At 34.1% G+C, this 70,971-nt stretch overlaps 1 protein-coding gene across 1 annotated transcript; it reads left to right on the forward strand.

Moving 5' to 3' along the window:
* Nucleotides 1-17,189: 17,189 nt before the first annotated feature.
* LOC126736816 (uncharacterized) lies at nt 17,190-49,573 on the forward strand. The gene is made up of 9 exons (XM_050441373.1): nt 17,190-17,338; nt 17,444-17,602; nt 17,665-17,810; nt 31,198-31,379; nt 31,449-31,581; nt 48,750-48,906; nt 48,965-49,010; nt 49,067-49,186; nt 49,245-49,573. The coding sequence occupies exons 1-9, from the start codon at nt 17,255-17,257 to the stop codon at nt 49,571-49,573; spliced, it is 1,356 nt and encodes a 451-aa protein (XP_050297330.1). The 5' UTR covers nt 17,190-17,254.
* Nucleotides 49,574-70,971: the final 21,398 nt, after the last annotated feature.

A 70,971-nucleotide genomic window follows, 5' to 3' on the forward strand; every position in this document is an offset into this window, starting at 1 on the left:
TACCTCTAAATTAGCTTCAAAAAAGCTTGTTTGCTGGTGAGTCTTAACTGCAACTAAATACCCACTAAAATTATAAACTAATAGTGTCCACTTGATTTTATTAATTTAATTTTTAATCAAATAATTCTTTCATAGACAATTTCATAATATTATAACTACCATGTTATTTCACTCTTTAGCGACTGGCATACAGAATTAAAAAGAAAGATAATGAGTAAAAAACAAGAGATATTTGTCGTAAGATAAATAAAAAAATTGCCCTTATGCGGTTTTTAAGTGAGCAAATTTTATGTCTATGATGTTACTTACCACTAATGAAATTACACTCTTCATTACAAAAACTTTATCAATTTCCTAGTTAATTTCTATTGTCAATTTATTTATTAATTTAATTTTTAAAATCCAGTTTTTAAATTTCTGTAATTTCAGAATGGAATATGTCTTTCATCATGCATTAAAAAAAATCACAATCCACAAGAAAATCTCGACTGCCAAGCAGCAATTGTTATTGTCGAAAAAGTTCCAACAAAGTGGAGTATGTACAAAAATGAACAAATAAAGGTATTGAGTTTGTTTTTAAAATTATCAAGTTTAATATGTGATCTATTCTAGAACAATTTGCCGGCCCTAATAACAATTAAAAATAAACACGCTCATGCTTTAAACAATACAGTTGCGCTCAGTTATTTACCTGCATCGGAAGAAGTAACAAATACATTTGAAACATATTTTGGTAATGGCATGGGCATAACAGCTATTCATTTTCATTCTCACAAATTGGAGCTTGAGATGGATGAAACAAATATCGCCAATGCACGAGTGAATCCAAAATATAGATCAGTAAAGTATTGGTACACAGAATGGAGATAAATAAATTATGGGATACGAACTGAAGTTGGATCCTTAGAGGTAAATTAATTAATGAAATACTTCCAATATACAGAGTGATCCAGTATCGAGTCTCACGATTGTGCAACTTTGCCATAATTTAACCAACTGTACCTTCTATGGTTTATGGCATCCCAATGATAAGGCTCGATATTAAATCACAATGTACAGTGTGAAAAGTTCAACTGGAATGATGTCGATATACTTACTGGTTATTGCACGTACTATATTGGAAAAATTCAGACACGTCGATTTTTGCTTTCAAAAGGGCGATTTTACACACCCTTAAAAAATTGATAATAACTATATACAGTGAGCGGCTAAAATATGGAACAAGTTCATTTAAAAATCAGGTATTTATTTTTGAAAAAAAATCTTGAACACGCTCCTAAGGATTTATGGTTTCGCATCTTTTGCACTAAAAAGAAAATATACAGGGTGTGTCAAAAAGTAGTTTCGATATCAAATTAATTTTTTTTAACGGAACACCATGTATATATTTGTCTTTTCTAAGTCTACGGTGGATTCTCGATATATTTTGACATAGGTACTATGGGTCAACTTTCAACTGTTTTCGAGTTGTTGACGTTCGAAAAGTGACGTTTCGGACATTTTGATCGCCTGTAAAATCGAAACGATGTGTGTTCCTTAATCAAAATATGTCGAGAATCTACCGTAGATTTAGAAAAGACAAAGATATACATGGTGTTAAAAAGAATAAATTTGATGTCAAGACTACTTTTTGACACACCCTGTATATTTTCTTTTTAGTGCAAAAAAAAACGGAACAAAAAATTATAGTAGACGTATTTTTTTAAAAGTCAATACCTGATTTTTAAATCAATTTTTTTCATATTTTAGCGGCTCACTATATTTCGACATTATTTAAGTCAAAAAACTCAGTATAACGTTGGCAATTTCATTTTTGCAGAAGCTTAAGGAAAAAGCCGCGGAATATGAGAAGCTTGGAATATTATTGCAAACTACAGACGATCCAATTACAATTGTAATTATAACACCCATAATGCAAAGAAGCCACAAACTACCAGCTACAAAAGACATCATATTTATTGATAGTACATCCTCTTGTGATGCAGAAAATCATGCAATAACGTTCATTTTGACGGTAACTGTAGCTAGGGCTGTACCTCTAGTATTGTTATTACCAAAAACCAAACCATACCTGATTACGTATTTGGTTTAAATGGAATAAAATTGATTCTTGGGAACGAAGCTTTTGGAGGTTCTTGTCCAAAATATATTATGACGGACGATAGTGAAGCCGAGAGGCAAGCATTAAATCAAGTATTTACAGAGTTAAAACTTTTGCTATGCTCTTTTCACGTGTCGCAGTTAATATGGAGATGGCTTTGCGAGAAGACGCATAATATTGAAAAAAAACGACCGACCAGCATTGTATGATAGTTTCAAAAAGATACTGAGGTCTTCTAACGCTGACATGGCAGAAAGTAGCTTCGAATCTGCATTAAGCAACAAACTGCTGTAAAATATCCCGCTTGGATTATGTACGTGAAGAATTACTGGGAACGCCGACTTTATTGGTGCTTAGCATACAGAAATGCAAGTACGTATGGTCACCAAACAAATAATTTCTCTGAAATATCTGTCAGGCTGTACAAAGATATTGTGTTAAATCGATGCAAGGCCTACAATATCGTGGCCTTAGCTGATTTTACATGTACTGTGCTGGAACAATACTATATTCGACGTTTATTAAATTTTACTCACAGACGAGTAAATGGAAAGAGGGCCATTTTCAAAAAAGAAATGAAGAAAGCATCTTATTTGACAAAAAAAGACATAGTTCTTGTTGAAAAATTCTCATTCAAGGTACCAAGCAGTGGCAGTAGAAAAAAAGGTTTACGAAGTCGACATGCAAATGGGTCATTGCACATGCGAGGTTGGAAGGCTGGGAAACTTGTGTAAGTACAAAACTGCCACTTTTGTTTCATTATTTCGATGTCATTTCATGCACAACGGAAGAAAGATTTACAATGGCTGTATTGGTCTTGGAAGAAAAAGCTAAGTCAAAGGAGTTTTACGTCAATTTTGAAGATTTTAGCGCCGGACATGACGATTCAACCTTAACATCGTTCATTTTGGAAAATGTTATTGAAACATACGCAAGCGATGATGACTTTTTTTTGATGAAAATTTAGTAACGACTTTGATGGAAAAACACATAAAATTCGGTACTCAAAAATCACTTATAAGCATTTGCTCGCGAAGACTGGACCGTGTAAAAATCAAAAGTAATTGGGATACTTGTCTGAGTACTTGCGGAAGCACGTTTGCTTTAAGGCATCGAGGTGGTGCTGCGATACGGGTACAACCAACCTCAGTCGCTAGAAGAAGACCTGGCGTATCTAGGGGTAGCAAACGTCTTCCTGTTGGTAGACCAGCGAAGGGCGAAAAAGTGAAACCGAAACGAAGAAGAAATTTAACTAAAAATTTAAGAAAAAATTTACCCAACGCAAAATTGCATTAAATCCTGTATATATAGTAGGTATTGTATCTACCTACCATGTATTTTTACATTAAAACCTTTTGCTCGAGTATAGTTTTTTATTTCTAAAATTGAAACTCCTGTAAAAAAATAGTAATTGAAAATTGGAATTTTCATAATGCAACTTGGATGAGCTCAAAATTACGCATCTTTAGTCCTAAACTAAAAACAAGCTTCCATTCTCATTGTAGATAATTTTTTTTTTCGAATTTGGATTAATTTCTCAAACACTTTTGATTAAGTAGAAATATGCAGCTTCGGTACAAAACGCCCGTTGCTAATCCGTTGTACGTTTTGCCTTAATGGTGCGGGCATAAAGTACACCGTATTAGCAATAGCCAATCAGTGATCGAATTTAAATACCTATTGCTAATCCGTTGTACCTTTTGCCTAAATGCGCCCCGGAATATACAAATTTACCAAGGTAGAAAAGAGACCAGCTGTATATAATATAAAATTAAAGAAATATTCAGACAAAAATTTAAAACAGAAAATATGGAATGAGTTGGGTGAATTGTTTGTTGAAAACTGGAGTAACATTACAGCTTCTGAAAAGGCAAAAAGGTAAGCAATCTTTTAACAACTTTTTTATTATAACTATTAATCTTAGTTTATTATAACGCCTCGTTTATAACAACAAATAACATTTTACAATATTAAATTTTGTCATATTGCCATGGTAGACTTCCTGAAGGAGAGGTAAAATATTGTGCAAAATAGTCTCTAATCTGAATGCCCCTATTATTACCTCTTGTTCCAAGAGGATCAATATTATCTAAAGGACACTGGTACAATGTATCTTCAAAACAAACACCATCATGTTTTCTAAGAAGATTGTGGAGAATACAGCATGCCTTAATTATGCTATTAGAAAATTCGAGGCTGGCATCTAATGGTCTAGTAAATATTCTCCACTTGCTAGCCAATATTCCAAAAGAACATTCTACCATTCTACGGGCTCTTGACAGTCGGTAGTTGAAAAGTCGTTTCAGAACTGGTAAATTTCAGTTAGGGTATGGACGAAGAACATTCTCTGAAGTGGAGAAAGCTTCATCGCCTAAGATTATAAATGGCATAGCGGTTCAATTTTCGTCATTCGGTAATATTCTAGGGCCTGGAATATCCAATTCGCCTCTTTGAAGTGAAGCACCAAATGCAGATTTTTTAAAAATGTTGGAGTCACTAGCGGATCCATAGGCGCCAACTTCAATTGACGTGAAACAGTAGTCAGAATCCGCTACTGCAAGTAACACAGTTGAGAAGAAGCCTTTAAAGTTGAAAAATTCAGAGCCACTTGAATTAGGTTTCTTCATTCTAATGTGTTTTCGATCGACCGCCCCAATACAGTTAGGAAAATTTGTTCTCTCGTAAAAATCAGCTGCTATCTTCAACCAAACATCGCTATTTTTTGGTGGCATATAGATTGGCACCAAGCATTCCCAAATAGTGTCACATGTCTCCGTTGTTTTACCGAGTAGATATTCGTAATGCAGTGAAGCGAAACTGCTGCCTGTGGCCAAATACCTACAATGGAATGATATTTTAATATTTTAATTTTATTGATATTTTATTGTTAATCAGTGTAATTATAAATTCATGTCATTATTTTTGTAAAATTTATTTTCTACCTTTCAGTACATTAAAATAAAAGCGTGTGCTTAAAATTGTTTTTTGTAATATTTTATTGTTTTGTTGCAGTTAAAGAATTGCAGTCGAGGTGGAAAAACCTTAGAACCTGCTTCAAAAGAGAGTATGACATTCAAAAAAAGACGCCATCAGGTTCAGAGGCAAAACGGAGACGAAAATACATATATTTTGACCAGTTGGAGGGTAGAGAAACATCGAGCACACACAGCCACGATAACGACACAGACACGGAAACTCCAACTCATTTAAGTACCGGAACACATCCTTCAGTAGCAAGACCTTCAACCTCTAATATTCGAAATAAATCTTCTAAATCGTATGAAAACACGTTACTGGACATACTGCGTGCAAAAAAAGAAGAAGATAGCGAAATAGATGAAGATAAATACTTTCTACTGTGTCTGCTCCCTACTTTCCGTGCGAAATAGATAAAGACCAAAAATTTATAGCTCGAAATGAGTTCATCAACACGCTGAGACGTCTCCGATTATCCACAAATACACCTGTTTAAAATGCTTCCATTGCCATGCCTTCTTTAAATGTGTCTACTACCAACCCTCCAACCCCTTTAAGACAATATTTTACAACTTTTGCACCAAATCAACAACATCAATATTCTCAACATTCTCAATTGTGCATACCCATACCAAGCCCAGCCTCTGAAGGAGTACTATCGCCCGCGCAGAGATCTTGGGACGATAATGCTTCACAAGTCTCCTCCATTTAGTCCATTCAACCTTTATAATTTCTATTTTATACTTAACTTGCTTCGTTAAAAGTATTTTGTTTGAATTCGCATTTATTTTTTTTGTATATTTTGCTTACATTATTTAAAAATAAATCAGTTACTTTTCTATCTTTCATATTTCTTACCTTAGCGTTACAGCCAATTTTTCTGATACTGGAACCGCCAAACGCATACGAGTATTCTGATGTACAATGCGAAGTTCAAGTGCAGCCAACAAGATATGGAAACTCGCAATACTCATTCGAAAATAACTGAACAATTTGTCAGGGTGTTCCCTTAAAATGTCGAATAATTTGTAAAATTGTCCATTATTTGTATATAATTAAGGCACAGACACAAGCTACTTCAGTAAAATCCATCTTAACAATGCTGTTCATAGCAACTAATTAATTGAACGTGCGCGGAGCTCATAGCTAGAGGCAATTTTTTCAATTAAGCAACTTTTAAATCGGCCAACAAAAAAGTGGCTAGTGCGTCCCAGGTCTAAAGGTAAATAAACCTGATGCTCCTTAATTGACTGTAATGATTGCTGCGATTAAATGGTTAATTAATGAAAGAGATAAGGCAAGGGTTAGGGTAGACATGAAAATACTACAGAAAACATACAGCATAATAAAATTCTTAGAAATACTGTTAAAACGGCCATTCGTAGAGAAAAAGCTGCATATCTGACCTATGTTTCAAATCTAGAAAATCAGCGCAAAGATTGGAAAACACTGCAAGATTTTAATGTATATTTAATATATAGGCTTCTAAAAAAGAAAACAATGATCTTTCTTCAAGTTTTCTGATGTAAGTGCCATAAATGATTATTTCTGCAGTGTTTTTCAAAAAACAAACAACGGTGATGAAAAAATAAGATTTTTTTATTAACAACAGGTTTAATAATAATTATCATTTTCTTTTAAATTAGTGGATCAAGCGGATAATTATAGGTTTATTTAAGACATTCACTCTAACGCAGCTGGAAACGATGATTTGACACTCTTTATGTTAAAATTATGTTTGCCAACCACTGTAAAGCATGTCACTAATATAATAATAATAATATAATATCCTTTATTTTATCCCCTATGTCAACAAAATCGTATACAGGACGACAAAGCAACGGTATACAAAGGAGGATCTAGCTCCCATAGGATACATTAATTTTTCTTATCTAGAATTCATAGAGGCAATAGCCTTATAGGAATAAACAAAATAACAAAATTTAAAATAAATATTCTAAATATCTAGTTAGGATTATTATCTAATAGTAAAATTATTAAAACATTTAATCTGCAACCAGTGGTAAACAGCTTTTTTAAATTGGATTGTAGATTCAATGCTTCTAATATCAGCAGGTAGCATTCTATAAGCCCTGATGGCCATATAATGAGAACCCCTTTCATAGTAAGCTGAATTATGCAATGGAATGCGGAGATCGCTTCTAAGTCGTGTAATCATAGTCACATCCTCAGCGTACATTGCCCTATTCAACAAACAAATTATTGGGTTTTTTCACGAATAACACCAAGGAAGAAAAGTATAAGGAGGGAAGGGAGAGTATTTTTAGTTTGCTGAAGTAAGGTCTACAGGAAGTTCTGAAGGTCAGGCCCAATAAACAACGAATGATACGCTTTTGCATTCTAAATATATCTAGAGCTCCTCTTGCTGATCCCCAGAAACAGATACCATATTGTAAGATCGACTATACCTGCCCGAAATAAAATAGGCGAAGAGATACCTCAGACACTACATCCCTTAATCTTCTAATCAATCCGCACAAGCCAACTAATCTGGAATAAAGGTTTATAATATGTTTCTCCCAATTTAAATTGTGGTCAATGTGTCATCTTAAGAATTTAATACTATTGGCTACATGAATTGACTGCTTACCAGACCACACAAGTAGAGATTCTGAGACAACAGTCGGCTTCGAAAAATCAACCCCGTTTAACTAGAGTTCAAAGACAACTTACTGTCCAGACACCAGGTCCTCATGCGCTCCACTGCGGTTAAGCAGTCCCGTGAAAGATCTGCCACTGTCCTCCTGGCAGCTATAATTGATGTGTCGTCGGCGAATTGACAAATCATATCAGAAGGGAACAGCTCAGGCAAACCATTGACATATAATAGGAAGATTGAGCCCTGAGACACACCTCTTCAATTGACAATTTGGGGGTGAAACCGTTGGTGATTCGGAATGTGTCACACAAACTATTTATTCTCTTTGATCTAGATATGAACTAAGTGATTTAGATGCACCCCTGATGCCTTACCGTTTCAGGATATCCGAGAGTAAAGAATGGTCAACCGTGTCAAACGCCTTAGACAAATCGAAATACAGTACAGCCACAGTGGACTTTCTCTCAAGATTCTCCATGATATATTGTATTGCACTATAAATGGCTATTTCCGTCGATCTTTTGGGAACGAATCCGTATTGGTGTTTATTTATTATTTGATGGTGAGTTAAATAATTCATAACTATTTGATAAATAACCCTTTCAAATACCTTCGATATGGATGGTAATACGGATACCAGCCGATAGTTGGCAATATTCATTATTTGTCTGTTCTTAAAAACAGGCACTACTTTTGCCCGCTTAAGAGCAGAAGGGAAAATTTGGGTAGCAAGACTCTCATTGATCACATTGGAAATAGGTCCGGCTAAGTGAATCTCAATAAACTTTAAAACGAATACCGGAATTTCATTCAAGCCAGAGGAAAATTTATTTGGAAGGTTCATCTTAAAATATCTAAATATCTTAAAGTTTTCCTGAGAAATAACAGGATTGAGAAATATGGTTGGATAATCATTATGCAAGCCATGTATATTGGAGTTACAGCTTTGTTGATGATCAAGGGTAAAATGTTGGGCAAATATTTCGGTGATTAAAACTGGATTTTCAATGGACTGACCATCTTCCTTTAAAACAATATTATTGTTAGTTTTATTTTTACCTGATTCAGATTTTATAATTGACCATGCCGATTTTATCTTGTTTTTTGAATTTTGGATTTTGTTATTATTTATAGACTTTTTACAAAAAGAGATGTAACATCGATATTGTTTCCTTTCACGTTTGTATGTAACGTAGTGTTCCCTAGAATTAGTATATTTGTACCAAACATAGAAATCTTTTATGTAGTTAGAATATCTTTTTATCTTTGGTATAATCCAGGTTGGCTTCTTATTTTTCATCTTAGTTAAGCGGCCCACTCACCAGCGAGCATGTTCGTTAACATGCTCATCAACGTGGTTGGTGACAACAAATTTGTTGGTGTGTGGCTAAGTTGCGCAACATGCTGCCAAGTTGCCGGTTTTTGGAAAATATCGAAAAACCGCAACGAGAGCCGAGCATGTTGCAACGTGTGTGCCGCTTTCTCAGGTTGCCGACGTCAGCATGGTTAGTCGTACCCAGTATTGCGAAGAGGACACATTAAAAAAATGTCTTTCAGCGACAATAAAGAGTTCTGGAAAGAGTTTATAGAACTTTATGAATCCCTGCCTTGCTTGTGGAATATAAAAGACAAGCAATATTCAAACAAACTTCTGAAAGAGGAGGGAATGCAGACAATGGTAGAAAAATGCAAGTCTATTTTTCCTGATGCGGATAAAGAATTTGTAAATAAAAAAATAAAATGTTTACGGGCATCGTTTCGAAGAGAAGTCAGAAAAGTAATCAAGTCAAAAGGAACGGGGACCTCACCTGATGATGTATATGAACCTTCTCTTTGGTATTATGAGCTTCTTTTATTTACGGCTGATTGTGAAACTGTAAGAAAAGGCAAATCGTCTATGATTGAGATTGAGAGTGATGAGGAAAGTAATAATTCACAGGTAAGGAAGATATAATATATATGTTCGAAGTCACAAAGCAGATGTATTTTATAGATAAGATCATAGGTACTTACACTAAAAAAATAGTTAAAAAAACACCTCTAAAGAACATTGCAAGATTTAATTGTGACCCGCTGCTTAATTCAATGACGATTAATCATTCTTTCTTGGAAAGGTATACTTCCATAATCACTAACGTAATAATCCTTATACAAATCCCTTATTTTGGTTTCTGTCAATTTTGTTGGCTTTTACTTGTTCTAGACCAATAAGCTGATTTACTTTTTCAGCGATTTAATTTTAACAGCGTTTTTAACATCTACAGAGGCTTGCAAATAATTCTTGCTGTGGGCGTGTTAAAAAATTGTGCAGGGCAAAACAAGCAAGTATAACTGCATCTACATTTTCCAATTTAATAGCAAAACTTCTTTGAAAAACCCCAAAACGTGAATTTAAAATGCCAAAGGCATTTTCAACAACTCTCCTTCCTCTGCTAAGCCTATAATTAAAATTTTTTCGTCATTGTGCATAAGGCTTCATTATGTTTTCTTCTAAAGAAAATGCTGAGTCTCCAACAAAAACATATGGCAATGCAACATTTCTTCCCGGTAGTTCTCTGGGCAATGGTAGATTTAATGTGTTGTTACGTAAACCATCGTAGAAGTCAGTTTCTTGCAAAATCCCCCCATCTGAAGTTTTGCCATTACTTCCAGTGTAAACATAGAAAAATTCGTATTTGGCATTTACTGCCGCTAAAATGACTACACTAAAAATCTTTTATAATTGTAGTAATATGATCCACTATTGCAAGGTTTTTTAATTGCCACATGTTTACCATCAATACTTCCGAGACAATTTTCTATTTGCCACATGATCTATTTCTTATATATTCTATTTGCCTCTTGAAATCTTGGGCAATTGCAGTCCATTCAGACGATGTTGACGGCATCTGAAAGAAAAAACATTAGATTATTAGGCAACTGATTTCCCTATTCATTTGCTTATTTTATTTCATTTATTTAAGGTCGAAAATTTACTGTCTCCGGCAACCCCGTCAACCGAATCTACAACATCGCGCAGTTCAGCTACACGCAAGCCTAAAGTATCTATGACATCTTCAGAGAAAAAGAAACTGGAATTTCTAAATGTAGCTACAACTTTTTTGAAAGTTGATGATTTCCAGAGAAACTGAGCAGTTATGGGCAAAGTATCGACTTACAACTAAAGGATATGGATGCAAAGCAAAGATTAATAGCCGAAAAACTAATTGCAGATGTAATTTTTCACGGCAAACTAGGAAATCTCACAGAGCAATCTGCTGTGGCAGCAAAGCCTTTGCAACAAATGCATTACCCTCAACCTATGGGATCAGGGGTTTCATATGCCGGGCAATATCCTTCGCAGTATTTGCACAATAATTATCAATATCCTTCTGCACATCAATACCCCAATTATTCGTCCATCAGTTAACAACCCAATAACACTCATACTGAATCTGCCACCTCCAACTTTGAGCAGCAACCGTTGTCGCAAATACAACGCAGTGGTTATTGCGGGTACTCCAATTCAGCTTCAAACTCTGTCTCAGCCTCTCATTCGCTAATGCCAGACACACAAGTGCAATCTGAGAACTACGGGTCCGAGACAGAACTAGGCGAATTTCTTACTACTACTACTACTAATATTACACAGCAATAAAGGCAATTCGAGCTAAACGTGAAGTTGCCAGGTTATATTTTATAATTTGTTTTAGTTACAGATGTTATAAATAAAAATAATGCAAATAAATACCTACATACCTTTAAGTAGTTTTCCCTTGGCACATCGTAGATCTGTTGACAAGTTTCTGGAATGAGCTGTCCCAACAGTTGTGGTGAAATTATAGTACTAAACTTCAGGTCTTCATAACTCCTTCCCGTAGCCAAAAAACGTAATGTATCTACCAATCTTTCTTCTGCGCTAACTGATTCTCTCATTACATTATTTTTTTTTCTATGTTGGGTCTCACAAGATTTAGCAGTATTGTAAATGCAGTCTCATTCATTCTTAAGTAGTTTCGAAAGTCTGTTGGTTCCGACGATTTAAGTTCTTGCAACAAATTCATGTGCGAGTACTTTGTCCGGTTTAAAAGCCACCTTTTGGTCCATACTCTTCTTTTATTTTTCTTTTTCTCAGATATTATTGTGAGGCCTATTGCAATTGCCAGCTTCTGTCGCTTCGATAACAATTCCATGCTAGGTACAATGGGCCGACTTCGACTGAATGTGCGCACTTGTTAAACTGATGTTCGGTCCAAGGTTCGATCAAAATTTGCAATTGTGTGTGGCCACCGCAACAACATGTTGACCAGCATTTTGACGAACATGCTCGTTCGATGCTCGCTCGTGAGTGGGTAACTTTATACATGTTGGAAATCAAAATAATAGAAGAGAATATGAAAGAAAGTATTAAATTTTCCTTTACCTTTTTTATTGAAAATAGTTAGTTCATACCCAAATATCTGAATATCTCAACCAGAATAGCATAATTCCTATTCATCAATCAGCGTCTTAAAAACACACAGCACAACTTCGACATTGCTTAATATTACAGATAATATTGTAAAATTTCTTAATGAAAACACGTTGTTTTAGATCCTATTTATCAAACAGGTCAGAGGTTGTTAGAGTAAAGAACAGTTTCTCTCACTCGAACAAGTACTTAGTACGTAATACGTAATACGTAATACTTAGTACGTAAAAAGTAATTTGACGTTTAAATTATAATTTGCCAACAAATGTTTTGACGTTTTTTTACCGTAAAGTCGTTTAAGTGCGTAAAGTAATTTGATATTTTTGATTTTTTTATGTTTTCTTCAGTAGTAGAAAAAGTTTTGTATGTTACACGTGTGGAATAAATAATTCCCTTTTTTTATTCATGGAAATTGTCGCATGAGCCGTAGGCGAATGTTTGCAAACAAGTTTCCCATTCATCAAAAAGGCTTATTTTACACACTTAACACATAAATAACAATTATGTAACAAGTGTGTAAAATTCTGTTTTTTTATTTATGGCAAACTTCCTATTCATAAAAAAAGGATCATTTTACACACTTGTTACATAAATAACTATTTTTGGTAAGTGTTTCTTTTTTATAGGTTAGTCACTCCATTTAAAAAAAGGTCACTTTTGTCTTTACTACTGTTCTAATACCTTCTGTATAATATGCAAAGTTATCTTGCTAATGTAGATCTGAAAGAGATCTTTAATTTTTATTCGGGATACTTTATTAACACACGGTATATTTACATTGTTTTTATTTCCTACTACTTGTTTCGTTTAAAAATTCGCACCAATTACTTAGACTGCCTCCGTCTAAGTCAGACTAGGAGCGAGGGCTCCATATATATTAGCGTTGATTGAGAATATGGGTTCAAATATTCAATCAACGATATTAGGTAGACCATTGTTCCGGAACATTCGCTAACTTTCTACGTATACCTCGAGATGTCGTGAGGAGTTCCTACCACTTGCTTCATTCTTATCACACATTCGGGTCTAGGATACAGATGAAATGATTCCCGAATGCCTGAAGATCATTACATTATTAACTCGGGTTAAGGTTGCATCACACAGGTAGCTTATCATCGGTTAAGATGCAATAGCTCGTAACCCCCATGAACATTTTTTTAAAGGAGGAGAAAAAACTAACTACACGTGGGTGGCGACGGTACCTTAAACCAATAAATCCTGAATATTCAACGAAAAAAAAAACTGTATGATAGTAAAAAGAAAAATAATGATTTATTCAAGATTTTGAGCTTTTTAAGTGGGTTACGAGATATTGCATCTTAACCGACGATAAGCTACCTGTGTGATACAACCTTCGAATGCTCGAATTAAATGTTGACCAAATGTGGGTTAACAGAATTATGTTTTTAAAAGTTTTTTAATTTATGTAAGAATTATGGGGCTTGAAATAAAAATGTCACTATTAAAATGCAAAAAATATAATTTTTAGCAAGAATATGAACATCAGAACCAACTAAACCTACATATGACTCAAATTATCATAAAAGGTGTGGCAATCTACAGGAATTACTGATTTACGTTCCTGGAGATGTTTAAACTTTTGAGCTTTTATTTTCTTCTTAGTCAAATTTAGTGGCGGCCAAATAAGGCAGACTACTTTTCGGCATCGCCGTTGGGGGAGCTCAGTCTATGAATCATCAAAATTTAGTTTATCGAAAATTATTCCTTCGGAGGTGTATTTTATCGCTCGGATATCCGTAACATTTTTGCTTCCTGGTCTTATACTACCATACATTTGATTGACCTTTACAGAAAAGTCACGGAATAAGTCATAATTGACCAATTCCGCACAATAAGGAAATGGATTTCTGCGAGCATCTCGTGTAATTGACAAATAAGTCGAAGGAAGGGAAATCTCTTTAGTTTATTTGATTTTAGTCTCAATTCTAATATGAACAGAATCACATTGCATTTGCTTATTGCCCACGCTCAAGGTACTTCTGTTGAATAATAATATTTTTGGTTGCTGATAAAAAAAGAAGAGCATTGGCCATGATATTGTTCCTATTTTGGTAGGTGCACCTATCACTGTAAATAATAATTTGCTTGCTGTTGTTAGTGAATCTCGAAATGTAGTCAACGATCAAAAACGCAAACGTGGAAGCAGAAAGGTCACTTTCAACTTCACTAAACCAGTAACACATTACATGCTTAGTTTTTATGTTCATAATTGTAAAATTGTGACAGCATAATTTTGTTTTATAGTACAAAGAACTAGCATTCAAACTGGGGCATACTTTTACAGCTTGCAAGTCCATCATCAACACTACTGCTTCTTCATCATCGGCCAATTTTATATCATTCGCCTTTTTTTGCCTTGCTCTATCTTTTTTAGTAATGTGTATCGCATAAAGTCCTTCTTCCAAATTTCCTACTTCATACTGGCAACAAAGATCGCACCTATCTTTTTTCGGCTGATAGATGGCAAGATTTTTTTCTTCAAACAGGTCATCGAAAGTTTTTCGACTCATAGATTTTTTATTTTCAGTTTCACATCTTGAGAGATACGCCCTAAATAAAGCCGTTTTTGACGGCATATTTTGGTTCAAGTACAACTTAGATGATGTTTGACGACAATAATGGGATGGCATGAAAGACAATTCATCAAAAAACTGATTTAAAAATTCCTTAAGAGACAAGAAAAGTTTTTTGCAGACATTCGTTTTCTGGCCATCTATTGTTAAAATATAAAACATCGAAAAGTTTCTCGACGAATTTTAATTTTTTATGTATCTTCTTTTAACAGCTAACAGAGCTACATTATTAACCACATAAACTTTGCGCTGCTCCCAAGTCATTTTCCAAAACTTTTCAAAAAGCTGCCTTCTTTTCTCTTCGAAAATATTTGAACAGGAACGTAGTTTACTATTTTTACAAAGATTGGAATCACAAGGTGGGCCCATTTTTCTTTCAGCTTTAGGGGCAATTTGTTTGTATTTTTTGGTCTCGCCGTCTTTTTTAAATCCGGTATATTTTTGTCCTTTCTCGCGAAGAATTCTATTTTTTCCCTCTTCCATAGTTGTTTTAAAGGTTTCCTTTTACGTTTTTTAGTCACATTTTCTTCATTACCGCGACTTGATCCACTGTCTTCATGTTCATGTTCATTTTCTTCTTGGTAACTTGAGTCGCTCTCCAAATCTGATTCATTGTTTCTTTCTGATATCATGGCTGATGCTTCTTCCTCGGTCTGCATGTCTCCTAACCTGGGGCTGTTTAGTCTTTCATTATCATCGGCTTCGTCCTCCATAATCTCCAAATTTGTATTGTTTGGTACATCACTAAATGGTATGTCGATTACGCTATGTGACTGCGAAATATTGCAAGTTTCGCTTTCTAAGGTATATAATTCTTCTCTTAGATTGTTCGCGTCTAAAAAGAATTCTGTAACGAAATCGACAGTAGGTTGAGTAGCTATCGTCTCATTCTCCATAATGTCTTCAAAACTTTGCAAATAATTGTGCAAGATTTGAGGCTCTATTGGATACTCTTTTTCATAATCGCCAACTTGTTCATCTGGCGGCAGAGTTACTAGCACAATCGGTTGATTTTCTCCTGAACTACTAGACGCAGATTCATTTACCTCAGTGGATTTACATTCTGAAAAAAAAAACAATTTTCTCTTACACAAACCAAAATACTTAACTTGGTGTGCCTTTTCAGAATTTGACATAAAAAATGGCCAACGTTGCCAGTATTAAGTAGCTTAGTAGCTTAGGCTTTAGCCATTTATTAGCTTTATATCATTACATCAGACCTCTGTCAATCAACCCCAAAGGTTTTATGAGCTGTAAACGCACCATACACTATTTTTTTTTATTTGTTAGTCCCCCTAGGTACATTATTTCAAGAGTCGCCTATCACCTCTTAACTTACAAATTAATAAACTAAATCTAATTGGGCACTCACCTGTAGATGGTAAACACATTTCAACAAGTAATTTACTTCGCTTACGCACATTATAATTAAATGCGTTATTCATTTTAAAACAAATTTAAATTAAAACACGAACAACACACAAAACAAACACAGTGTGGGTTACTTTTGTTTATGACAAACAATGTCAAAACCTCGTAAGCCACTGCAATACACCTGTCACTGTGGGATGCGATGTTTTGCTTCAAACGGCAATACCTCGTAAGCCGCACATGTGGGGGGAGTGGTATTGCATTTATGAGTGTGGGATACGAGATTTTTTATTTTAAATATATTTAAATTATCGTCAAACTGTGGCTTGGGAGATATTGCATATGCATAATATGGCATGCCACAAATATAATGGTAACAAAATCTAATTTTTGCAAAAAGTGTGGGTTACGAGCTATTGCATCTTAACCGACGTTATGCTGGTCCTTAGTATAGATGCTGTATTCTTCTCAAAAACCGGAGGTAGTAGAACTGATTACCCAAATTGGTTGTTTGCTCCTGTTCGTGATACCTTTTTTTTCCTTTGGTTTTCTGGTTGCCCTTCCCTGAGCGAGCCAAAAAGCAGAAATACGTGTCGGCAGGTACAACTTTTACTTTTTCTGCTTCTTGTTTTACGAAATATCGCGATAAAGTTTTTCCTTTTTGTAAAATAAAAATCTTGAAACCAAACTGGAAATATCGATGCTCATTTCCAAATCTTAAGTCTGAATATTAATCGTGCCAGAATTTTTACCAGTGAATTATTATATGTTATTTATTGTATTATTGTACAAGTTCTATTTTTTAGTTTTGGAAGCGCTATTCTTTCGGTGCTGAAAATTATTTTACAAGGAAAGTAAGTTCGTTAGTTCGTTCTTTGACTTTTCCCTAAAAATGCGCTTTTTGATATATAGGTAAATTACGTCCTAAGGATAAAATTCTGTCACAAAATTAACACATCTAAGTTTAAAAACATTGCGTATAAAAGTGTGCACAAAAATAATAAAGTTAAAATAATACACGGAAACTCTGAGCGCACCTCTAAAAGTTTTTTTTTTCATTAAATGACAGACATTGAATCTCAGTAATCATGCAAAGTTTCTGATATTGAATTATTTTACATATTGTTTCAGAAGCAGTTCAAATGTCTATGAGAGAGCGATTACCGAGTTTAGGTCACAGAAAAAGATCTCGAAGAGGCACTGAAGATAAACTTAAATCATTAGAGGTAAAACTATATGCAATAAAGTAAAATTCATTTTATAGGAGCTAGACTGTACAGCCACGAAGATCAGATACATGATTTTTCAAAAATATATAATTTTTTATTTAGTTTGGTATTGACGATTGCATCAGATTTCCATGTTTATTACAAAGATGCTGCGAAGAACAAGGCTACTTATTCATACCTATGATCCAGGTTTTTCAGACCCGCGAGGATGGTATGTTCTTTCCCATTCAGACATCTAAGCCTTTTAATTTTGAAGTACTGGTAAGCGCGGCATGTTTAATTTTCATTAATTTTTAAAAAATAATCAAAAAATTTATTTTTAGTCCAATATAATATTAAAACTATTTTTAAATAAAGAAATGAAATTGAAGATGATACAGTGCATTGCGAATCAAATTATTAACTCAAGATTATTTTATTGCTTAAACATGACGATCCTGTTCTTTTCATCCACTTTAACGACTTTGAAGTATGTATAGGAAAGTTTATTCATATTTTTTTATTTATTTAATAACGATACAAGCCATTTTATTACTAAAACATTAAGTCCCGATTACATTAGTCCGAAAAATAAAATAAAATAATTCACCATAAAACTACAAAACCATTAAACTATATTGGACCACTTTTCGTGAATAAGAACAAAATGTAGTCCCCCCATTCGTATGCCAGCCGCCACAAATAAAGAAAAGTTTAAAAAGCTCGTCCCTAGTCACTTATACATCACTCACGCCCATTTACTCATCTCTATCATAGAGAAAGTAAAATAAGAAGAGGAGTTAATCACATGTATACCAGATGGCATCACGTTTACGACGCGACTACAGCACACCCTTCGCAGCTATTGGAACTATTTGAGAAATAAATATGAATAATCAATATTGCAGGTAGTTACAATACCGACTGAGTCATGTCAAAAAAAACGCGGGATATTCGAATTCAGTATAAGGCGGGAGATTTAACTTTAAGGCGTCCACGTACTACACATTCATGACCAATATATCTCGCAAACTATTAGACATAAGGAAGAGATTATATTTAGAGAAAATATGTGCATATTAGATCAAAATGAGTTTTCAAATATTACCGATCACATTAAAAAGAAATACATTTTTTCTCATATTTATATTTATGTTACATTCTCATATTTCTCATTGTTTATCAGCTGACATTTTGCTTGTTGAAAATATATTTATTTTATATTGCTGCTCATAGGGATTACAATAAACCGTGAAATAGGGTGAATTTGATTTCGCGGGGCAACTTTGATCACCATATCAAAATATTTTACATTTAAATTTCCCGCGCATATTAAGTGCCGATTTTTTCCGTTCGGTAAAAAATTGTATTCAGTTTTGGTGTAGCTAGTGATCCATGTGCATGTTTTTTGTCAGTTAAACGTTTTTTTTTTGGAGTTTGCGGCTCTCAAACATGTAAGTAATATTTAGACAAAAATATAACCTTCCAAAATTTGACTGCTATTTAAAAATACATGCAAATTGTGGATATGTGCGTGATGTATTTAGTATCCTGAATATCTTGTATTTTTATAATCTCAAAATGAAGTTTGCGGCGTTGCCGGATTTTGTCAAATTTTAAGATTTATTGGATGGGGTCAAATTGATCAACTGAATGGGGTGAAATTGATCAGCAGATTGTAAAGCTTATATAATTTTTAAGGGTATAGTACTACTATAATAGTAATATATATATATTACTATTATAGTACTAATTATAGTTACTATTATAGTAATAATAATATTTTTGGTTTTAGAATATAACATAATGCCGAGAGTTTATAAGAGAAAAGTTGGGGCACGAAGGTACAAAGACTACGGTCAAGAGTCCATAGAAAAAGCGTTAGAAAAGGTCATAAATGAAGGGTGGAGTTTACGCAAAGCTGCAAAATGGTTCAAGATTTCTTACGGGACCTTAAATAATAGATACCATGGGCGTCATGTTAAAAGTAACGGCGGACAAACCGTTTTTAGCTCCAATGAAGAGCAATCAATTCTTAAATGTGTTGCTATTTGTGGCCAATGGGGGTTTCCTCTTAATTTAACAGATTTAAGGCATATGGCAAAAAACCTACTAGATACCCAAGGTCGATCAGTGGCAAAATTTAAGGATAATTTACCCGGTACCGATTGGGTATTTTTGCTATTAAAAACACATAACAATTTAATAACTCAAAGGCTTGCAGCTAATATTAAAAGGGCTCGTGCTGATGTTTCCAGGCAAACATTAACTAAATATTTTGAAAACCTTAAAACAACTTTAAATGGTATTCCGTCGTGCAACGTATATAATTATGATGAAACTAATTTGCTTGACGACCCTGGGCGCAAAAACTAATATATTCCCGTGGAGTAAAATACCCTGAACGAGTGTGCAATTTTACTAAATCTGCAACCTCAGTGATGATGTATGGTTCTGCAGCAGAAGTTCTTTTGCCACCGTATGTAATTTATCGAGCAGAAAAAATGTGGGCGCAGTGGCCTGAACAAGGACCAAAATTAGAACCCTGTTGCATAGATAGATGCTGTGCAGCTGGATCACGATACAAGTCACATGGGTGGATGGACGCCGAAACTTTTAATGACTGGTTTAAGTCTGCGCTTCTTCCACATGCCAAAAGACAGCAAGGGCGAAAAATTCTAATAGGCGATAACTTAGCCTCACATTTCACATAAGAACTTATTAGACTGTGTGAAGAACATAACATTGGATTTGTATGCCTGCCAAAGAACGCGACACATTTATGTCAGCCGTTGGACGTAGGGCTTTTCAGGCCATTTAAAATGGCCTGGAGAGAAGTTTTGCTAGAATGGAAAAATACGTATCTGACACATTCATCAATTGGATTCACAAAAAGGATTTCCCAAATTTGTTGCAAAAAACCTTGGTGACAATGGATAGTAAACTATGCAAAGATAAAATACCTCATGCGGTTAAACGAAATTTTATTTCTTCTTTTGAAGCAAGTGGGATAGTCCCTTTAAATCCAAACCGAGTATTAGACAAGCTGCCTAGAGAAGATTTTAATCAAGACCAAGCGCAGAACGCGTTGGTAAATTATTTACAACAACTGTCTCATCGACATTTTTAATTTTAAATTTATTAATTTAAAAATTCTATTTTTTACTTAAGTATATAAAACTGTTTATGTTAGTCCGTCAAGGTGCGTAGTATAGTTTATAAAAACATAGGTCTGTCACCCGAATCACTGTTTAGTTTTTTAAAACAATTTGCAAGGCTTCATCATTGGGAATGTAGGAAGTATTGTAAAGAGAAAACATCTTAGTTTTGAAAATTACCACGAATTGTTACTTTAAGACTGATATAAATAGTTGTAGTTTTAGGTGAATAAATTAGTATTGAATTCTACAATCAAGTGGTTCTTTACTCAACCTATTACGGCCAAGCCACCCTTGCCTGTAAACCTATAGTGAGGCTGCTATAGGGTAATAGGGAATAAAAGAGGTTTAAGGGAACCCTCCCTAAATCTTTTCAACAACAGATATTTTCAAATGCTCCAACAAGACGAAATAAGAAGAGAACAAAACTTGATGTTCAGCCAGGGAAAAGTGTGACAGCCCAAAATGATTCCAACAGTTCAGACAGCGACGTTGAAGAGCCTATAATAAATGATAATTCCGACGATGACATGACCGCCGACGATCTATTTATCCAGTTGCAGGAAAACGAAGAAATTGAATATTTGGAAGTGAGTCAAAGTGAGATCAAAATTGGGACATTTTTATTGGTTAAAGTTTTGGGGGGCATGCGAAAAAGTGTTAGCTATCATTACATAGCTACAGTTCAAAATTTCAATGAAAACGAATTTGAAGTTCTGGGACTAAAATCTGTCGATGGAAGAAAAACTGTTTTTTAACCACAAGAAGGCGATGAGTTTTCTGTAGAGTTGGCAGATATAATTGCTATTTTGCCAGAACCTACCGCTGAATGCGTCAAAGGTCAAATCATTTATCAATTCAAAAAAGCAGTAGATATTAAGAAGATGTAAATTCTTACTATACGCATTACTGGTTCTATCTATTAATTGAAGATTTGTTTCTTTACCTTTTGAATGTCTTTTATAAGTTTTTGTATTTTTAAACAAGTGTTTTTAATAAAGTATTAAAAAACTGCAATGTTTCTTATTTATTTTACCTAAAAAAATAACCAATTAGTGGAATTTTATGACTGATCAATTTCACCCCAAAACCTAGAATTATCTGTAACTTTTAAATGGATTGATGAACTTAAGCGGGGGTTAAATTGTTCATAATGCATTTTAAGGCATTGCTAGAAGAATACAATTATATGGCACTGATCAAAGTCACCCCCCTTTTGGTATGAAATTGATCACACTTTATTTTGGCATTTTTTTAAACAACTTTAAATTTAGAGCAGATACGATTGCAAAATCGTTTTACGGCATCCATACACAATCATTTATGATTAATTTTAATATCGATACGCAGTTATCAAATGAGTTACAAGCAAATTTACAAACGAAATGATCAATTTAACCCCGTTTCACGGTACAAATATTCCAAAAAAGAAAACACAAAGCAAACTGTCAGCTGATAAAATTAAATGAATATGAGAAAAAATCGATAAAAATTTCCAATTTATTTAATAATAATAATAATAATAATAATAATAATAATAATAATAATAATAATAATAATAATAATAATAATAATAATAATAATAATAATAATAACGCTTATTAATCCACGTATACATATGTTTACAAAGCTGTAAAAAAACATCATTATAACAAAAAATAACAGGCAAAATGCGGATTAAAAGGCATCATTTCAGCTTCTCAACGCAGTTGAGGTCTGTTGTAGCCTATAAAGTAGAATAATTTATCCAAAAAAGTATCTAATAGTAAGTACCCAAAGAAAAATAAATAAATAGTGCACAAAAATCGAGGAAACACATTTTTACATAAATAAAATGAAAAAGAGAATATACAAAAATAAAAACGTATAATAAATCCAAAATTCATATTTTTAAATGCATTGCTCTATTTTCAAATAATATTCTGGAGCTTAGATTTCATGCATTTTCGGATGCCGTTTGTTGTTAGCGAAAGATCAGTAATATATTTATTTACTACATATCCAATATTATAAGAAAATGATCGTTTAAAAATTTCTTTTCGATGTCGTGGAATATCTAAACGCCGTCTATTTCTAACATTAGCCTGATGATGAATATCAGCTCTAAATACCACCCTATCCAAAAGATATTGTGGACACCTCATCTTAAGAATATTGTAGCAGAATACCACATAATGTAACTCTCTCCTCGATGACATATTAAGCCACTCAAGACCTTTCAACTTGTGCGACACTCCATATGGCCTGCGAATATCAAAAATAAACCTTATACATGCATTTTGCAACTTTTGCATACGCTTTTTATCTCTGTTGTCTAAACAAGGGCCCTACACAGTATCACAAAAGTTAAAATGAGAAAGAATGAGAGAGTCGCACAGCATTCGCTTAGTATCCACATTTAAGTCATGGCGCTGCGGATATAAAGTTTTCAACATTGAATAGGCCTTTTGCAATTTTGATGTCACATGATGCGAGCATCTCAATCCTACATCAATGTACAAACCGAGATTTTTGCAAATATCTCGAAACACAATAGGCTCATTATTAATTTGTATCTTCAAATTTTCCAATAGGTGCTGCCTTAAACTTTGTTTGGTAAATAACATCGCAACAGATTTCTTAGGGTTTAACTGTAAGCCATGTTTTACAGATAAGTTATATAGACTTGACAAGTCTTCATTAAAACAGTCACCAGCATTGCCCGGTTTCAACAAATCAAAAGATAACATGAAATCAAAATATGGTTAATAGAATCAGTTAAGATTTTGTTCAAGAGGGTTAAAATGTGGTTTCAAATGCACAGATTGGTCTAAATTATAAACTTTTCCATATTTATTTATTTATCAACGGAATCCATTTACGTTGTAATTATAAAAAAATATATGATAAGTTACATGTAAGCTTGTGAAAAATATCAGACTACATATCACTCTATATAAAAACTCCATCTCGTATCACTTAAAATCACAATAAGCAATAAATGCATCCTTTTTATTGGTAAAAAAAAATTGCCAGCTAACAGCCAATAAAAATTCATAATTCAAAACAATTAAAATAAGTATCCAAACAAGTTAAAATCAATACAAATTCAAAATTACATAAACTATAAAAGTTGCAACACTACCAATCATTTAGACAAGCTGTAAAATGGATATCGCAAAATCTTTAAATCTCTTTTAAAGCTTGTAAGCTTAGAGTCAAAAAAAAATTATCTGATCAGCCAAACTATTAGCCTTAGAAACCAAATGTGAAATGGGCTCATTGACACTATAGCTAGTCCGATGGAATGGAACAAAAAAACTTTCACTTCGTCTATTTCCAGAGGGTATGTTTAGTTTAACCATAGCCAACAATTGGGAGCAATCAATGATAGCATTGAGAACCCGATGCAAGAAACACATCGTCAATTAGGGTTCTCCTTGCTGCCAAAGAATGTAAATTCAGACTTGATCTAACCCATTTAACTCATATTCATATTCCTCTCTCTGATAACCACACCTGAAAGCTACAATTCTTAACAATTTATTCTGCACTCTTTCTATTTGATGGACATAACAGTGATATAAAGGAGAACATACAACAGAACAGTATTTCAAAACGGGACGTACTAGAGAGCAGTATAACCTCCCAAATGTAAATATTGAAAAATCGGTCGAAGACCTTTAGGATAGAGGAGGATTAGGGATAGATCCCAATACCTTCATTGCCTTTAAAGTACTTTGGTTTATGTGACTAGAAAAGGTAATCTTAGAATCTATTAGGACGCCAAGATCAGAGGTCTCCATTTTAACATCAAAGTCCATCGGATTTCTTTGTCTTAAAAATGTGATTTTATGACACCCAATATTTAAAGTCATTTTATTTTTTACATACCACTCAAAAAATACATTAAGTTCAGGAAAGAAAAGGATCTAAAACCCCCAAATCATTAAGTTTGCCAGGAAGCACCCCATGATTGACCCGGTCAGACGCTTTAGCAAAATCCGCATAGACCGAATCAACCTGAGAGCCCCTCTCCAAGTTGTTCAAAATGAAATTAACAAATAACAGCAAGTTTGAATCAGTAGAAGTACCCTTAATAAAGCCTATAGTTTGCGGGATAAATGTTATAAACTTTTGTTTATGGGTTTTGGCCTTTTGAGGCCAGAGTCAAAAAGGTATTGTGTCCATAAGAGCTTTGAATATAGAGCCTTTGGGTCTACTACTGGTCATGAAAGTAAAAACATATATGGGACGCCATACCAAACAGCAAGAGAAAAGTGCCAAAAAGAAGGAACTTTTATAAGAAAAAAACAAAACTAAAGTTTTTAGGAATAATAAGCCTCTTGGAAAAATTAAGTAATATTGATATTTCCTTAGATTCGACTATATTTGAACAAATTTATTAAAATATTAACAACGAATGTTTTCTTTAAGATAATTTATACAGTAATTATATAAAAACTTCGGGAGGTCATAGTACTCCTAAGAATAGTAAAAAAAGTTCCTATAAATACAAGGTGGAAATGCATATTAAGGGGCACTGAACGGGTGTATAAACGGTTTTTTTGAAATTGTAGGCTTAAAAAACAAGATAAGATTTCGAAAAAAAAATCCTCTCCCATAAATTTTCACCCTAAATCAAATGTTGATATTGAAAAATTATTTGGAAAATTAGGAAGGGTATTTCTTGCAAGGACAGGGGATTGTTTCGTGAATAACTTTTTTGAGGTTGTTTTTTTGCAATTCGGGTTCATTTTTTGAAAACTACATACTTTTTCCTACAAAAAAGGTATTTTTATTGCACGTCGCCCAGAGCTATGATTTTCGAGAAAATTGAAGGCAAAGAGTTTACTCTAATGGGTTACTAACTGGTTAATCAACATAAGCTTACGAAAGTTATGGCGTTTCAACAGTAATCAAATATTTATTAGAAAAATCAAAATTATATATTTTTTTTAAAACATCTTATAGTTTCAAAAAATGAAATAAATCAAATACCAAAATTCTTTATTAAATGCATACTCATTTGATTAATTGAACGTATGCGGTTTTATCACTTTATTTATGTTGTATGTACGCAAGCAAATGTTCAAATCAAATATTGTTGTTAAAGTATGCGTAAACGTAAAATTTGACAAAATATGGAATACACTGTGCGTGAACTGACAGATATGCAATTTGTTTATGTAAGATTAAGCGGAAACAATCTTTTGGATAAATGGTTGTATGCTCAAAAATATCCAAATCGCAGGTTACCTTCTCACCGGATATTTGCGAGAATTCATCAGCGCCTAAGAAAAACATATTAGAGCATTTTTTAGAAAAGAAAATGACAACGGAATCTTAATCAGCATCACCAAAAACCCTTCTCTACAAATTTTTACCCCTCTAATTTACAGGCTGTCCGATTAAATAGTATTAATTTTAATAAACATCGTTAATTAGACCCATTTGTCGGGCCACCCTGTATTAGGTATCATTGTTTAAACTACTTTTTGTTTGACAAATAAACTTTAAATCTGACGTGAAATGTATAATATGTCGTAAAATGTAAAAGACAGTATTTTTTAAATAATTTTTTGTGTATAATTTTAACCCAAATTTTATACTTATTATATACTTCAAATCAAAAGGTTAAAATCATACGATTGGTACGAGACTATTCTTAAAAATAAAAAATTAATATTCTTCATAGATCACACTTTGAAACAACTTATCAAGAACTTCGATAATAACTCCGAATGTATTTCTTAACTTGAAATCTTAAAACTGCTCTCCTAAAAGCTACGAAATTTTGATATATATAATTTTTCCATTTTTCCACAGTAATATAAAAATCATCTTTTTCTTAAGGGTTTAATTTATTCATATTTTCAGCCACTCTGAACCCAAGATATATTTCATTTAAAATAATAAATTTCGACACGTTACTTGAATCGATATCTGATAGGTCACTTTTATGTATCCAGATTGGGAAATTGAAGATTACGCATGGTCCAAAATAATGACAAGACCGCTCTCGTCTGATAAGTATTTACTGATTTTATTTTTTAAAGAATAACAGTAATAATATCAGCATGTCTCAATTTGCTTAAAGGGCTATTTTTTTCTCTCAACTTTATGGCTGTTTATATTTCTTACGAATGAGTTAAAATTATTAAATGGCTTTATGGAGGCAATTCGAAAGTACAATGTAAGGATTTCTTTTCATTTACATTTGACCTACTTTTTTCTTCAAGATTGTCATTATAATAATAATAATAATAATAATAAATATTTTTTATTTGCATAGAAGAAACAAAAAAAATACAAGTTTACAAAATCTAGCAATAAATTTACGCAAATAAAAGGCCTACAAATTCAGAATTCTGCCATGGCAGATTCTGGTCTTTAACATTGTGGCCCCACACTTCATTAAAAAAAAATGGTAATTTTAGTAACGCTCATTAACAGTAACGCTTAACTAATAACTGATTAAATACAGCTTTTTCTTTAATCATATACCTAATAAACCTACATATAAGAGTTCTAAATTCTAAATTTGACAGTTTAACATCAAGCAAAACAATACACATTGCAAATACCCAAAAAAACAGATTAAATTTGTTGTTAAATAACAAAAAATAGAAAAATTATTGCAGACAATAAATAAATAAATAAAATGATCCCAATACCAAAAATTGTAATAAATTACTCAAGAAAACAACCATTCAAAAAGTTAAAAAAGAAGAACTTAAATTATATACCCTGCTGATTCATTAGATGTACAATCATCCTATTACGAAAAGTATTACAAGAAATTGATAATTGGTCCGGATTCAAATTTAAAGAATTTATTTGATAAGCAAAATTGTAAGAAAATGATCGTTTAAATAACTGTGTTTTATGTCTCGGAATGAGAATAGTATTTCTTCTTAAATTTAAATGGTGTACATCATTTCTAAAAGTTATTTTTTGATAGAGATAGGGCGGACTACGATATATTAAAATTTTATAAAAAAATGTTAAAGAATGAGCAATTCTTCGATTATGCATATTAAGCCATCCAAGTTCGTGAAGTTTATGGGAAATGCGGTATCTCCTGCGAATGCCAAATATTAGTCGAATGCAAGAGTTTTGGAGCTTTTGCAGTCTACCCCTATCCTCATAATCAAAACACCAGCCATACACTACATCACAGTAATTACATTGTGAAAGGACCAATGAATCACATAAAAGCTTCTTAATATCTTTACTTAAATAGTGTCTATGCAAATAAATTAATTTCAAAGCAAGATATGCCTTTTTAAGAATATTAGACACGTGATGTTTAAAACGAATATTATTATCTACTATAAGGCCCAAACTCTTACATTTGTCAACAACTGGAATTCTTTCGTCCCCGAATTTAATGTTTATACCATTTAAAATATTATTTACATTAGTTCGATTACCTATGAACATTATAGATGACTTCGAAGGATTTAATTTTAATAAATGCTTTGAAGAAACATCACAAATAGCTTGTAAATCTTGATTAATTTTAAACTCAGCCATTTTAAAATCTCCTGGTAAAAATGTAAAGAACCTTCTATCAAAAGGGTGTTTAAACTAGTTTTAATCTTCTCCCGAAGATGATAACATCGTTAGCGAAACACGTGTTGAGAGTAATAATAAAGAGTTTTGGTTAGTGGTAAAACTGTCTCGTAATTTGAGCGTCACACAAAGGTTCCAACCATAGGACTAAAAGCAGGAGAAGTTTATCTCATGAATTAACAGATTTACATTTAATTTTAAGAATTTTAATTTTATTTTTGCATTGTGTTTAAGGTTATCTACTTTTGTCAGAATTCATATACCGCACCTTGCTATGCGTAATGATCGATTCCCCAACCATATAGTTAGGCTTTAAATAGGTCAGTACATATTTAAATGTTTCATCTTGATATGCACTGTAGTAACAACAATTCTTTTATTTTCGAAATATTTTCCGTTCATATCTACAAATTTTGGTCAAACATCTATCTTAAGAAATTAAAAAATTTAATAATTTAAAAAAAAATCTTTTTGCAATAATTTCAGAAGACTGCAACCTATACAGGGTGTTTCAGAACTATGGGATCAAACTTCTGGGGGTTGTTCAGTGCAACAGAAGAATCCATTTGAGTATAGGAACCCATGTCCGGAAATGCGTCACTACGTCACTACGGCCCTAAGACGCGTTAACATTCATAAAAAACATTAATTACCTAAATAGGATCTGCTGCATTTATTTTTACCTTTTGTACATGATACCGTAACAACAATTGTTTAAAATCAACGCTTATCAATGTCAATTCTCAATGTCATGTTTAAAAATTTTATAGCTTACAATTTTTAAACATTTATTGCTAATGGAAAACTTTACCAATCAAGAATTGGCGGATATGCATTTGGCATACGGAGCAACAAACTGCAATGCACGAGCAGCATCGCGGTTGTATCATGAACGTTATCTCGAACAACAGCATTCTGGATACAAAAAGTTTATTGCGGTTCATCGGCAGCTCGCTGAGACAGGCATGTTTAAGACCAAGATGCATGATACTGGTGTTGCTCGAACCGTAAGAACGGTCGAATTTGAAGAAGAGGTGCTTCAGCGAGTTGCCGATGAACCATCAAATAGCACACGTGATGTCGCTAAGAATATGAATACGAGTAACGCTTCTGTCTGGCGGGTACTACACGAGCAACAACTCCATCCTTACCGCTTCCAGAAAGTTCAAGGTATGACTGCAGCCTATTATCATCCTAGAGTTCAATTTTGTCCATGGCTTCTAGATCACATCATTGCACACCCAAATTTTTTACGATATGTTTTGTGGACCGATGAAGCCTCTTTCACAAGAGACGGTATTTTTAATAGTAGGAATAGCCATGTTTGGGACGAAGAAAATCCTAATGCAATTTTTCCAAGAAAACATCAGAATCGTTGGTCTGTCAACGTATGGGCAGGCATTGTTGATGATTATTTAATTGGGCCATACCTTCTACCGGAACGGTTAACAGGACCTATTTATCTGCGTTTCTTGGAGGAAGTTCTCCCAGAACTCCTTGAAAATGTTCCACTAAACGTTAGACAGCAAATGTGGTTTCAGCATGATGGAGCGCCGGCTCACTTTGCTGTATAAGTACGCGAGTATTTGGCTCAGCGGTTTGGGCACCGTTGGATTGCCAGAGGTGGGGCAGTTTCTTGGCCTCCTAGGTCACCCGATTTAACATCGCTCGATTTTTTTCTTATAAAAAAATATCTTATCACCTCACAGATTTGAGATAAAAAAGGACCAAGTCCCTCCGTATGTTACGCCACTGGCAATTTTTTAAAAATCGGCTTCATCAGTAATTGACAATTCACTACAATAACCTGCATGCGAAATTTAATTAAAGTTGAGCTGGTAGTTTAAAAGTTATGATAAATAAACAAATAGTTATTCTTAACTTTAACACCCTATATCTTTCTTATTAAAAATTTCTGAGAAAAATTTTATAATGAAAGTCTATTTCTTTTTAAATTCTCTATCACGTATTAAAATTAATGACGTTTAAACTGGACTACCCTGTATAGACTAGTACATAAATAACCCTGGAAGAGTTAGCAGCAGAATTAGTATAAGAAATGGTCAACAATGTTCCCTATATTCTATCTTAGCTTCAAAGAACAATGCCATAGGACAGACAAGTGACTGTAGAGGAAGCTGTAATAGACAGGCAGCAGGGTTCAGGGAGATCAAGCATCTAAAAGGAGTTACTAACTTTTCGCCGAACAAAAATATATATTTTCTATAAAGTTGCTTAATATAAGAATGACAGTTTGTCATGAAGAGAATTTTCCAGTACCTTAACAGAATCTCCAATCAGCAGACTGTTTCATTAGAAGAAATTATTAATGTTTCAGTTTTTTAAACAAGCATACTTTAGTTTGTTAGAGCCAAACCATTCATTATTTCTGATTCTGAAAAATATTCTTATTGTCATTCAAAACTAATATACTTTGAGATCAGCAGATCAATAGTGCCAAGATTGATCAGTGGAGTACATCATACTTATCCCTGGGGACGTGACAAATCTTGTCCGTGGCCCATAAATTATATGCTACCTGACAGATAAGATCTTAGGAACCATTAATGGAGAGGTCGAAATGATGCTCCAACTTGTATAGTATCCTTCTCTGATCGACACAATCGAAGGCCTTACTGAGGTCACACAGTAATACCTGTAAGGTTTCCCTGCTCAACCCCACCGACTATACCTCTCACAAGCGTCAATACAGCTTGGTAAATGACCAAATCTAAAGCCTAATTGGCGAGAGATAAGGAAGTTTCATATCTTAATAAAAGCATTAATTCTAGACTTCAAGTACGATTTCCAAAATCTTACGAAGTATTGGTTGGAAAGATATGCGTCAATAATTGTCTACATTTTGCTTATCTTCCTTTTACTTAAAATTGGGACCTGGTGAATTTAGTTCTAATAAACACACATTAAAAAAAAAGATGTATCAAAATGGAAACCAAAAACGCTTTTAAGGATTATAGATATACAGGCTATTTGTAAAAAGTTGTTGTACCACAAACTTTAAAAATTGTCTACTACAATCGGTTAATTTTTGGTCTGCGGAATATGTGGTAGGTTTTTATAAAGACTTTATATACATCCTCTATATTTGCTATTAAAAAAGTGGATAAGATTTTATCAATTAACACTTTTGAATATTTATAGATTAGATTATTGTAACTTAAAAGCAAGTAACCTTACGACCTTGCAAGATTCGTTAAATTCGAAAAAAACAATCACAGAGCTTAGTATTTGCGGTAACCCAAACAGAGAACAAAATTTCTTTTGCTTATTGCACTGTGGCCTTAAAGTGCTTAACCTAAGGTTTTGCCAAATTAATGTGGAAGGTAATAATTTCACGTGTTTTAATATCGACCGATTCATTAAACTGCTTGTTTATGACTTTTTTATTTTAGGTCTAAAGAACTTAGCCAGAGCGTATCTTAATACTCCTCCATATATTTCAAGCCTCATACATCTTGATTTGTCTCATAACATGGTTTTTGATGAGGGCTGTACTTATATTGCCAATATTTTGAGATGCGATAGGTAAGCCAAAAAGTTCATAACTAATAGCCAGTTAACAAAATTATGCTACTCTAAGTAGCAATCGGGGAACCAAGAGAAACGCTCCGTAATAATCTCCGGAGTGCCATAGGGTAGGTATTATCTAAATCAGGTTCTGAGTCCTTGAAAGGAAGATCTACTATAAATCTACTTGAGGAGAGTCTACCAACTGTTTTTCTGTAGATGACAGAAAATGTCTCACTAATGGTAAAGATAATGTTGGGCATATGCAATTTTGTGGTTGGATAAATAATAATTTTCCTGTTGTATCGCGCAACATTCACTCGTGATGGCATCAATAATACAGGTCTACAAAATTAAACTTTTTGAGAGATGTTTTTAATTTGATAAGTGATTTTATATAAATTTTATACGCTGATTTCAGTTTTGTCAGCCATTTTTATGCATCACATAAGATGTTTTTGCAAATCACAAAAAATAAATAATATAAGCCATAAATACAAATACACTTATTAATTTAAGAAAAATATCAGATATGCTTAAAATATAACTTAATTTTAATGCTTAACTTAATGAAATCTTCGCCTTTTTCTTAGAAAACTGCGTTTTGTAGAATTTCTGCTATGAATTTCATACGGATTATCACGTTGTGGCATCCGGCAGTAGTCTGCTATCATCGATACACTCCATCTACCCTGGTAACGCATTTTTATCTCTTTAATATCTTGGTGGAAACGTTCTCCTTGTTCCTCGCTAACTGCCTCAAGATTTTCCGGAAAGTGGTTTAACTTACAAACTGTTTCATCAAGCCCAATTTTATATGCAGAGGGGGCAATAAAAATTTTTTGTGGTCAACTAAGGTATTGTACTATATTTTTGCTTCCCGGCGTAAGGTTTTCTCTTGTAGGCCACTCGTTTTGACTCCAGTGTTTATCTCGGGCTCGGCTGTCCCATTCACAAATAAAGCACGGATGTTTAGTATATCCTGACTGCTGCCCAGGAAGCATAGAGGACTTTCAAGTCTATACAAAGCATCCAGTTATGTTCTCGGTATTTTATTTTTTCCAAGAAAAGTTTCAAATTTTCGTGATTTTCCTTCAGGTGTGTTGTGTCGAGGTTCACTTTATCTTCTTTGAAGGACCACCCATGAGAGAACTAAACTCTCCTTACTTTTTTATGTATTTATTTAAAATTAAAAGTACAAATTGTATGCTTTTATGCTTCCTACAGCCTAAAGTTATAAATTGAGTCGTGAACGTGAACGTAACGTGAGAGAAGCGAGAAGAGTCTGTCTTTTTTACAGGGCCGCTGCAACATCAAACCAGCGCACTTCAGTTACTCGCGCTGTTGTCGCGTTTTTCACTAATTCTTATTTACTGAGACGGAACATGCCGCCCCCGTTGAAAAGTCCTACTTTTCAAAACAAGTATACTATAGTACTATACAATAGTACTAAAGATAGCTAGAATCTATGATAACATAACATGAAATAAACGAAACATGGATTCTTAATTTTACATAATTTAAGCACTTTAACGTTTATAAGTCTTCCACTGGTAGAACACAAATCTTCGATAAGGATCTTCTTGACGTTGTCCCATTAGCCAGGCGAACTGAAACAACCCTCACGACGTTGTCCGCTCCTGGGTGCAACTCCACAATCCGCGACATAGGCCAGCGCAAGGGTGGCATATTGCCCTCCACCAAAACCACAAGCGTGCCCACCTTCACCGTGTTCTCGAAGTTTTTCTTCCACTTCGTGCGTGTCTGAAAATTGGCCAGGTATTCTTTCGACCATCGGGTCCAAAACTGTTGATACAGCTGCTGCAACGTCTGACACCTGGATAATCTGGATACTGGAATGTCTCGTATATCGGCTTCAGGAGAACTGGCTAAAGAATCGCCTATGAGGAAGTGGGACGGTGTCAAAGGAATGTAGTCATTTATATCATTAGAAATCGGTACGAGAGGACGCGAATTTAAACATGCCTCGATTTGCACTAGTAATGTGTACATTTCATCAAAACGCAGCGACGAATTACCCAAAACTCTTTTTAAGTGAAACTTCGTTGATTTCACTGATGCCTCCCACAAGCCTCCTACATGGGCTGATCGCGCCGGTATGAAATGCCATTTTATTTCGTCCCGTGCCAAAAATGAGGTAATCGTCTCATTGTGCGCTGCGATTAACTCTAATCGAGGTAAAGTCTGTTTTTTAATCGGTGCTACTTTAGATTTTGCCGTTAAAAGTTGTATTTGTTTTTCGCCAGTTTCGTTTACAGAGCACAAATACACACATGCGCCGTACGCCTTTTCAGAACTATCGCAAAACCCATATAGTTCGATTGTCGCTGGATTAGAAACCAAAACTTGACGATTTATTTCGATTTTATTTAGAAGAGGAATTTGTGAAAGAAATTGTAACCAATATTCTTTTAAATTGTTGGATTATTCCTCATCCCAATCTAATTGAAGTTGCCATAATGTTTGAATAAGCAACTTTGCGTTTATTATGGCTGGGCCTATAAGTCCGAGGGGATCGGATATTTGCGATATAACAGAGAGTACTGAGCGTTTTGTAACTTTATTATTGCTAATTTTAACGTTTACAGAATATTTTAATATATCCCGACTTGCATCCCAAAATATCCCTAATGTTTTAAGTTCTTTCTTGTCGTGAAATATAACTAAGTTTTCTTCTGGTTTTTCGGTTGTCTGTAAAATATAGTTTAAAATTGACCTTTCGTTAGATGACCATTTTCTTAAGTTTAAGTTGGCCTGAGATAAAACATCCGTGATTTCGTGATAAATTTCTATTGCTTCACTAATCGAATTTACGCTTAAATATAGATCATCCATGTAAAGCGAGTCTTCAATAATTTTTGAAGTCCTGGGATATTTTTCTTTATTTTTTATAGCAAGCTCTTTTACGCACCGGGTCGCTTGAAATGGTGCACTTGCCGTCCCATACGTCACCGTATTTAGTTTATAAACTTTAATCGGTTCATCGGGATTCGTTCGCCATAAAATTTGTTGAAACTCACGTTCGCTAGGATCGATTAAAATGCATCGATACATCATTTTAATGTCCGCGCAAATAACATATTTTCTAATTCTTGATCGCAAAAGAATCGAGAATAGATCTGATTGTATCGTCGGTCCGGCTAAAATCATATCATTAAATGAAACACCGGTTTCACTTTTCGCGCTCGCGTCGAAAACTACTCTGCATTTTGTCGTTACCGAGTCTCTTAAAACTGCAGAATGTGGCATAAAAAATGATTGATTTGCGATCGATTAGTCCGAGTCTAAATAACATTTAAAGGTCATGTGCCCCAAAGCTTCATATTCGTTTAAAAAAGCCGTGTATTGATCCTTTAAGTTTTTGTTTTTATTTAATCGCGTTTCTAAGTGTCTGAATCGTTTGAGAGCCACTGATTTAGAGTCGCCTAGTTCGCCTTCAACATTTTGATTGAACGGGTATTTTACGATAAACGTTACGTCGGTACTGCGCGTCGTCGTTTCTTTAAAATAGTTTTCGCAATATTGTTCATTTTTTGACAATATTTTTTCATTCGAAAATTATTCGAGTTGCCAAAATTTCTTTAAAGATTCGTCTAAGTCCCGATTCGTGATTTTCGCGAAATTACAAACTGTTTTTTCGTATTGTTCGTTAAAACTTAAATTCCCGCTAAAAATCCACAGGTTTTTTGTAGGATTGGCATATTATTTCCTAGTTTTATTTTTCCGCTTTCGAGCAATTCAAAAAATATGCCAGCACCGAGTAACGCGTCTATTTCCTTTGGCACATTAAACTGTTCGTCTGCTAAGTTAATGTTTTTAGGGTAATTTAATAAGGACTTATCAAATAAAAATTGCCAAGTGGCAATTTTTCTGTTATTAGGGTTAAAAATAAAAATGATAAACCTATCTGAAAAGTATTAAATCGCGATTTTATATTTGTGTAAGCACGATGCGAGATATTCGTTACGATTTGGTTAACTCCAGATAAAGGTAAATTTATTTCATCACATGATAAATTTAATTTTTTACATAGGGATTGGCTAATTAAAATAAAAATTTGACTGGCTTCCCGAATCGAGTAAAACATTGCACATTGCAAACAACACCCGATATTGTCGGCAATAAATATCGTTGCAGTCGATAATAGGATGTGATTTTTATTAAATGTCGAGTAAGAAATAGAATCGTCAGACATTCTTGGTTCATTTATTTCATTATTATCGTTCCTATTTACATCCTTACAATTAAAACCATCCATACTGCAGAAACTATGAACGCCCGGCCTGAATTGATCCCTCATGACATCAGCTCGTCCATCCGAGTCGCGTGAATCATCGAAGTTTCTTATTTCTCCATCTCTTTGATTTACTTCGCCGTGTCTTGACGGCTGCTGCGCTTGCTGCTGCTGCTGATTTTCCCGCTGCGACGTCATCGGCGTGGCTTCGGTTTCTCTCCGTCCGAAGTGGCGCTGGTGAAAGGAAGTGTTGCCGTTGTGAGAAGGAGGTTTTCTCGTTGCGGGTCGATACTGATCGTTATGTAGAGATGTGTTGTGTTTTAATTCACATTTCTTACACCCGCTGGATTTACAATCGAATTTTGAATGCCCCGGTCTTAAGCAATTCGTGCATAACCTGTGCTTTTTTACTTCGTTATATTTTTCGGATAACGATAGATTTATAAAGCGATGACAGTAATAGATGAAATGAGTTGTTTCGTGGCAAATATAACATTTGTTTTCAAAGGCATTCGGGTTAGGGGTGGAATAAAAACACTTTGGGTTGTTTATATATGTTTTCTTTTGAGGTTGAGGATGTGTATTTTCGCGATTTGCCGATTTTGTACTGTCAAAATTAATGTTAATTGCCTCAAGCGTGAAGCATTTTTTAGTTAAAAATTCGGTTAATTCTTGCAAAGTTGGTAAACTGTTGTTCGATTGTTTATTTTCCCATTCTCTTTTACTTCTGTCATTAAGCTTTTGTAAAACGATGGGAATTAGAAGCGTGTCCCAATATCGCACGGGTAATTCTAACTTTTCAAGGGCCGTTTTATGTTGGTGTAAAGTGTCGAGTAGCTTTCGTAGCTGGGCGGATGATTCTTTTACTACGTTTGGCAGATTAAACAAAATATTATTTACATGGTGATTTATGAATGCCCTTTTATTTTCATAGCGGTTTCTCAATAAATCTAACGCGATCGTGTAATTTACCGCGGTTACGTCTAAAGAATCAATTAATTTTAGCGCGTCATCTTTACAACAAATCTTTAAGTATAAAAACTTATCGATTTCACTGAGGTCGTGTCTATCATTTACCACCGAATTAAAAACATCTATAAACCCATACCAAGTCTCGTACTTTCCATGAAAACTTGGCAACCCCAGGTCTGGTAGTTTGGCTACAGCGCCCGTGCCCAATGCCAACGTTTGCTGAGGTTGAGGCGTTGCCAAACCGGAAGAATTTATTTTCACGCGTTGATTAAATTCGGATTCGGATAAAAGTTTCTTCGCGTACGAGATAACCCTGTAAAATTCAGATTCTGTGTCTAAACGGTAGTCTTTTTCTTCTGGCAATAAGAACTCTAACCGTGTCTGAATCCGATTAAATTCCGAGAAGTCGTCTTCAACACTCTTTAAACGCGTTTCGATTTGAAATATTTCGTCTTTATATTCGCGCAAAAAATTAGAAACCCGATCTAATCTTTCACATATTACTTCACGTGCATGCTTATATTCCTGAATTTCATCATCGGCAATGGTTATACTTTTATTTTTCTTACCCATTTTTGGCTCGATTCTTGTCAAAAATAGCTCTTAAACTCGATAATACTTTCGTGTCAATATGCCAAATGCTTAGGCAAACGAGATACACCGTGTAAAATCAACGACCGTTTCAAAAATTCGTGTAAATTAACAATATACGATTAATACAAATACATACGTGAAAAATCGAGTGATTTGGCAACGTCGCTTGATGCTCCGATTACGTGTACACACAACGAGAACAAGGAATTTTTGCAAAATGGCCGAGTCAATAAAATTATGAAATATACGAATACCAATTTCTAACTACATAATATACTACGGAAACGAGAATAACTACGAGAAAATACGTGAAAGAAGGATTAACGTGAAGGATAGGCTGGATAGGAAGCATAGAACGATCTAACCTTATTCGTGTGTCGAGATGCAGGCTTCAGATTTTTCCATTCGCCGCCATTGTTTACCACCATAGGCCGTGTTGCTTGGATCTTGAATCCGCTCGATTGGACCAAAATGTTGTGTCGAGGTTCACTTTATCTTCTTTGAAGGACCACCCATGAGGGAACTAAACTCTCCTTACTTTTGTATGTATTTATTTAAAATTAAAAGTACAAATTGTATGCTTTTATGCTTCCTACAGCCTAAAGTTATAAATTGAGTCGTGAACGTGAACGTAACGTGAGAGAAGCGAGAAGAGTCTGTCTTTTTTACAGGGCCACTGCAACATCAAACCAGCGCACTTCAGTTACTCGCGCTGTTGTCGCGTTTTTCACTAATTCTTATTTACTGAGACGGAACAGGTGAACAGAATGAGCAACAGGAACAGAGGCTAGCATCTTACCATTGTGTAACAAAACACCTTTTAGACTTGTTTTATTGGAGTCAATAAAAAGTCATCATTCTTTTTTTTCCATAAGAGGTAGCTCCTAGCTTTATAACTACTTCATGTATATTGTTACAATATGCTAAGGATCCTTCTTGAACAAAATATGGGCTTTTTCTCAATTTCTGTAGAAACTGGTTGATGTTCCTGGAGCTAGCAAATTCGTTTCACGAAGTCTGGATGCTAGAAGTTCTGAGGCATCTTTGGGAAAATTAAGGTCTCTTACTAAATCATTTAATTCCATTTGATTAAATAGTTCTGGCCTTCTTTCGGTTTCAGAAGTGAAGTTGACATCAGTGGAGTCAACTACAGCCTGCTCCGAATGTTTTGTAACCACAAAACTACCACAAATATAACAAAAATAGTCTGCTTTATTAACACAGTGTCTCCTTTCCATGGCTCAAAAAAAACACAACGATTACGAAACACGGCAAAACACTCTCTCGAACTGTTAAACAATGACTGGTTTTTACGGTTTTTGTTAAGTTCAGTTTACGGCTGCAAGAGCGGACTCGCGGTTTTACGCCAATTAAAAAATATGTTGCCACAATTCAGTATTTTAATTAAATGTTTTTCAAATATTGGTTTTTGTCATATTTATGCTAAAAAACTTTTTGCAGAATTTTATATACCGGGTGGTGCGTCGCCGAACGGAACATAGGAAATCCTATGTAAATTTTAAGGGGGTCAATTATTGGCTTCCCTGTACATTTTACAGAAAAAATATAAGATAACTTTTTGAAGGGACCAATCTGGCAAACCCTCGTGCAAAGTTTCAAAAAATTTTAATAAGCGAATCTTGAGTTATGCAATTAAATGTAATTGCAAAATTACCAAATTTTCGGTTCAGGTAAAACCAGACATCAGCCACCAGCAAACAATTTGTTATAAGGCTTTGTCAAATCTGACGTACAGCCGAATACAAGAAATGTTTTTTTTTTTCGTTTTATCAATCTCACAACCATACAATCAAAGTAAGACATGTTAACATTACTTTTTTATCTAAACTTATATTTAATATAACGATGAAGTTAAACCAATAACAATTATTATTATCGATTATTAAAAAAATAATTTTATCAGACTTAGAATTTAATTAAACCAATAGCAATATCTGAAATATTTTCAATTTATTTTCCCATCAAGCCTATCTGGTCCATTTCAACCATTAAACCTATTGTTAGTAAATTCGAGTCCAAAGACATTGCAATAAATAATTGTAAATGTTTAACTCAGAAGATCAAAAATAGATCCGAAAAAGAGAGAACAGAACTCTTAATATTTTACTAATTGTGAAAAAATAAAATAAAATAAAATACAATAACTTTTTTAAAAATAATAGAGAGTGACATAAAAACATCAATTAATCAAATGTGTTAACGCACAACCATGAAGATATAATAAGAAAATGTAATAGTGGACTGTATTTTAGTAAATGATATGGTTCAAAGGAATTGTACGTTACATACACACATGGTTTTAAATGTTTGAAGTAAAGGGCACTTACCAATGGTCTTCTGTCTTCACTGTAGATAGGGACGTCCCTTTATATAACTACCAACTTCATAAGCCTTGCTCTCACAACCAAATACTAATTAAAAAGGTCCTTATTTTAGGTTTCGTAAAATTGTTAGATCCGGCACTCACGTCGTTCTTAACCCGATTGCTAGTCAATTGTCTCTGCTTTTACCTTGCTGGTAAAAGTGCCCAGAATATACCAAATATGTGTAGTACATGCGCGATTAATAGATTTTAACAATTATGATTTAGCGGTGCGCTAACATTATCGGCCGCCAAAACACACAGTGTTTTCAGTGGGAAAAAATATACTCTCGAACAGAAAAATAAACAACAAACACCAGCATATTGTATACCCATGTAAAACTAAAAATATAAAAATAAAATTCTGAAATTACCTATTGAAAATTCCCTATTAAATTCCCAAATTCAATAGGTAAGACTTATAGACTAATTAAATTGTTAATTTTCAGGAAGAGGACACAGTTTAATAACTGGTCTCTTAAAATTGCCCACTGAAGTTTTAACCGTTGCAACGCGAATTTGTCCGTCTTCACCGGGATGCAGTTCAATAACGCGACCGAGAGGCCATTTTAGTGGCGATTTTAAATCGCTCTGAATCAAAACTAAAGCATTAAGTTTTATTGGAGTAGACGGATTTGACCACTTGTGGCGCTGTTGCAGGGTGTTTAAGTATTCGAAAGAAAATCTCTTCCAAAAATCAGCGTGTAATTTTTGTATAAGTTGCCACCTAGACAGTCTATTTATATTCAAATGACTTAAATCGATGTCTGGGATTCCAGAGTTTAGAGGCTCGAGTGTTAGAAAATGAAAAGGTGTTAAGGGTAAGAGATCATTAGGATCTGTAGATTGTGCCGTAAGAGGACGTGAATTTAAAATGGCCTCGATTTGACAAATTAAAGTTGACATTTCTTCAATAGTCAGTTTTTGGTCTCCAACCACTCTTAAAAAATGGGATTTAAAACTCTTAACTCCCGATTCTGCCAACGCGTTGAAATGAGGTGAAAGAGGAGGCCCAAGGTGCCAACGAATTAAAAGTTTCTCTGAAGCTTCCTTGGAAAATTCTACAAGTTGATTTTTAAAACCTATAAAATTACTGCCCTGGTCGCTCCAGCAATCAGTTACAGTGCCACGTCGTGAAATAAATCGGCGAAAAGCCGATACAAATCCTTCTGTAGATAAGGTCGTTGTAAGTTCCAGATGAATAATTTTGTATATTGTGCAAACAAAAACGCAAACATATGACTTAAAAACCTTTGCACCGCGGTAACGATAGGGAGTTACATAAAACGGACCACAAAAGTCGATTGCTATGTGAGAAAATGGCTTTAACTGATTGATTCGATGAAATGGTAAATTTCCCATTGGAGGGGGCTGATATGGTTTTGGTTTTGTTCTAAAGCAAAGTAAACACTTTGATAATAATTTTTGTATGACATGTTTAGCAGAAATGATCCAGAATTGTTGTAGTAATAAATGGTGGAGGGTTTTTAGGCCTGGATGCAAATGTTGGTTATGGGTATACTCAATAACTAGGTTAGTAAAGGGATGAACTTTTGGTAATAGGAGAGGATGCTTGGCAGAGTAGGGTAAGTCTGAATTTTGAAGACGTCCACCCACACGCAGCATTCCTTCCTTGTCAATAAATGGTGAAAGTTTTCGATAAGGTTTTGGAATAGGAACATCTTTATTTAGTTTAGAAATAAGATCAGGGAATGACGAAGTTTGGACATGTTTAATTAAGACAGAGTAAGACTTCCACATTTCATCTGGACTCGGATTTTTATACAATTTTGTAGTATTTTTCTTAAAATTCATTTTTACTCTGAGACAATATGACAAAATGCGTTGAATTTTAGGTAATGACGAGAACTTATTGATAAGAAGATCCAAAGTATGATTCTCAACAGTCGTAGTAAAAACCTTGCGTTTTTCCTCCATATTTACAGCGCTAAAATCCTTTTTTGGAAGATCCCTTACACTATCGGGCCAACTACTTTTTGGATGCCAAAGAAAAGCAGGGCCCTTCCACCACAAATCATGATAGATCAATTTAGAAGCTGTTAAGCCTCTGGAAGCACAGTCAGCTGAATTAATAGCTGATGGAATATAATACCAAGATGAAGAGGGGATTATTTTTTGTATATGATTTACTCTGTTTCCCACAAAGGTCTGCCATCTCTCTGGAGGAGAGTTTAACCAGGCAAGAACTATTTGGGAGTCAGTATAGGCATAAATATTATTGATGGTAATATGAGTAGAAGAGGTGTGTATGACAAAACTCACCAGATTGCTTAAAAGAACCGCGCCTAGTAATTCTAATCGAGCTAGAGTTTGACGATTTGAAATTGGTGCTACTCGAGACCTTGCGCAAACCAAAGATACAGAAATTTGATTACCACCTTCTACCCGAAAATAAACTACTGCGGCGTAACCTTTGTTAGACGCATCACATATGGCTATGATGTCACAAGATCTGTTTGCAAGACTAATTTGCCTTGGAAGTTTAAACTCTGATAACAGGGGAAGTTCAGATTTTAACTCGGTCCATAACTTTACTAGAGGTTCTGGAGGAGTATCATCCCAATCTATTTTTAAGAGCCATAGTTGTTGCATAATGTATTTAGCTAATAATAAAATAGGACAAAGAAGACCTAAAGGATCAAATATTCTTCCTATGACCTGCAAGATAGTATGTTTTGTACATTCAGATTCATGTGGTTTGTATTGATAAGTAAATATGTCACTTTTTGGATGCCATTGAAGGCCTAAAACCTTGATAAAATTTGGTTGTTCTTTGTCAAAAGAAAGAGACATTTGGCGGTCAGATTCAGGGACTGCAGCTAATAATTCTGGACAGTTTGAGGCCCATTTGGCCAACTGAAATCCACCAGATTTCAATAAGTCGATTAGCTCCCTTTGAAGATCAAGGGCTGAAGAAATAGAAGGGCTAAATCCGAGAACATCGTCAATATATGTATTTTGTTTTAAAATACGACTTGCATTGGGAAAGTTTTCCTTTTCGCGTTCTGCGAGTTCATTAAGGGTCCTTATGGCAAGAAAAGGTGAGCTAGACACTCCAAAAGTAACTGTATTGAGTTCATATTCGCGAATTGGATCCTTTGCTGAGAATCGCCACAAGATTCTTTGAAATTTTCTATGTTCCGGGGTTATCAGGATTTGTAAAAACATGCGTCTTATATCGGCTATGAAAACTATCGGATAAAGACGGAAAATAAGTAATAAAGAACTCAAATCGTTTTGTAATTTAGGACCAGGTAGCAAAGTGTCATTAAGACTAAGACCTTTAGGACCCTTTGCCGAAGCATCCCAAACAACACGGAGTTTAGTGCTAATACTATCCGGTTTTAGTACACAATGATGTGGCAAATAACACGAAATATTTGGTTTGGGCAAGTTAAATGGAATAAGAGTCATATATTCATGATGAATATATTCATTTATAAAATCTGAGTAAGAATTGTATAATTCAGGATTTTTCATAAGTCGGGATTCAAGAAGTAAAAATCTTCTGAGGGCTTGAGGATAAGTATTTCCTAGGTCTGGTTCCGATTCTTTAAAAGGAAGGGATACCATAAACCGACCAGTAGAGGTTCGTTTGACAGTTTGGCTAAAAATCAACTCAGCCCTTTGATCATCCCCTGAAATTAAAGGAGCGGAAGGGATTTTTTCAAGTTCCCAAAACTTGGTCATTATTAACTCAAGAGGTTGAGCTTCTGAGTTGTGAAGAAAATAAGAAGTCGTTTTCGAGGGACAAGAATTATTGTTTACTTTACCCAAAACAATCCAACCGAAGACGGTCTCAATAGCCGTAGGCTGACCAACTTGGCCAACAATTTTCTTTTCTTTGAGTATCTCGGTAAAAACTTCGGCCCCCAATAGTAAATCAACTGGACTAGAAATATAATAGGATTGATCAGCAAGTTTAAGCCCTTGTAAGTGTTTCCATTCATCGTTTTGTAAAGTAAATGAAGGCATGTTTGAGCATAATTGTGGTACAACAATGGCTTCAAAGGACAATAAAGGATTAACTTTCCACTTTGGTTTTATGGTACAATGAGCTATGCCCTTTGAAGTGAAGGATGACATTTGATTTAAACCAAAAATTGAGGTTGTAAATTGACGCCTTGGAAGACCAAGACGGCGAAGACAGATTTCTGAGATAAAGCAGTTTTGACTGCCATTGTCAATTAAAATTCTTATGGGTTGATAATTCCCTTTACCATCCATTATCTCTACGACAGCTGTAGCTAGAAGAACAGTACCTTGAATAGCAAAGGTATTACCACAATGGGTATTTAGATTATCGTTAGTTTGGTGGGTTGTGGCATAATTAGTAGTAGAATAAGAGGGTAGGTTTGAAGCATTAGGTTCAGAAATATTTTTAGACATATGAATTAATGTATGGTGTTTACCATTGCATGTCTTACAACGATATGTTGAAGAACAATTTTGAACAGAATGAGATGGGTGTAAGCAGTTTAAACAAAGTTTCTTCTGCTTAACAAATGAAAGGCGATCTTGCGAATTTTGCTCTGCGAATTTTGTGCATTTTGTAAGTACATGTAAGGCATTACAAAGAAAACACTTAACGTTAGGATTAGGTAAAGCATTGTTATTAGATACGTAGGCTGAAAAGGCAGTAGCAGGTTTATTATTGGACTTGAAATTCGGGTATATATTTTGTTTGGTATTTGGCTGAAAATAAGATTTGTTAGATTTATTAGATATAGAATGTTGCAAAGACTCTAAAGCTTTACATTTATTTTCCAAAAATAAATATAAATTCTCATATTTTGGAATTTCAACTTGACTAAATTCTATTTCAAAACTTGTTCTTGTAGGTATATCTATTTTCTCTAGTAGAATAAAAAACAGTAAAAAGTCCCAGTTTTTTGTTTGAAATCCGAGAGCATTCAAGACTGCTAAAGACTCTGAAAATGTATCAATCAAATTTCTTAGTTCTTTCGAGCTATCATTTCTTAGTGTAACTGACATTATTGCATGAATTGCATTAGAAGCCATAAGCCGTTTATTTTGATAACGACTGATTAATTTATTGTATGCGATATTATAGTTATCATCTGTGATAGCAATGCCTGTTAACAGTTTCAAAGGCTCTCCTTCAAGAAAAGAAAATAAATACTGTAGTTTTTGAACATTGCCTATGTTATCATTGTCGTGAACAATTTGGTTATACAAATCAAAAAATGTTGGCCAAGATTTCGGATCACCCTTAAAGGTAGGCACACTTAATTTATGCAATTTAGCATTTGATTCAACTCGAACAACATTGGAAGAAGATTGATCGGTTTGCAAGCAAAGTTTGTTGTAAATCCTTTTACATTCGTAATAATTCTTCACAACATCTTTCTGAATTTTGTCTTGAGTTTTATAATCCTCATCAGAATCTTCTGGGATTGCCATAATGACAGAATTATGGTACTCTCCAAATTTTTCATAAATTTCATCCAAATCGGTATACCTAACTTTAAAGTGCTCCATGTATTGCGGACTTTTTTCAGACTCTTTAGCGAAACGATGACATTCAGCTATGCTATTAGTAAGCACATCTCGTTTCTGAATTGCCTTTTTTAAAGACATTTTTTTTTCTTTAATAAAAATTTTTTATTTTAATTTTTCCCTAGTTTTTTTTTTTTTTTTTTGATAGCTATACCTACTTAAATTACCATAAAAACCAATAATCTAAGGCTATAATAAAAATAAGTCACTTGAAAAGTACGCGAAAAGAAAATTAATAAGTTTTGGGATCAAATCTGCTACACTATACTAAAGCTTAAATTCAGAGCCTCGCGGTGCGAATTGACCGGAGTCGAGACTGTGAAATGCAGTAAAACGCGGGACAATTTCTGCCGCGGGATGATAATTTACTCGTCTAAAATAAATTTCAATGTCACTGACGAGCGGTGATCGGTTTTTTGAGAGACATTCAGAAAGGATCGGAAACGAACGAATGACGAGTACCGGTGCGCGCAGCGCTTTGAGCGGAGTACGGATTGCACTACACACTACGTAAAATTTTTAGAATAGTTTTGAAAAAAAACTTGTTTATATGTTTTGGAGACTACAATTATTATTTTTAATTTTTTAATTTTTTATTTTATTTTTTTTTATTTTATACGGTCGAAGGCACCAAAATGTTAACGCACAACCATGAAGATATAATAAGAAAATGTAATAGTGGACTGTATTTTAGTAAATGATATGGTTCAAAGAAATTGTACGTTACATACACACATGGTTTTAAATGTTTGAAGTAAAGGGCACTTACCAATGGTCTTCTGTCTTCACTGTAGATAGGGACGTCCCTTTATATAACTACCAACTTCATAAGCCTTGCTCTCACAACCAAATACTAATTAAAAAGGTCCTTATTTTAGGTTTCGTAAAATTGTTAGATCCGGCACTCACGTCGTTCAAAACCCGATTGCTAGTCAATTGTCTCTGCTTTTACCTTGCTGGTAAAAGTGCCCAGAATATACCAAATATGTGTAGTACATGCGCGATTAATAGATTTTAACAATTATGATTTAGCGGTGCGCTAACAAAATGTTCAAACAACCCCCCATTAACAGCTAAACAATATCCTAACCGATCATAAAATTCATTTCTAACGTTACTAAGTTGATATTGGAAAATTTTGTTTAGATTGTTTAGGTTTAGATTCTCAAATTTTACACTTTTATAAATGACACTTTTTAAATGACCCCACAAAAAGAAGTCATTCGGTGAAATATCAGGCCACCTGGCTGGCCAAAGTATCCGGTACCGTGGACCAATAATATTGCCGTTAAAAGCATTTTCCAAGCACTCTCTAACCATACGGGCATTATGAGCCGGGCAACCATCCATTTGGTACCAGATCATTTGATCTTCCTGAACAACTTCTTCCAAGGCGGGTACAATTTAATATTGAAATAAGTCCAAATAGGTTTCAGCTGTTAGGTTATAGTCCATAAAAAAGGGTCCAATGATATGGCGTCCGATAATTCCCACGAATACATTTGTTTTTTGGGGATATTGTGTCCGAGTATGAACAAAGCGATGTTCATTTTCTTATTCATTGTTCATTGGCTCCAATACCGGCAATTCTGAACATTTGGTTCATTGTTGAGGGTAAATGTACATTCATCGGTAAAACAAATATTTCTTAAACAATTCCTATCATTATTTGCTCTTTCCATCATTTCAAAACAAAATGCCATTCTTCGCTCTTCATCTCCTTCCTGCAGCTCTTGATGTTTTTCGAATTTATACGAATAATATTTGTGTTTTTTTAAAGTGCGCAATACCGTTGTATGATGTTTATTTACCTCTTGCCCAAGAACCCTCGTACTAACCATCTTGTTTTCCTCCACACTCAGTAGAATATTAAGATTTCTGTTCTCTCTTTCTTCGGCTTTATTTTCAATATCCTGAGTTGAACATTTACAATTATTTATTACGATACCTTTGGACTCGAACTTATTGACAATACGTTTAATAGTTGAAATAGACTTGGAATGGGCTTGGTGAGGAAATAAACTGAAAACATTTCAGATGCTGCTCTAAAACTGTTTCCCGCATAATGCCACTTAATTATGGCTATTTTTTCGTCGATTGAATAATTCATACTTGTTTTCAAATATCGACTGTCACTGATTTATTGACACTTTTCCCCACGTCAGTGACAATATTCATTTTACTGGTGCCCGTTTGGTTTTACCTGAACCGAAAATTTGCTAATTTTGCAATTACATTGACATTGGTCTCTTCAAAAAGTTATGTTATATTTTTTCTATAGAATGTACAGGGAAGCCAATAATTGACCCCCTTAAAATTTACATGAGTTTTCCTATGTTCCGCTCGGCGACGCACCACCCAGTATATTATTTTCTTATAAAATAAGAAATTTTATTGAGATATCAGTTTGTAAAAAATAAGGATGTTATAGGACAAAACTAAGGTCAGTTTCGGATTTAAGAGGTCAAAATTAGTTAAGAAGAGATGTTGATTCAAAAACATCCATTTTGCTGTAGACCTGTGTAATACTCACAACTCTCATATATGATCAGACGAAATTCACATGCAAGTCAAAGCACAAGTTTTCAGTAAACGTGTGGTGTGGTCGATCATTATTTTGGCTCACACATTTTAGAAAATCGTCTCACAGGAGAGAACTACTTATTTTTTTTTTGCGAAATGTGTTAAAAGCATTATTAGAGGAAGTTCCTTTAACCACCAGAATGTAAATGTATTGAGCTTTCGCACATTTCGCTCGTTAAGTCAATCATACTTGGACCAAGAATTTTCAGGACTATGAATTGGTGGCGATGGTCTCATTAGTTGGCTTCCAAGATCTTTAGACCTCACACCACTTGACTATTGTTTGTGAGGCTGGCTTAAAAACAAAGTGAAAGTCGACAATCGAAGGGCCCTAATTTTACGCATTACAAATGCGATGTTTGTCAAAAAAAATGAATCACTTACAGAAGCAACAAGAGCCTTTTGCAGATGAAGTATAACGTGTTTAAAGGATAATAGCACTATTTTTGAACATCTATTAAAATAGCGCTATAATTAAAACCATTTTAGGAAAATTAATTTGTTTGTTCTACTTTAATTACGCTATATTTTGAAAACAAATGAGAATCGCATAAAAACATATAGGGTTTTTAAAATTATTTTAACGTGTACAATACTCACCTGGAGTTTCGTGCGTTCCTCCCGACTTACGATTACGATTTCAGAAAATATAATGATTTCAGAAAAATCGAATGGTCGAATGAATATAAGTTTCGATATCATTCATTGTTTCATTATCATCTGAAACCTTTTACTTCGCCCCAAATCCCACTACGTCGTAAAACTTCAATAAACTAAGGTCAAGAAGGCTCACTTCAAATAAAACATGTTTTACTTAAATAATTGTCATGTGCATTTAATTCTTTAAATTATTTTTAGAAATTTACTCTCAATTAATTTGACGGACTGCAAAATAGGTGATGAAGGTCTTAAGACTTTATTGTCAAGTTTTGTGGAATTCTCTTTAAATTTAGATGAGTTGTACTTTAGACGAAAGATCCGGATGGAATATTATAAATTAACATCCAACTTGAAAGTAAATAAAAATATGAGAGATAATATCGATACTTTGACGTAACTGTAACGTTTTTTAGCTACCTGTGTTTTATAGCAACACAATATCTGAGGCAGAGATCAAAGGTAATATTTACTGAAAATAGTAATTTAAATTTCACAGATTTCTTAATTTTTTAAAGATAAACTGGCAACGATAGAGGCCTTGCTTAGCAAACATCCTCTTATTATTGAGGCCTATGAAGAAAATGGAGAGATAATTTGTAAAGGAAATTATAGTTTAAGACATTTCAACATTGCCTGTAAGTTCTTTCATTTTATCTCCATTATGCTCTACTTATTGGGATGTATGTTCCATAGATAACCCATTAACCGAAGAAAGTCTTAACCTTTTAGTAAAAACCCTTATGGAGCAAAATTTACTGCATGGTAACGGAAAAGGCTTAACACGGATAGTGCTTGACGGAACACCTTCACATCTGGATGAATGTGAAAACGTAAAAAATACAATTTACGATTTATTGGTTACCAAGCGTATGCGGGTAAGTAGTTCTTTGTCGAACAGCTTTACTGCACAGAACCGAAGTAGTTTGAGAAAGATCAGGAAAGCATCAAACGGTAGCAGTACGAGTCGTAGTGTCCAGTCAAGTAATAAAGACAAGGAAAGCATAATAACAGCCTCCCAATAAGCTGTTTACTCTTTTATTTTCTAAATATAAATGTTTACATATTTTAAATATTTAGATTTTTATTGTGAAAACTGGGTGTTTTATTTAATCTAAAAACGTAGAAATCACGTTGTTTTTTTTCGGCAAAAATAAGTCTAGTGTCTCTCTAAATTATATCACAAAACAATTTTACCACTAACCAAAACTGTTTATTTTATACTCGATACGTGCTCTTCACACAAACTTTGGGAGAAGATTAGAACTCGAAGTTTTAGATCAGTATTAATATTCTCCTGAAGATACTAACATCGTTATCGCAACCTGTATCGAGAATAAAGTAAAAAATTTTGGTTAGTGGTAAAACCACGAACTTAATAAATATACCTGGACTGTCAATACAATGAAAAGTAAATGACCACTACTAGTTGGCCGCCATTTTGCCTGATTGTGTCCTTTCGATGTTGGTCACTCTGACAAACTTCAGGTGTGCCAATTGTAGGAAAACAAAACAATTATTAAAGTTTTTGGGAGGTTATGTTTAAAAAAACAAAATAAAAAGTTACATTTAGTTAAGAATAGATGCGATAAGATAGTTGCGTTATTAGATTTGAGTATTTTTCTTGGACTTCTTTAAGAATTTCGTTAAAATTTATAAAAGAAAGTAATCCTTACCTAAAACGAGACAAAGTTTCAATTAACTTGGAATAGATGCATGCACTTTAAAATATTTGTTTTATTATTCTCATAAATTATAATCTTATAAACCCTAAAACCATGAAATCCTCATTTAAATTTTTGCTTGTGTTTACTTAGCAAATTTACCTAAAAACACTTTTTTTTTTCTATTTTTACTTTGCTACTTCTACTTTCTTTCTATAAGCAGAGCTTCCAAATTAATAGGAACAACCATCTTTAAAAATCAAAATATAGATGATTTTATGAGGGTTTGTAATTAACAAGGGTTTATATAGTAAAAATAAACTCTATATATTATTCTATGATAAACAACACAGACAGACAATTAACAATAATTTGGTTTTGAGAAACAGTCAACCAAATACGTTTAAATAAGAATGTTCATACATTATCCGTTTATTAAATAAGGAGGAAGCTATATGATGCAGACCATATACCCAAGCGTGTCGTTTACAAATCGCCAAAAACTAGACAATCCGCTATACTCATAATTGACAATGTTATTTAGAATCAGTCATATCGAGTGATCGTGTCGAGTACTGATTTTAGATGGTTTAAAAACATTGTTAACGAAAAAAAAAATTAAGCCATATTTTAGCGAGTAAGCGCCTTACTCGGTTGCCTTACGATATCTTAAGCGTTACATCACAGAACACCAATATACGTCACGTCATCATATGGTTGCATTCGAATAACCTCATGTCTAGCAGCTATCACAGTTTAAATATTAGCTATACGTTTCATCGGTATTGAATTTGTTTTGACGACTGATCTAAACCATGAAAACACCCATTTGTCTTCAAAACATTTTGAGTCGAAATCCGATCTCATACATTATGTCAATTCATTGTCAAGTCATTGTTAATAATCTGAGAAAAAAACGTTCTAAGTCCAATACTATCTCTGCCTCTCCTGAGAACCTCAACAATTATTTTGTAAATATAACGAAGAATCTAATGAGTACCATAGCTCCTACCCACAATCCACTTTCTTATCTTTCTAGTGCAGATGAGAATTTACATAGTTTTTTCTTTACGCCAATAGTATTACCTGAGCTTCGGAGTACGATTAGGGAAATCAAAAATAAGAGCTCTTCTGGAATCGATGGACTCACATGGAACATGATTCTAAACCTGCCAGAGTGTACCTTAAACCATCTTACAAATTTAATCAACCTGTCTTTTCAAAAAGGAGTTTTCCAAACTGCCTTAAGAAGGCAATAATAATCCCTCTACATAAAGGAGGAGATAAAGATCAGTCTTCCAACTATCGCCCAATTGCTCTTCTTCCCACACATTCAAAAATTAATGAAAGATTAGTGAAAAAAAGGCTCCTATTATTTCTACTGAAATTTAAAATACTCACTGCTCAACAATTGATATCTTAATAAAAAAGTTGCAACACTACGGGTTTAGAGGTATGCCCCTCGAATGGTTTAAGTCATATCTCAATAACAGGAGTCAGTTTGTGAGGATTGATGCTACGATTTCTTCTTGCAACCCAATAGAATGTGGAGTGCCTCAAGGTTCATTGCTTGGCCCTATTTTGTTCCTCATATTTATCAATGATATCGCTAGTCTGAATATTAAAGGAAGAACCTGCCTATTCGCGGATGATACTAGTTTTAGCTGGAGTAATCCGGATATTGCCGAACTTCATAAAATCATATCAAGTGACTTAACTTTTATCAAAGCATGGTGCGACTCTAATCTTCTCTGCCTTAACATCTCCAAAACTATATTTTTGTCCTATAAAAATAATTTGCAATCTTTTGTACTGGATAACGGAACCATTGACGAAGCCGACTCAGTGAAATTTTTGGGGCTTACTGTTGACAAATCGTTAAAGTGGGACATGCACATTAACCCTTTAATAAGAAAATTAAGCTCCGCTTGTTTTGCGCTAAGATCAATTTCCAAGGAGCTTAGCCTCTCAACCTCTTTAACAGTGTATTTTTCCCTCTTTGAATCACACCTTCGTTACGCCCTTCCTTTTTGGGGTGTGTGTAGTGTCACTCAATTTGACAAAATTTTCAGACTTCAAAAGAGAGCTTTGCGTTATACACTTAGACTTAATTATAGAGGTCATTGCCAGGATTTCTTAAAAAAATTTAATATCCTAACTTTGCCGTCACTACTTATATATGAGTCCGTTTGTCTAATTCGCAAGCACGTTTCATCAAATTCAGATAGGCCATCCCATAATTATCCTCTCAGAAACGGAAAGTATGATTTATATCTGCCTACTCCACATTCAGAATTGGTAAAAAACTCTATATTGTACAAAGCAAAAAAAATGCACAATCATTTGCCTTTGAACATCAAGTGCATCACATCTTTTCCTACTTTCCATAAGGCATTAAAATCATTCCTACTGGAGAGAGCCTTTTACTCGGTAAACAATTTTTTTAATACTTAATTTTAACTTCACACACACAGACTGATTTATTGTTTTTATATACAGTGTGTCCCACTTAAGGGTTAGCCACCCCTCTAAAATTTTTGTTTCTTGACCAATTTTCAAAAACTTTTTTTTGTTGGATAGATGGTCAAAAATGGCACTTATGAGCCAAGTTCGACATTTAGAGAAAGCAGGTCATGGCCTACTGTATTCAAGTTTGAAGTGCGAAAAATCGAGAAGTAGTATTAGCGATATTTATTTTTGAAAAATGCTACTGGATTATTATTCAGAACCACTTAAAACATAAGTGTACCAAATTTGGTTATGATAGTATACAGAGTGTTAAAATAAATTGGAGTCAAATTTTTAATACAATACAAGGCGCAATAACATCAACATTACATTAATCAAATACGAATATTTTTAAAATTTTTGGCTAATTGGCATGCGCCTTGAGAACACAAAGGTTGGAAATATCCTTCAATAAACAACAATCGATCATATTATTATACTATTTTGGGCTTCACAATAATACAACTTTTTTAATTTATAAATTTTGTAGGTTTATTTCATTGTTAGGTTGCAAGTTACACTTCACTAGTTACTTAATAATGTAATGTAGGCTAAGCAGCAAAAACTGAAAATAATTACCTTAAGGAATTACCTAACACCAAAGATAATAATACTACTAGTATTTTATCTTTGCTAACACTCAAATTTAAAAATTAATGCCACAAAACTAAATATTAGTTATTCCTATATAAATATGTCCTCTATTAATTCTTATACATTTTTCTATGCGTCTTCTGTTGTTTACTACCACCCTTCTTAACTGTACCCTGCTTATTTCATTACACGCTTGTCTAATGCGCTCACAAAGATCATGTAGAGTTTGCGGTCTTGATTTGTACACTTTGTTTTTAACGGTTCCCCAACGAAAAAAATTTAAGGGAGAAAGGTCGGAGAAACGTGCTGGCTACTGAATTTATGGACTGTTTCGTCCTATCCATCGATTCGGATAATTCTGATTTAGCCAATTCCGCACTACCACTGCATTGTGGATAGGCGCACCGTCAAATTGTATGTGTAAGTTTCTTGTTTCGGCTAACGGCAAATCATCGATTACGTCACTAAAATCACCTTCCAGGAATCGAAGAAAATAAGGTCCATTTAGGTTTTCATTAAAGAAAAACGGCCCGATTATACGTTCGTTCAAGATACCGCACCATACGTTAATTTTCTGCGAATACTGCCTTTTACATTGCATCACCCGATGGGGATTTACGTTACTCCACATTCTAATATTTTGAGATGACACAATGCCATTTGTAGTAAATGTTGCCTCATCGGTGTATAAAATATTTTTCAAAAATGTAGGGTTAGCCAAATACTTGGCTTGTAACCACAAACAATATTCCATCCTGCGTTCTTCATCCCCGTGTTCCAAAGTGTGAAGGAATATAGGCTTGAAAGGCTTCTTGTTATTTTTCTTTAAACACCTCCATATGCAATTTTTGGAAATATTTAAGTTGACACTAGCAACTCTAATGCTAGATTGCGGATTAGCATTAAAGTATTTAAGAATTATTTGGTTATTATTATTTGCTCGATTACGATGTAAATGAGTAAAATGAGGACGTACTCCGCCTACTGAACCAGACTGATCAAACCCGTAGTTTACTCTGGCTATTGCTGAATGGTGGATGTTTTTACCAGGATGTCTCCTGTTAAATTCCGCCGCAGCTTCACGAAATGTTCTAACTCCATCGCCAACTAGCCGCGCTACTTCAACTCTTTCGTTTAAATTATAATCACCCACAATTGTTCGACAAGCAGTCAAAATGAACTAAATGCATGAAAACTTTGACAAACTGTCAGGAACATTTTCTTTCATAGCATACTTGGGTAAAATTCCCACAAAATAATTTTTAACCAGACACAATCATATCTTTGGAATTTAACAAACAAACTCATAAAAAAGCAAACAAATTGAGCCCAAAATAGTAATAATATGATCGATTGTTGTTTATTGAAGGATATTTCCAACCTTTGTGTTCTCAAGACGCATGCCAATTAGCCAAAAATTTTAAAAATATTCGTATTTGATTAAGAATGTTATTGCGCCTTTTAAAAATTTGACTCCAATTTATTTCAACACCCTGTATACTATCATAACCAAATTTGGTACACTTATGTTTTAAGTGGTCCTGAACAATAATCCAGTACCATTTTTCAAAAATAAATATCGCTAATACTACTTCTCGATTTTTCGCACTTCAAACTTGAATACAGTAGGCCATGACCTGTTTTCTCTAAATGTCGAACTTGGCTCATAAGTGCCATTTTTGACCATCTATCCAACAAAAAAAAGTTTTTGAAAATTGGTCCAGAAACAAAAATTTTAGAGGGGTGGCTAACCCTTAAGTGGGACACACTGTATACTGTTTTATGTAGGTATATCTATATCTTACTTTTCTTTTATACTTTTTTAATGAACACTTTTGTATATTTTTATATACTTTTTTGCTTTCTTAGGTTTCCCTTTTTTTTCTTTTTTTGACATTGTATACATACATGCAATTGGATATTTTTTAATTTTAAATTTTTAATTGTGTTTTATTTATTTATTCATACTTTTGACCACATACAATTATTGATTTGTATAAGTTTGTATATTTGTTTTACTAGTTTTATTTTATTTTTGTGTGTTTTGTTTGTTTTTATTTTTACTTTAGTTATCAGCTTTATCTACAAATTGTAAAATTTTTTTGACAATAAAGCGATTGATTGATTGATTTCTAGGAAAAAAAAGTTACTGGCGTAAACATATCCTCACTCATATTTTTTTCCACAGGAATAAACACCAACTAATCAAAAATCAAATTAAAACAATATCCGCGCAACCTCACCTTTACGTTCTTCACTGTATTTTTTTCAAATCTATTCGCTCTTTTGATAGTTTATTCTTTTCTGCATTTTTATTTGGTTTGGATGTCTTAACTGTCTTATATACATTAATATTAAATAAATTAAAACTAATACTAAGAAATATAATGCTTCTCAACTCTAAAAAAATATTCAAAAAATTGATATCAATATTTATTGTTTATTATTGTTTGTAAAGCTTCCCTTTGACTTTGACATATCGAATGTATTGAGACCGCTAACAAACGCTTAAAGCGCCTTATACGGTGACGTCATGACTTAATCGCTCGAATGACATGTCTTAAAGACGCCTATAAGCGTTTACTCGCTAAAATATGGCTTTAGTCCGTGACATGCCACATGTCAAACGTGTCAGCGTCGTCAACTTCATTACCGTTATTTAATATATTTTTTGTTGGCAACTCTGAAAATGTTCAGAGTGACCAACATCAAAAGGACAACTATAAAAATGGCGGCCACCAAGCAGTGGTCATTTTTGGGTATTGGGGTCATATGCATTAGCAGTCCAGGTATATTTATTAAGTTCGTGGGTAAAACTCTTTTGTAATTTGAGTGTCACAACGGAGGTTCCAACCATAGAACTATTATTTAATTCTTGTTTTAAAGCTGATAGGTAATAACACATTTTTAAGAGCTTGCCTATTCAAAGGAGACATGGGATCGGCTTAAAAAACCGAAAGTCATCTAAGCCAAAGAGACTTTGGAGGATTTAATATAATGATCGCTTATTCTATTATAACTCTCTTGATATATATCAACGATTTGCTAGGAACCACTGTCAATCCAATCTACAGCTTTGCGGACGATAGCACACTTATTGCCACATTTAAGTCCGCCAAACCAACGACAGCCGCAACTTCTCAGAATCTTAGGCAGCAACAAGTAGCTTCAACCAACAACGATATTAGAGCAATCTTGGAGTGGGGCGGTAACAATCTGGTCAATTTTAACGCTAAAAAAACGCAGGCTGCAGTATTTACGATGAAGACTAACCTTGGTGACCCGGAGCTGGTTATGGCAGGGAAAACATTGCCAATGAAATCATCTTTACATCTTCTAGGAGTCGAAGTCAGCAATAGTATGTCCTGGCATGACCACGTTGCCGAAATCGCCAGGGCAGCTTCCAAAAAACTCGGAGTGCTTTTCAAAACGAAAAAACTGTATACATCAGAACAGCTGCTGACTCTTTATAAGACTCAAATACGCCCTTCCCTCGAGTATTGCTCGCATCTCTGGAGCTCTGCACCCAAGCATAGTTTAAAGCTGCTAGATTCTATACAGAAGAGAGCTATTCGTCTTATCGAACCAGAACTGAACAAAGAGTCTGGAGCACAGGAGAAAGGTGGCTGATCTCTGTTTATTCTACCGTTATTATCACGGTAAGTGCTCCTCTGAGCTGGCAGGCCTGATTTCACCCAGGGCTGTTCCGGCAAGAAGGACGCGTCTAGCAGTTGCGGCTCATCAACATCGAGTCCACCTGCCTACCCCAAGGACGTCGCTGTATCGGGACTCATTTATCTGGAGAACATTTCCCAACGCATACAACCTGCAGCGATTCAAGATAAATGCCCACAAATATCTTCGCGCAAGCACCACTCCAAGAGTGACATAGGACTTTCCTCTTCTGCTTGTGTTTACCATAAAAAAAAAAAAAAAAACTCTAACCTTTAATACAACCGAATGATCCCAACTATTATGTATCCTAAGGTCATGTTCTCCTGTTATCTTTTCACAGACGGTAACTACTCGATTCATAAACTTCTGCAATTGCGGTTTGTCATGATCACCGTATCATTCGACTATCCTAGATTATTTGCACATTCGCCATTGATACTAGCGCCATCTGTTGAGTCGTTCAACGCTGTTTTAAATATTTCTTTTGCCTTGTCCCTTCTGTAATTCACTGTTGTCGATGGTATTCTCGAGAATTGTTTTAATGTTTCCCCGTTATTTTTCTAACGACGTTATTGGGTCTCTAATTTTCACGGTGTTTCTTTGAGTGTTTAGTTCTGTTATTAAATGTGATTTTTTGGTTATGCATTTACTGTGCGTGTGAGATCTTTTCTAATTTCCTTTTTCTTCATTTCAATTCTTTTTAGTCCGACTTTTAAATCTTTTATTAGTAAGAATATAATCAATTTGATTTCTGACTAATTGGACTTCTATTCCATCTCTCCGACTTTTCCTCGTATATGTTTTTCTTAAAGGTAATTTAGAGAAGGTATTCTGTTTAGTATTCTTTGTCTGGGCAATTGGATCAGCCGTTCATCTCTTTTATTATGAATCTCAAGGTCATGTTCTTCTAGTATAATGTTAACCTCTTCTTTTCTGGAGATCTATTGTTTTACTTACATCGTTGTCACTAACTGTTCAATTTCTTCTTCACTGCTTTGGCTTGTTGGTGCGTATACTTGCATTATATTTAGGTTCCAACCGGAAATGGATGACCGGCTTCCAACCTATCTGTAACAGAACTATTCTATCTGAGACCGGAGCGAAACCTCTCATTAATTTAACCATGTTGTTCGCTACAATAAAAGCAACGCCGTTTCTGTTTCGTGTGGTGCCAGAATAATAAATTGTGTGCTTGCCTATTAAAGGTGAAGCGAGGTGAGATGGCTAACACAGGAATGACCATGTCACCTTGCTTCACCCCAAAATGTTTATTTTCACTATTTATATCTCTCTTTATTAAGTTTGTTATATTTACGGCTTCATAAAGACTCTACGTTCTAAGTGCCGATTCTTCTTTCGGTGTTCCACTGGAGGATTCTTCACACCCTCTCATCGCTAAAGGGAAGCCCGAGACTGAGGGCCCTTTTTTCTTTTTGGCTATCTATGAACTTTGTGATTGTACAAAGGAAATGTAATGAGATGGTTTCCCCTTATATTCCTCAAGTCTGTGCAAACGCCGTTGCTGTGATCGCCACTGCGCTGTTTGTCATCTGTACCATAACCAATTAAAATACTTTTTATTTCCTGCTGAGATTAATTTTTAAGATGATCAAGACAGCCCGCTGCCACTACCCCGTGCTAGTTTTGGTCTACCCTGGCTATTTCGTTTTACCGATATCATTCATATCTTCCCATTTGCCATCTGGGGAGGCGCCCGATGGCAACCCACACGAAAATAACACTTGATACACAAAAAAAATTAACTACTGATTTATTACATATTGACATACTAAAGCGGCCCCTAAACTATCAATATTATTGCACAATAATACTGCGTGATAATATTGAAACTTGCCCTACAGTGCAATCTTTAGTTGAAGTTTACGTTTTGATCAGAAAACATGCTGACTAATAATGCAGAAAGTTGTGTTGCCATTGCATTAGCTTTATCCCTTCAGAAAAATAAAAAACAAAAATCGCAGGTGGATGAAAGAGTGGTATAAAGAAAGAGGTAGGTACACTCATGAACAGTTTTTAAATGACCTGAAAATATCCGAGCCAAAAGATTTCTGTGATTCTGCGAGTGGATGTTATGAGATTTAACCAACACTTAAAGAACATTCTTTTGCGAGATGCATCCCTGCGTCATCTAGCTACGGGAAACACTTTTGAGAACTTTAAATTTTTATGCTATATATGTATATATATATGCTATATCTCCGCAGTCCATTGGCATAATTGTTATATGGAAATTTGAACAGCTGTAATAAAAAGCCTGAAGGATTGCATAAAGGTAAGTAAAAATCTAGCAGGATAAAATAACGATAACAATTTTTTATTTAAATAATATGTTTATTAACTATTTTTTACTGAAATTGTGAAAAAAAATTCGCTGTATTAGCAAGTGTAGTGATTCAGGATTTTATTCACCAGGATATGCTTGCTGAGTAGCATTAATTACTGTAGAGACTGTAGGCGGTTGTAGGTCGTGATGTGGTAGTACTGGCATATACTGGAACCTTGAGATGGAGGGCTGAAGGGAGTGCATGTACGTGTGATCGGAGTAGATGTGCGAGAGGTAGTCAAATAAGTATTAATTTGAACAAGAGTATCGTTTAACCCTCAAATAGTAATTACTTTTTTGTAAAGGTTGCATTTTCTTAAGTTTAACAACCCATGCGCAACAGATTTCTTGGTAATCATTTGGCGGCTACTGAAGCCGTTGGCATGCCAACGAAACTCATTTTTCAGAATCGCCGTTTTTCTTTTTCTTTGAAGATAGTCGACCTCCATTCTGTAACAAAAATATATAATTCATATTAGAAAAAGTAGGAAATTAATGTAATCATTTGTATAGCATAAGACTGAGATACTCTTTACATTTAAGTATTTGCTTCGCTTTTACTTTTAACTTTATATTATTTTGCAGATTCCAAAAACACAAGCTGAATGGGAAATTATTATAGATGGATTACAGTGGAATTTTCCAAACTGCTTGGAAGCAATGGATGGAAAACATGTCGCAATCAAAAAACCCAAAAGATTTTTCAAATCTTCTACGTTGTTTGGCTTTTCAATATAAACTTTACTTTTCAGGTACCTCCATAGAAAATAGTCGCAGGAATTTAGGTCTGGTGACCTGGCCGGCCACTCTATTGGCCCTCTTCATCCTATCCATCTTCCTGGAAACACTGTATCCAAGTAATTACGGACATTTCGAAAGAAATGTGGCGGTGCGCCGTCATACTGAAACCACAAATTATCTGTCGGGACAGCAGGGTCTTGTTCGTCTGGATATAGGGCAGCCATAGCAGGGATAAGATCTTTTTGAAGAAAATTCAAATAGCGTTGTCCTGTTAAGTTTTCTTCGAAAAAGTATGGCCCTTTTACTTTATTTTTCATGATACCAGCCCAAACATTAATAGATTTACAGTACTGTGTATGAGCCTCAGTTGCCCATGATTTAACACTGACCAGTACCGACAATTTTGCCGATTGACGACACCGTTTAAAAAAAAAGTTCATCCGAAAACAACTCGTAACATAAACTGACGGTTATTATTGCAAATGTTCATCATTTGCTCGCAAAATTGGTTTCTTCGAACGGGATCGTCCTCATTTAAGTCGTGTATTAGTCTGTATTAACTGAAATTTGTGAAGTTGCATTGTTTGGATTTTCTTCGACGGAGAGCAGAACGTTTAATTTTGTTTCTTCAGAAATTTTTGGACGACCTGATCTTGGCAAATCCCTAACATGACCTGAAGTTATGAATTTGTGCTCTATTCTACTAACTATTGAATGAGAAATAGGATGGTTTGGGTATTTGGCATTAAACAGTTCACTTACTTCTTTTTGCGTGCGAACTCGATCCCCGTACCCTAGCATCATCAAAATTTCAATTCGTTGGGTTTCCGTTTAAATTAGCCATAATTTATTCTGATAAAAACTATTGATTTTCGAACTGACAGTGACATTCGAAAATGGAGATTCTTTACAAGTGCAAGCATGAAAATAGAAACAATTGGCAGCGTTTATAACATTATTTTTATTCTCGATTTTACCTCAGTTTGTAAATAGACGTACTTATTTGTTTTCTTGTTATTTAAATATAAATATTTTGGAAAAAGTTGAGTTTTGAAATAAGGTGTGTTATACAAAACTTGCTTGGAATTTCGCCTATATTTCATAAATACAATAAAAAATATAGCATTCCATTTAAAAAAATGACCAAGGACGTCATTTTTTTTTGTTCCACCTTGTATACAAAAAATTATGTGAAATAATGCGCAATTTAAAATAAAAATCGACGGGTCCGAGCGTTTTCTCAAAAAATCTTGTCTCTAATTTTTATCGAATTTATACTATATATACCGGGTGGTGCGTTGCCGAGCGGAACATAGGAAAACCTATGTAAATTTTAAGGGGGTCGATTATTGGTTTCCCTGTACATTCTATAGAAAAAATGTAAGATAAATTTTTAAAGAGACCAATCTGGCAAACCCTTGTGCAAAGTTTCAAAAAATTTTAATAAGCGAATCTTAAATTATTCAATTAAATGTAATTGCAAAATTAGCAAATTTTCGGTTCAGGTAAAACCAAACGAGCACCAGTAAAATGAATATTGTCACTGAAGTGAGGAAAAGTGTCAATAAATCAGTGACAGTCGATATTTGAAAACAAGTAAGAATTATTCAATCGACGAAAAAATACCCATAATTAAGTGGCATTATGCGGAAAACAGTTTTAGAGCAGTATCTGAAATGTTTTCAGTTTATTTCCCCACCAAGCCCATCCGTCCATTTCAACTATTAAACGTATTGTCAATAAGTTCGAGTCCAAAGGTATCGTAATAAATAATTGTAAATGTTCAACTCAGGATATGGAAAACAGAGCCGAAGGAAGAGAGAACAGAGATATTAATATTCTACTGAGTGTGGAGGAAAACAAGAGGGTTAGTACGAGGGTTCTTGGGCAAGAGGTAAATAAACATCATACAACGGTATTGCGCACTTTAAAAAAACAAATATTATTCGTATAAATTCGAAAAACATTAAGAGCTGCAGGAGGGAGATGAAGAGCGAAGAATGGCATTTTGTTTTGAAATGATGGAAAGAGCAAATAATGAAAAATTCCTATTTTTTAAGAAATATTTGTTTTACCGATGAATGTACATTTACCCTCAACAATGAACTAAATGTTCAGAATTGCCGGTATTGGAGTCAAGAAAATGAACATCGCTTTGTTCATACTCGGACACAATATCCCCAAAAAACCAATATTCGTGGGAATTATCGGACACCATATCATTGGACCCTTTTTTTATGCACAATAACCTAACAGCTGAAACCTATTTGAACTTATTTCAAAATCACATTGGACCCGCCTTGGAAGAAGTTGTTCAGGAGAATCAAATGATCTGGTACCAAATGGATGGTTGCCCGGCCCATAATGCCCGTATAGTTAGAGAGTGCTTGGAAAATGCTTTTAAAGCCAATATTATTGGTCCACGGTACCGGATACTTTGGCCAGCCAGGTCACCTGATCTTTCACCGAATTACTTCTTTCTGTGGGGTCATTTAAAAAGTGTCATTTATAAAAGTGTAAAATTTGAGAATCTAAACCAGTTACAAAACACTATGTCGTTAGAATGTAATAAAATTTCCCAATATCAACTTAGTAACGTTAGAAATGAATTTTATGATCGGTTAGGATATTGTTTAGCTGTTAATGGGGGGTTGTTTTAACATTTGATTAATTGATGTTTTTATGTAATTCTCTATTATTTTTAAAAAAGTTGTTGTATTTTATTTTATTTTATTGTTCCACACTTAGTAAAATATTAAGTATAAGAGTTCTGTTCTCTCGTTTTTAGGATCTATTTCGATAATATCGGTAATAATAACTGTTATTGGTTTAACTTCATCGTTATATTAAATAAAAGTTTAGATAAAAAAGTAATGCTAACGTCTCTTACTTTGAATGTATGGTTGTGAGATTGATAAAACGAAAACAAAAAAAAACATTTCTTGTATTCGGCTGTACGTCAGATTTGACAAAGTCTTATAACAAATTGTTTTCTGGTGGCTGGTGTTTGGTTTTACCTGTACCGAAAATTTGGTAATTTTGCAATTACATTTAATTGAATAATTCAAGATTCGTATATTAAAATTTTTTGAAGCTTTGCACGAGGGTTTGCCAGATTGGTCTCTTCAAAAAGTTATATTACATTTTTTCTGTAAAATCTACTGGGAAGCCAATAATTGACCCCCTTAAAATTTACATGGGATTTCCTATGTTCCGCTCAGCGACGCACCACCCGGTATATATTATAAATTACCTAGACTATTATTCCGGAACATTCGCTAACCTTTTACGTGTCTTCCGAGATGTCGCGCGGTGTGCTCGCCGCTTGATCTCGCACCTTCGGGTCTAGACAGCAGACGAGATGATTGATTGCTGAAATTGAATTTCCAGAATGCTGGAAAACACCTGGTACATTCGCGGCGGTTAAGATTGTTACATTATTGATAAATAAAAATGCTTGTGGAAATGCTAAAAATCTAACTTATCTTCAGCTTATACTCTACATTTTACTTCAGGTTCTAATTATTTAGAAAATGCTAATTATAATTTGATTACCATCACATAAGATTTAAAACTTTTTAAATCCAGCAATTAAAGATATTATGTCAATTTTGAATTTACCGATTAAAGATTAAATAAGACAACAGTTAGTGTAATTTTTAAATATATCCGCTTTCGGTCTGTTAGACCATCTATAGAGCGGCTTTGTTAAAGAGTACACAGAAAAGCACATCACATAAAAAGGGACAAAATAAAATGCACTGAGGTACAAAGGTGCCATTTACATGGGCATCTACTTCTATATTGTCTACCAATGTAAATGTTAACATCTCATTCACAGTTTTTGATTGTTTTTTAAATATGTATACCAGTTTTCCATTTTTTTCCGTTGTTTCAAACCTTTGTACATCAGTCCATTTTTTGCGTCCCTCTTTACGTGGTGTGTTTTTCTGTGTACTCTTCGACAAAGCAGCTCTGAAGATGGTCTGACAGAACGAAAGCACTTAGCGAATTATAATAATTAAAATTTACACTGAAGTACAAAAACGTCATCTTATTTCGTCTCTACGGTGTACCACCTGTCCTTCAAGAAAGAGTAGTGTTTATCAAAATTTACTTTTAGAATAAGCGATTAGCACTAGTTCATCGGTTCTCAACCGGTAAGTACAGATGCATTCGTTGTAAGAACATACCGTAACATAACTAATACAAAAAGCAAAAAATGAAAAACTAGGAACTTCAAATTAGTATGAAATTTGACCCTAATGACTTTTGCAAAGTTTATCTATTCGAGAACGAATTGCAAACAAACACACTATATACACACTTTCCACGCCGTCCACATAAAGTAGTCCAGACTCAGACCGGTACCTAGATTTTATATTTTTTATCGCAGCAAATGTAGACTCACTCAAGTAAGATGTTGAAAAGATATTGCTTTCTTTGTTAAGTCTAGGACTCATTTTTAAATAAAAAATCCAAAATACATTTGAAGCAACTTCAAAAATCAAAACAGGTTAATGCTGCGTTGAGGTGCTATCAACCACTCACAGTCAAAACATAGGAAAAGTAATTACTTATCCCTTCTTGTAACTTAATAGGTGCTCGTTTATGCTCTCCTTTAGTAAAATCGTTTCTTCGGGCTTAAAGTTAATTAAAGTGATAAACGTTTCTGGAAAACAATTAAATCGTTCTTTTCTATAGCGGAGTTCTAGAAGGTAAGTTTTTTGGAAAATGCGCTTATCAGTTAATGATATGCTTTCCTTTCGCCCTTGCATAGTTGCATTCAAAGAATTTAACTTACTAAAAATGTCAGATAAGTAACCCAACTTACCACACCAAAAAGGGATTTTAAACTTTTTTACTAATTTACTATCTTTATCTTGAGAAAAGCGAGTAGCAAAATTAACCAAAGAACGAAAATTCAATTAAGTCAATATTTAATACATTTTTGAGTTTTTTGTAGTATTTGTTTAAGTTATTTTGAAAAGTATATTTCCAAGCTGTTGCGTAAGCGATACATTTAAAAACGATGAGCTTAGAAGAAGTGGCACAAGCCGTTGCTCTATGAGAAGATGGTGGTCAGATTAGGTATATTGCAGAATGGCTTGGCCATCCACGCAGTACGGTATCCGATGCAATACAAAGGTTCAGACAAACTGGCTGTTCTTCAGTTGAGGATCAATTTCTTAGTCTTTAAGTTCTTTAAGAGCGAACAGCCCTCCAGCTTTGGTAAGAAAACTAGCAGATGTTGACGGTACCTTGGTTTCACCTGATACCGTACGAAGAAGGTTAGCAGATCAGAATGTCAGATCTCGTGTATTTGCTACAGGACCTCTATTAGATGCGGTCACCAAAGACTGCGCCCGAAGTGTGCTCGAACTCATGCCAATTGGGTCTTCACCTGATGGACGTAAAAGAATAAGAAAAAGGCCCGGAGAAAGACACTTGTTGTTGTATTTCTCCTAGAGTGCAATTTGGTGGCGGAGGGGTGATGATGTGGGGTGGTATCTCATTGGAAGCCCGTACAGTCCTTGTTACACTACAACGGGGATAGATACATTGGTAGAAGAGCATGTGGTGCATTATAAGCTATTTATAGGAGAACATTTTATCTTCATGCACGACAATGTTGGACCGCATATAGCACAAATAACAAGGCAATATTTAATCGACGTTGACGTTTATGTATTGGACTGTCCCCCAAGAAGTTCAAGCCTCATTTCTATTGAGCGCTTGTGAAATATACTCGGAGGAAGAGTTAGGCAGAACTACGGCGAGTCTCAAACTTTGAAAGAAGCACTGACAAACGAGTGGCAAGATGCGATTGCTTCTTTAATTGAATCTATGCCCGAAAGAATGAAAGTTGTTATTTAGGCTTGTGAGGGAAATACGAAATTTTAGAAAAAAATTATAAATCGTAATACTGCTGTTATCCATATGTCGGATTATTTCAGTTTTCAGATAGAATTTCTTAATCTAATTTTTTAACGGTCCGTAATTATCAAATAAGTTTATTTTTTTTAATAAATTATTGTTCCGATAAACCGAGCGCGGTACATTTACTGAAAGCGGGGGCGACTTGATGCTGACGCTAAGAGATTTAATTATAAAAGATATTATTGTTTTGACTAACGGTCTTGGCGACTGGCGGTTTGTTTCGGCTTATGCAGCAGGTTTGATTTTTCAGTGTTAAGTGGGCTTTTGGGCTAGGGATGGCTGACTAATACTGGAACTGATCCTTACAGTTGGAACAGTGGACTAACTGATCCACTAGAAATTTTACGAGTCCAAGTTCGAGTCCGGACTGGTTTACGTTTAAACGATAATGCCAAGTACAAGAAGCGCGAAGCGCCACCGCCCTCGGATCGGTGTTTGTTTATGTCGTATTGATGGTTCGAGTCCGAACTAATTTTGTTTGGTGTGATGCAGACGGACTGGCACTGTTTTGTTGATATTCCGAAATAGTCGAAATACTCTTACCTTATTATTATTATTATTATTATTATTATTATTATTATTATTATTATTATTATTATTATTGTAGTTTGGGTTTTAAATTACAACTGATGGGGATTTACTCTATGTTATAATAACCACAGTAGGTACCTATTTATTTTTAAGTATTAAACACAGAAACACAGATAAGACTTTTAAAAATAAAATGTATTCCTTGTAATAAAAAAACACAAAACAAAAATTATATTTAATTCTTATACCAAAAAAATATAACAAAAAACATACTTTAGTAGTAAACAGCAGAAAAATACAAAACAAAAATGATATTTAATTCTTTTACCAAACAAATATAACAAAAAACATATTCTAGTAGTAAACTGCGAAAAAATGCAAACAAAAATAAAACGTTCTTATAAAAAATATAATACCTACATAGGAAACAAAAAGTACAAAACTAAACTAATTTTCTATAATTTTAACGACCGACGGACGGACGGAGGACGACAAGTTGTTGTGCTTCCAAGAATAGTGAGGTAATATAATATCAATACCGACAAATAATCGATGTTTTAAAAACAATTCAGATATTTTAAACGAATGGCATAATTCTAACAGAACATGGTACATCTTTGTATATTATTCTTGTTGAGATTTAGTTATTTGGTTATTATGCTTTTTTGTTTAAATAATATCGCAGTTAATTCATTTGTCTTAATAATAATAAGTATTTTGGACAATATTCTTTTTTTCTTTGAAAGTATCTTTATGGTATTGAAATATTTGTCCATCTTAAAAACATTGTCTTTCCAGGAATCGGAAGGATCTGTAAGGCCTCCAAAAGACAGATTCTGTACCCAAGATGGAATGCTGTAGGAATGACTGAATTCTTTTTCCTTTTGATATGTGTAGCACCCTAAATCTGGATACTTATCCTTAAATTTTCTGGCCAAATATCCAGCTATATAAATAAGTCCATCAGATTCTGATTTTGGCTTTTCCGAGCTGGTGCTGGCACTATGGGGTGATTCTAAAGAGCTTGTGGAGGATAGTGATTCATTAATGCTATTTTCCGGAGGTTTATTGAGCTTTACTAGAGTAATGCTTGCCTTTTTTAATGAAGATGAAAGAAGGTAATCTCCTTCTGGATCTATCTCAACATTAGTCCTTTTCTGTACAATGCCAGGATTCTTCCCTAGAAAAATCATTCGAATCCGGTAAAGGGCATTTAGGGGAGAAGGTTGGTCGTGAAGACCTCCTCTTGTTCTCAACTAGAAAAAAATGTTGAACATTAAAACAACTCTCAAAATTATTTTAATATTAAGACATTAATTTACAAACATTTAGGATACCTACATAATAAGTATACCAAAATAAGCAATACAAATAAGTTAGAACCTTTTTTGTTAAAGTAGATATAAGCTGTATATCTTTTGTTGTAAACATACAGGTCTCTCATATGTTGGCAAATATAATGAATGAACAAAATATTAATTAAGTACACACCTGAGAGAATAAATTTTCTAAGCAGTCCTGGTTTCGCCGAAGAGTGAGAATGTATTTTATATCATATTCAACTACAAGGTCTTTAAACAAATGTTGTAACGATGATGTAGACATTATTACTCCTTTTTGAAAAATTTGCATGGTATATTTGGAAATGCATCTCATTTCTAAAAATGTGTCTTTTACGTTTTGGAATATTGTATCCTGGTCCTCAAGGTTTTTGCTATATGGTTGCTTTGTTGGCACTGATGCCAAAGGGGTATAGGAATTAAATATATCAAACCATGTTCCTATAAGTTCAATAAAATCAGCAGCATTTTCAGCTTTTTCTTTATCCTCGCCAGGTAAATATCTCTTCAATGCTGTGGCAGTGGTGTTCGATAAAAGTTGAGTAGCCAAGGACACTTTTTGTCTTTCACTCCTTTCACAATTGATATGTAAAGGAGACAATTTGTGACATAAACTTATTTCGGTGTCTACAGAGTTGATCAATGCTTTTAAAGGTTCTTTGCAAATTAAAGTGCCATCTTTAAGAATAAACCCAGTGTCTAAGAGCCAATTACGAATCAACTTAAACAGATGTGAACATTAGCAAAAAAGTAAATATTTAAGTTCAATGGATGAACATAAAAATAATTTTCAAATGACACACCTAATTCCCTCCATAAACCAAGATTTCCTCCACCACAATCAAAAACACATGCCACTACTTATTATAATTTATGTGATATAATGCTTCTATGATATCATCTAAAATTTGTTTCGTCATTTTGGTGTCGAAGTCCAAATAAATTGGTTGCTTGCAAGCACTAAATAAACCTCTTGCCATCACTACTTGCATATAGTTATGCTTCCCAACTACTTCATCATCCTTTGTAGCATATTCATATATTGATCATATTTTAAACTCATCAAATGAAAGGACGACTATTTTTTCTAAAAGTCCCTTTGATTGGCCATGTAATTCCATTATTTTGAGCACATTACCTAGAAGTCCATTTCTCAAATTGAGGTTTTTGCCCAATCTTGTAATGTACGGAGCTCTGGTAGTGGAATTTTCATTGTATCCTTCACATAAATGTATGCACGATTACTAAAATAGCGATGGGTAAAAGCTTTTGAAATCTCATCATTAGTCTACCTAGTCTTCCTTTTTTTCTTAAGCAAAATATCTATTTGATTTTTGCTTAATATGTCCTTTAAAATATTTGAAATATTTTCATCTATTTGCCTTTCCAGCTCAAACAATGTTCTAGCATTTTCTGCCTTTAAATTAGCATTTTCCTCCTGCATGCTTTTAATTGACTTTTTAAAAGTTGATTTTCTTGAAGCAACTGTTTTTCATACTCACTAGGCGAGTGTGTCTCAGGTGAATTATGGTCGATATCAGAAATCACAGTGATGGAAGATGTAAGGGAGGCCTCGGGCTTCAACAATGCCTTAAGCATTACTTCCTGCGCCTTGTTTTGAGCTTTGACATCCCTCCTTGTAGGTTCAGAAGATTTACTCTCTTCATTAGTAAAAAAAGTGTAGGTATAGCTAAAAAACAAAAACCAAAATTCAGTAAATTAAATTTTTTTTTTAAATTAAAATTTATTACCATCTACTTTCAGGCGTTTTGGTAAAATACCCTTTATAGATGCCTCAATTTTATCTTGGTAATCATCCTTTGTAAAATGTCGACTACAAATTTTTTTGTTGTTAGGATCAAAGTTGTCCTTTCTATAACATCTTCTCACCCATTCTTTTCTTAATACTGCCTTTAGGGAAAGAATGAAAAACCAATTTTTTTTCAAAGTCTCCAAGTTTCTTTAACTTTTGACTATTCATGTAGTAAACAGCTACACTGCAAGTAACACCACCCGGAGGCATCTAAAATTTAAATAGGCGTTGAATATAATTTGTTTATATAAAACGGATTCATAAAAATTAAGAATGAAATTCGTAATGTCGCTTTTATATACCTTTAAAATTAAATTTAAAACTATCTTCCTCAACACTACAATACTATAGTTTTTGTTTGTATTAAATAGGTTACCTAGGTAGAAATATGAATATTAAAAATAAATGTCCACAGCACTTTTACAAAAAAAATATAAGAAAACAGTTCCCAAAACATTTTAAAATATTCAGCAATCAAGAAAATACTACTTCAAGTCACAAAAACACTGAAAAACATAGGCCAAGCCAAGCTTGTTTACGGGTCGATATCAAAACGTGACGTCACGGCGTTCCCCTTGCCGCGCAACCTACTCCTCTATAAACCTTGGTTCTCACCAGCAAGCGCAGGAGAAAACCATAAAATATTCTGCATAGATTAAACTTTTTAGATAGGAAACTCCCATAAGAACCAATAGAACACTGAACGCCGATTGACTGTTTTGCCCTCTAAATGTCGAGGAGTAGTACTAACCGGAAGTACAAATGGATTTGTGACGTCATAATAGCGGGTAATTTAAAACTTGATTATGGCGGCAAAATTGAATTTCGTTCTACTATACCGTTCGGTCAAAATTATTGGAAAATGTGTAGAGAGAAAATGTGATTTCCACTGAGAGCATCATACAACCGCAAAATCGGTTAATCGGATCGCGTCGGCGTTGGTCGCCATTTCAAAGATACGAAACAAAATTGTCCGCTCTACGCATCTATTAATGACGCAAATGTAATTTAAATGACAAACATTGAAAAGAAACAATTATTACGGATTGATACACTCTTATTCAATAGTATATCGTAGTAAATGACAGTTAATAAAAATATTAGTTGAATGTATGATTGGGGTATCACAGGTACAAAAAGATAAATAAAAATATCGTGTTCGTAATCTCGCGACACACCTGACACGATGGTTGAGAACTGCTTTATCTATATAGTATTTATGCATATAATTAATTATAGAACGCAGTATACCATATTTTTCCACAGATTCAAA

The sequence above is a fragment of the Anthonomus grandis genome, chromosome 5, assembly GCF_022605725.1.
Source record: "Anthonomus grandis grandis chromosome 5, icAntGran1.3, whole genome shotgun sequence".
NCBI lineage: Eukaryota > Metazoa > Arthropoda > Insecta > Coleoptera > Curculionidae > Anthonomus > Anthonomus grandis.

What these genes read in the sequence shown, in the direction of transcription:
- LOC126736816 (XM_050441373.1), top strand. Translation starts at nt 17,255, where the DNA reads ATGTCTATGAGAGAGCGATTACCGAGTTTAGGTCACAGAAAAAGATCT. An exon ending in TTGCCAAATTAATGTGGAAG is followed by an intron (nt 31,380 to 31,448) that starts GTAATAATTTCA and finishes TTTTTATTTTAG; the next exon opens with GTCTAAAGAACTTAGCCAGA. An exon ending in AAGACATTTCAACATTGCCT is followed by an intron (nt 49,187 to 49,244) that starts GTAAGTTCTTTC and finishes TATGTTCCATAG; the next exon opens with ATAACCCATTAACCGAAGAA.